This window comes from Heterodontus francisci, unplaced genomic scaffold (genome assembly GCF_036365525.1).
Source record: "Heterodontus francisci isolate sHetFra1 unplaced genomic scaffold, sHetFra1.hap1 HAP1_SCAFFOLD_56, whole genome shotgun sequence".
Lineage (NCBI taxonomy): Eukaryota > Metazoa > Chordata > Chondrichthyes > Heterodontiformes > Heterodontidae > Heterodontus > Heterodontus francisci.
Genome location: NW_027141174.1, coordinates 6,185,582 through 6,257,670, shown reverse-complemented (window position 1 = coordinate 6,257,670; position 72,089 = coordinate 6,185,582). Strand labels below are relative to the sequence as shown.

The window sequence follows — 72,089 nt, the reverse complement described above, 5'->3', positions numbered from 1 at the left end:
TTACTCACAGATCATAAGTACATACTGCAGTGTCATTCACCACTCTATGAAAGAATAAATCTGTTTCCAAAATATTTTCTGTATTGATTGATTCACAGCATGTGCTTCCCATTAGCAACACCAGCATTAATTGCCGATCCTTACTTGCCCCTTGAGAAGATAATGCCCGGCCTTCTGTCTTCAACGAGCTGCTGTTCCCCCGGCAATGGAGCTCCCACATTTTCTAATATTGAGTGTGTTCCAGGATCTGGCTTAGTTGTGCAGCCTTCCATGGAGAATAGCCTGCCAACAAACTCTGTCTTTTTTTTCTCAGGTGATGACTGGGCCACTTGGATGAGGGAATCCAAGGAATTGCCAGAAAGAAATGGAACATATTTTCTTTCATAACTATTTTAAACAAATAAAACAATCTGCTTGCTGCAGCTAGAAAGTCACAAATTGCTCCTGGCGCTGTTGGAGAAGACGGATAATTTTGGCTTATTCCTGTCTCTTCCCGGATTGTCTTTGCCAGCAATAATGGCCGTGGCCTGTCGTGTTGTCCGTCAGCGACCGCCATCTTAGTGAGAGGCAAAGACAAAAAAAAAGAACAAATGAACTTCAAATGGGCCAGATATAAATACTGACCAATCCCAATGAATGAAAGAGAACTGAAAGTTTTTAAACGATTAATATTTTTAGGAGTCACATAGGTTAAAATATTTACCCCCATGCCCCGCTCAATGTGACATACACACAAGTACAAACACGCAGCCACATTCATAAACTGAAAGCAGAATACTGCGGATGCTGGAAATCTGAAATAAAAACAAGAAATGCTGGAACCACTCAGCAGGTCTGGCAGCATCTGTGGAAAGAGAAGCAGAGTTGAAGTTACGAGTCAGTGACCCGACATTCATAAACACCATCTCAAACACACACACACATACTGATTAAAACTCACCAAGTCATTCTCATGAGCAATTAGACACGGTCAATAAATGCTGGCCGAGCTATCCACGCCCACAGCCCATTAAAGAATAACATCAAAGCACGCTCACATTCACACACACAAACACTCACATATAAACACACACATGCACGTACACCCACCCACCCCCCACCTCCCCCCACCCGCCCACTCGCGCTCCCCCCCACACACACAATCCAGTATGAGTCTATGAGTCTTGTGGCAGTCCGAACTGACTTCTCGTGGAAATAAATGGTGCTGAGAAGAGAATGAGGGGAAATGAGTAGGAGAGGATGTTGGTGTTAATGTGATAATCCTCGGTAGAAGTAAAATCTACTGTGAGGCTACAAGTACATCCAAAAATAAATGATTGTTCATCATTTCTTGCACATAATAACGGGATCTAATCTGCTCAGTTTAATGTTCTTACTACTGGCATACAGATAATTAGCTGGAGGCCATTGAGCCCACAAGTTTGAACTGCCATTCAGTGACATCATAGCAGATCTGAATCTGAACTCCGTAACCCGCCTCAGAGTTCATATTCCTCAAGGCACTTGGCGGGAAACAAAATCTGTCCACCCCAGGTTTAAAATTATTCATAAAGCTCCAGCCTTTCCTGATTTATTTTTTCATGGGAGAGAGTTCCACACAAGCAATATTCTCTTCCATCATCAATTGCCTGCTTTCGAATTTAAAGGTCTGCCCTTGAATCTAACACCAGCAGAAAAAGGCTAATGTTCACACAATTCTTATTAATTCCTTTCATACCTGAAAAATCAATAATCAAAATCTACGCTACAGCCCTTCCTACCTCTGAAAGCTCCTTCATTCCGACAACCCTCCCAATGTCTGTAACCTCCTCCACTACTATAACCCTCCCTAACTCTGTACTCTCTTCCACTTTCACAGCTCTCTCTATGTCTGTAATCTCTTCCAACCCTGAAACGCTCCATATCTCTGTTAGTTGCTGAGGCTCTGAGCTCTGGAATTCTCTCCAGATCCTACAACTCTCCATATCTCTGAAAATTCCTCCAACCCCGACACTCTCCATATCTCTGCAACTTCCTGACCCCTACAATCCTTCCAATTTCTGTCAGATCCGCCAGCCCCCTAAAGCCCTCCACATCTCTGTAACCTCCTCCAGACACTATATCCATCTCGATTTCTGTAATCTCATCAGCCCTGAAAAAATAATTCTACCTCTGTCATCTGCACCAGCCTCTACAACCCTCCCTATCGCTTCAATAATGTCTGAAACCGCTGACACTGCCTATGTCTCTGACCTCCTGCAGTCCCTACAGCTGATCCCTATCTTGGTAACATCCTCTAGATAATACAAACCTCCCGAATGCTGGAACATCCTCCAATCCCTATCAGGTTTCTCCGTCTCTGTAACCTCCTCAATATTCCACACACCTCACTATCCCTGTAAGCTCCAGTAGCTACGACAGCCCTCACTACTTCAGAAAGCTCCTCCAGCCCTTACAAACCTCCATATCTCTGTAGGCTGCCCCAGCCCCTAAACCCTCATAAATCTCTATCTACTCAAAGCCCGATAACCATCATAACTCTGTAACCTCCACCAGACCCTGCAGCTCTCGGAATCTTTATAACCTCTTCCAACGCCTCTGCAATATCCTCCAGCCCCAGAAAACCTCCCTATCTCTGTAACCTCCTGCAGCCACTCAACCCTCCCTGTATCTGTAAACTCTCCAGCCACTAAAAGGTTCCCTATCCCTGTAGCATCCTCCCGCCTTCAAAAGGAGTCAACCGTTTTAATGGCCACATCAAGGTAAAACCAGAGAGTAAGTAATAATACATACAGATGTGTCATTGTCAAATTTATTTCTAGATACAGAAAAGTGTGTTAGCGTGGCTGAAAGAAAACAAAGAAAAGCTGGAAATGCTCAGTATTTCCAGCACGGTTTTTATTTCTGAACTCCAGCATCCGCAGTATTTTGGTTTTGTGTTTTCGGCGTTCTGTGTTTTTTTACCACAATGGAGAGGGCTGGAGGGTGCTCCGAAGCAAATTGTTTGGGAAGCGCTGCTCCAGAACAGTCAATGTAATGCCGTAGGTTTCCCTCTCTCCATGTCTTGCTGCAACCTGTTCCTTGAACCTTCCTCCTTGTTCCTAGCTATGTTTCTTCACATTTTTAAATCCCTATCTCTGTATCTCTCAACATCCTTTCTATCTCTGCCCCTCTCCAGAGTCTCACAAGTTTTCATTTTTCATTCTCTTTCTGCGACTCTCTGCATCTTTATCTGTCTCTCTCTCTCATTCCATTTCTTCACTCACTCACTTCCAAATGCCTAAATCTTTACATCTCTGCTCCTCCTTTCCTGCAAGATTATCTCTGCATTCCACTACCCCCCTCCCCGCCGCCCCGAGACAGCCCTCGTTATTCCGTAAACACATCTTACTTTGTATCTCTGCCCCTCCGCTTCTTTCCGTATCTGCGTCTCTCAATATCTACATCACTGCTGTATTCGCTCTCTGCACCTCCAGCTCCCTCTCTCTCTCTCTCTCTCTCTGTATGTCTCCATTTCTCTCTCTCTCTGCCCTTCTCTGGATTTCTGACGCTCTGCTCTCAGTTTCTCTCTCACTGGCTTCTGACTCCCTGCATGTCATTCTTAATCTCTCTTTCCATTTATTTTGTCTCTCTCTCTCTGTTCTTTCCTAACTCCGGATTCTGTTTTCTGTGTCTCTATCCCCCTGCCTGTGGGTGGATTTGAACTCTGTGCCTTGGTGTTGTACAGGGTGTTTGTGAACCGGGATCTTGCTTTTCATCTCTCCGCAATTTTGCTCCTATTGATGTAAAAACAGGGGAAAGATGCTGAACGGGCAGCCAATTCACAACCACCCTCCTCCCCTCCACCCTGGTTTCAACATTGGCATCAAGTCCGAGTCCAGCACAGTTACTTTGTCTCTCTGTGTGCCTGCTCCCCGACTATCTCTACCTGTCTTCATGTGGCTCATTGACGGAATGGACAGATCAGCCATGATTTTGCTAACGCTGTTGGGGAGGTTTTAAACTAATGTGGCAGGGAGATGGGAACCAAATGAGGAGGTCAGTGGACAGTAAGGAGGTAGTAACTAAAGCCTGTAAGGAACCAGATAATGAAGTCAGCGTGACTAAGGGAAAGAGTAGGCAGCGAGCAGATCATGAACGCAAAGGGACTGGTGGTCTGAGGTGCATTTGTTATATTGCAAGAAGTGTAGTAGGTAAGGCAGATGAACTTAGGGCTTGGATTAGTACATGGGAGTACGATGTTATTGCTATTGCTGGGACTTGGTTGAGGGAAGGGCATGATTGGCAACTAAATATCCCAGGATATCGATGTTTCAGGCGGGATAGAGAGGGAGGTAAAAGAGGTGGAGGAGTTGCATTAATGGTCAAAGAGGATATCACAGCTGTGCTGAAGGAGGGCACTATGGAGGACTGGAGCAGTGAGGCAATATGGGCAGAACTCAGAAATAGGAAGGGTGCGGTAACAATGTTGGGGCTGTACTACAGGCCTCCCAACAGCGAGCGTGAGATAGAGGTACAAATATGTAAACAGATTATGGAAAGATGTAGGAGCAACAGGGTGGTGGTGATAGCAGATTTTAATTTTCCCAACATTGACTGGGATTCACTTAGTGTTCCAGGTCTAGATGGAGCAGAATTTGTAAGGAGCATCCAGGAGGGTTTTCTAGACCTATATGTAAATAGACCAACTCGGGAAGGGGCCATACTGGACCTGGTGTTGGGGAATGAGCCCGGCCAGGTGGTTGAAGTTTCAGTAGGGGACTACTTTGGGAATAGTGATCGCAATTCTGTAAGTTTTAGAATACTCATGGACAAAGATGAGAGTGGTCCTAAAGGAAGAGTGCTGAATTGGGGGAAGGCCAACTATACCAAAATTCGGCAGGAGCTGGGAAATGTAGGTTGGGAGCAGCTGTTTGAAGGTAAATCCACATTTGATATGTGGGAGTCATTTAAAGAGAGGTTGATTCGCGTGCAGGAGAGAAATGTTCCTGTGAAAATGAGGGATAGAAATGGCAAGATTAGGGAACGATGGATGACAGGTGAAATTGTGAGGCTATCTAAGAGGAAAAAGGAAGCATACATAAGGTCTAGGCGGCTGTAGAAAGACGAAGCTTTGGAAGAATATCGGGAATGTAGGACCAATCTGAAACGAGGAATCAAGAGGGCTAAAAGGGGTCATGAAATATCTTGAGCAAACAGGGTTAAGGAAAATCCCAAAGCCTTTTATTCATATATAAGGAGCAAGAGGGTAACTAGAGAAAGGATTGGCCCACTCAAGGACAAAGGAGGAAAGTTATGCGTGGAGTCAGAGAAAATGGATGAGATTCTAAACGAGTACTTTGCATCGGTATTCACCGAGGAGAGGGACATGAGGGATGTTGAGGTTAAGGATAGATGTTTGATTACTCTAGGTCAAGTTGGCATAAGGAGGGAGGAAGTGTTGAGTATTCTAAAAGGCATTAATGTGGACAAGTCCCCAGGTCCGGATGGGATCTATCCCAGGTTACTGAGGGAAGCGAGAGAGGAAATAGCTGGGGCCTTAGCAGATATCTTTGCACCATCATTAAACACAGGTGAGGTCCTGGAGGACAGGAGAATTGCTAATGTTGTCCCCTTGTTTAAGAAGGGTAGCAGGGATAATCCAGGTAATTATAGACCGGTGAGCCTGACGTCAGTGGTAGGGAAGCTGCTGGAGAAAATACTGAGGGATAGGATCTATTCCCATTTGGAAGAAAATGGGCTCATCAGTGATAGGCAACATGGTTTTGTGCAGGGAAGGTCATGTCTTATCAATTCAATAGAATTCCTTGAGGAAGTGATGAAGTTGATTTATGAGGGAAGGGCTGTCGATGTCATATACATGGACTTCAGTAAGGCGTTTGATAAGTTTCCCCATGGTAGGCTGATGGAGAAAGTGAAGTCGCATGGGATCCAGGGTGTACTAGCTGGATGGATAAAGAACTGGCTGGGCAACAGGAGACAGAGAGTAGCAGTGGAAGGTAGTTTCTCAAAATGGAGACGTGTGACCAGTGGTGTTCCACAGGGATCCGTGCTGGGACCACTGTTGTTTGTGATATACATAAATGATTTGGAGGAAAATATAGGTCGTCTGATTAGCAAGTTTGCAGACGATTCTAAGATTTGTGGAGTAGCAGATAGTGAAGGGGACTGTCAGAGAATTCAGCAGAATAGAGAGATTGGAGAGTTGGGCAGAGAAATGGCAGATGGAGTTCAATCAGGGCAAATGCGAGGTGATGCATTTTGGAAGATCCAATTCAAGAGTGAACCATTCAGTAAATGGAAAAGTCCTGGGGAAAATTGATGTACAGAGAGATTTGGGCGTTCAGGTCCATTGTTCCCTGAAGGTGGCTTGGCAGGTCAATCGAGTGGTCAAGAAGGCATACGGCATGCTTTCCTTCATCGGCCGGGGTATTGAGTCCAAGAGTTGGCAGGTCATGTTACAGTTGTATTGGACTTTGGTTCGCCCACATTTGGAATACTGCGTGCAATTCTGGTCGCCACATTACCAAAATGATGTAGATGCTTTGGAGAGGGTGCAGAGGAGGTTCACCAGGATGTTGCCTGGTATGGAGGGCGCTAGCTATGAAGAGCGGTTGAGTAGATTAGGATTATTTTCATTAGAAAGACGGAGGTTGAGGGGGGACCTGATTGAGGTTTGTAAAATCATGAGAGGTTTTAACAGGGTGGATAGCAAGAAGCTTTTTCCCAGAGTGGGGAATTCTATTCATGGGGGTCTCGAGTTCAATGTGAGACGGGAGAAATTTAGGGGGGATATGCGTGGAAAGTTCTTTACGCAGAGGATGGTGGGTGCCTGGAACGCGTTGCCAGCGGAGGTGGTAGATGTGGGAACGATAGCGTCTTTTAAGGTGTATCTAGACTGGTACGTGAATGGGCATGAAGCAAAGAGATACTGACCCTTGGAAAATAGGCGACTGGTTTAGATTTAGGATCTGGATCGGCGCAGGCTTGGAGAGCCGAACGGCCTGTTCCTGTGCTGTAATTTTCTTTGTTCTTTGTTCTATGATCTAACATGGGTGGGACAGGCTCAAAGGGCTGAATGGCTCTCTCCCGTCCTTGTGTAAGTCAGTGTGTGTGGCTCTGTGTGTCTTCCTCTGTTTCATTCCCTGAAGCTGACGGGGAGAACAGGCGAAAAGCCGTTCTGCTGAGAGGGATGTTTCTGGGCTGGGATCTTCCTGTGCGTTAAAGGCTCAGTATGCCGTTAGCCTCTGGGGTATTGGTCATTGCTCTGTGCCCGGCCCTGCTATGGCCGTACATAAGTTAAAGGTGCCGGGGGTCTGGGAGCCAGTTGATGGAATTCCAGTGGCTTACCCAGACCTGGAATTAAAATGAATTATAGATTGTCGGGAGACGGAGCCAAACCCAGGAAAGTGATGGAGATTACACGGTGGGGGGTGGGAGGGAGGGCGGGCTGTTGACTGTTATGGTAGTTACACCGGGGGCGGGGGGTGCGGATGCTCACGGGGGAGATGGAACAGGAAATAGTAGAGATTGGCTTTTACAGGGCAGGGTGGGTATTTAGAAAGGGGGGGTTGTTTACAGTGGGAGCAGAGGGGAGAAATAGAGGGCAATATATACACAGGGAATTAGTTATGCTAAAAAAGGAGGGGGTATTCTCCAAGTTTAAAATTGGAGTGGGAGGATTCTCCAGGTTTAAACTGGGAGGGTGAGTGCAGAATCTCCAGTCTGTTCATGGGGTGCTTAGATGTGGGACCTTTGACGGGGAGGGGAGGGATTAATTACATGGGGGGCCTGTACACAGGAGGGGCATTAGTTGGGGGTCTGTTCACATGGGGTTTTAGAAGGGAGACTGTTCACAGGAGGGGTATTTAAATGGGAGACTGTTCCTGGGGGTACTTAGGTTGGAGTCTGTTCCTGAAGGCATTTAGATGGAGGATCTGTTCACAGGATGTGCATTTAGATGAGAGTCTGTTGCTGGGGGCATTCTGATGGGGGTCTGTTCACAGGAGAGATATCAGATAGGGGTCTGCAGATGAGGGGTAAGTAGATGGGGGTGTCCATCCATGGGTCGGGGTGGGGGGATTTGCAGTGCGGGAATTTTCCAGGGGGGCAATGTTGCCGTGGTTAAACTTTGAGTAGGGAGAGGAGGAATTTGCAGGGGGGAGAAATAAATTGTGGGGTGGGAGGAAACATTTAAGGGGGGGTGATAAATTTTCAGGGGGAAAAATGTGACGGGGGAACGATTTGCTAGGCGGAATTTCCAGCATTCTGAATGCACATCTTGACTCACTCATCCATCAAAACAAAACACCCACGCCCCTTCTAATGACACCTTCCCTTGCAAATACTGGAGATGCATCACCTGCCCTTTCACATCCTCTCTCTCAACCATCAGGGGTGCAGGCACTCTTTCCAGGTGAAACAGTGGTTTACTTGCACTTGCACAGTGGTGCAGTGGTTAGCACCGCAACATCACAGCTCCAGCGACCCCGGTTCAGTTCTGGGTACTGACTTTGTGGAGTTTGAAAGTTCTCCATTTGACCGTGTGGATTTCTGCCGTGTGCTCTGGTTTCCTCGCACAGCCAAAGACTTGCACGTTGATAAGTAAATTGGCCATTGTAAACTGCCCTAGTGTAGGTCGGTGGTAGGAGAATGGTAGGGAATATGGAGTTAATATCGGATTAGTATAAATGGGTGGTTGCTGGTCGGCACAGACTCGGTGGGTCGAAGTGCTTCTTTCAGTGCTGTATCTCTGAACAAATAAATATCGTATTAACAATCATTGTCCTTTACACGGAGGAAACCAAACACATGTTCTGCTGCTGTTTTGTTGAGCACTTCCAATAAGTCTGCAAACGTGATGCTTAGCTTCTGGTCACTTGTCATTATAATTCCCTGCCCCATTTCCATGCTGACCTCTCTGTCCACAGCCTGCAACACAGTTTCAACTTCCGGAATCAGCGTCAACTTCAAAAAAGCACGTGATCACTACTCCTCCATTTTTTCTGACAGCGAGCGTTGGAAATAATTCTGCTCTCCATTTAATCATTACTGCCTTCCACCCGATCAGAGTTATTTTCTTTCGCTCTTTCATTCCTTTGCCCTGTTCCCCTTTTCCCAGCCTCTGTTCTTACCTAAATACTGCTGCAACAGGACACTTTATAGTTCTGAAGAAAATTCAGAATTGTGACTCTGTTTCTCTTTCTAAAAATGCGACCTTGCCGACAAGGTAGTTCCAGAACTTGCTGTTAATTTCTCAGCTTCCCAGCCTCCGCAGGATTTGGCCTTTTTTCAGAAGGAAGTGTCATGAATAAATGAAGAAGTGAGGTTGCAATTGAATGTAAAGAGAAAGAAATACATGCAGTAGAAACATGACTTTGGAGAGGCAGGAAAGAGGGGCTTTGAGGGGATGAGGAAAGTGATCTCTTTAGAAATACATTTTGTAACTTGCTGCCTTGATGTTGAGGGCAGCAACCTCGATTACCATTGCCACCATTGCCAGCAATAGAGCCATCACTGTGTATGTTGCCCAATTTTGCTGTATAATCCCACTGTAGAGCGGCAATGTGTTTCTGAATCGTTCCTGTCAGAAATGCTGCACAATTGTTCTCCATATAAGGACTGTGTAGCTTTCGAGGGAAACTTGCCAAATCATTGAGGAAACGTGATCACTCAGTGAGACTGTCTAGAGAATCAGAACACAAAGACACACTGACTGGTAATCAGAAGTTCCAAACATTCACCATCGTTGAACTGTGCAGGGAGGGATGTGATGTGTTCCTTGTAAGCGTTACGGAATGTGTTTTATAAAAGGTGATCACTTGGAATCAACAAATGATTTCCATTATCGAAATATATGAAAAGCAGCTTACAGTTCTGCAGGACCTCAGAACAGGCACTGTGTGTTTTGCTGTTCAGTTGAACTGAGAGGAAGCGCCTGACATTGCGATGACTTCTGTGATATCAACAGACTGCTGCAGGACATTTCATCTCGGACTTTGAACTCAGCTGCATAAAATCCATAAGGACAAAGTATCGGGAGAAGAATGTTTATGCAATATCATTGATCATTGGATAAATGTGACAGCTTTGTGACTGCAAATAAACTGATCTCTTATTACAAAGACTGACTCACAGTGCAAAGCTACGGTAATCTGTGCACACTTTCCAAAATGTAAAACTCAAAATATCAACAGGTCACGATAAATGACTAAGTTAAAATCAGTCAGAAAAGTTAGGTGCAGCAGGAGCATCAATTCTCCCTCTGATTTGAAAGTAAAATAGATGAACTTGTGAAATGTTCAGGCTGTTTTCTCTACCTGCATATATAGGTAAATGAAACATAAATACTGTAAATAATCTAGTCAGGCGAGTGAGGCTGTGTTACTGTAAACGGTCAACTCGTTGTGATCAAATCACCAGGAATGTAGCGTCTATCAATGTCAGTTGTTAACTCACTATGATTCAATGCAAAGATGGGAGCTGAAGGTTAATGGTTGTTTCAATAAACTCTCCACTGTAACTCAATAAATAAAAATAAATGTCAGTCTGATATATCCAGGAGTGAAAGTGGAACTGGAGAATGAAAAGAGCCTGACGCTCTAATGCTGATCAATAAATTAGCACAGTTGAGGTTTCACTACGAAGTTATCACAAGTAGAAAACCTTGAAATGAATTCATTCCCGGATGTAAAACAACAACTCTTCTGAAATGGACATTTAACCAATGAATTCACAAATTGCATTGGAACAAGGATAATTATCCTCATAAATTTGCCATCCATTCACTGGTTTCTGCAGGGGTATCGGGTCCTGTCACAATCTGATAAGTTTGTCCCCCTGAGTTATGCTTTGCAGGTATCAAACAGACTTACAATACAATAAGTATGAGATATGGGTGGTGACAGCAACTTGAATTACTCGTACATTACGATGGAGGTTTAAGATGTTTGGTGTGGGTCTCTTGTATCTGTGAGAAGCCGGCCAATCCTGCAGATCATAAATACTAGTATTTTATTCATTTAGAGATACAGCACTGAAACAGGCCCTTCGGCCCACCCAGTCTGTGCCGATCACCAACCACCCATTTATGCTAATCCTAAATTTATCCCATATCCCCTACCTAAACTCGGGGCAATTTATAATGGTTAACTTACCTGACAATCTGCAAGTCTTTTGCTGTGGAAGGTAATCGCCGCACCTAGCAGAAACCCACACGGTCACAGGGAGAGCTTACAAACTCCACACAGGCAGTACCGAGACCTGAACCCGGGTCACTGGAGCTGTGATGCTGTGGTGCTAACTACTGCACCACTGTGCCGCGCTGCTTAGTCATGCAAATCCTGAAAATGATGCAAGTAAAGAAGGAACATCCAGTAAGCACTGATATTCGGAGGTAACCTATGCCACACATGTATGATCCGATTTTAACGTTGAAATTCGAGGATCTCCTTGTCAACACGGTAATTTCCAAGTATCAATGTCAATAGAAAACTTTTGTTTCGGCGCACCAGGGGACTGCTGGGTAAGTAAACCTGCATATTTGGGCAGTTTAAAATAACTTACTTTTTGTTGTTACAGCAGCTTTTTCTGAAGCAGCGATAGTGCGAGTGAGGGATCAGCTGGGAAGGTGAGTTTAAGCTTCAAGTAAATTACCTTTTGTTTCGGCGGACCAGGGGACTGCTGGGTAAGAAAACCTATATATGTGGGCTGCGGCTAAACCCGAAACACAACAAGTGTAGTATCTCCCACCCATCCTCCTCCTCTAAACAAAAAGAGGTCTCTTGTGTGAATGGTTTGGTAAGGTAAGATTTTCCTTTCTTTTATTTAATCTCTGTTGTCAATCTATTGTGGAGGGGATGGAGCTAGGGCGGTTGCATGCTCCTCTTGCAGGATGTGGGAGGTGAGGGTCACCACTTGTGTCCCTGCTGACTTCACCTGTTAGAAGTGTACACAACTCCAGCTCCTCACAGACCATGTTCGGGAACTGGAGCTGGAGATGGAGCTGGATGAACTTCGGATCTTTCAGGAGACTGAGGGGGTGATAGAGAGCAGCTATAGGGAAGTAGTGACACCGAAGTTACAGGATAAAGGTAGCTGGGTGACTGTCAGGGGAGGGAAAGGGAATAGGCGCACAGTGCTGGGATCCCCTGTAGCCGTTCCCCTCAATAATACGTATACCATTTTGGATACATTTGGGGGGGACGACCTACCAGAGGAAAGCCACAGTGGCCAGGTCTCTGGCATTGAGCCTGTCTCAGTGGCTCAGAAGGGAAGGCGGGAGAATAGGAGAGCGATAGTGATAGGAGAATCAATGGTTCGAGGAACAGACAGGAGATTCTGTGGTCGCGAATGAGACTCCCGGATGGTATCTTGCCTCCCTGGTGCCAGGGTCCGGGATGTCTCGGATCGAGTCTATAGGATTGTTAAGGGGGAGGGTGAGCAGCCAGAGGTCGTGGTACATTTCGGGACCAATGACATAGCTAGGAAAAGAGATGAGGACCTGAAAAGCGAATATAGGGAGTTAGGTTGGAAGCAGAAAAGCAGGACGAGCAGAGCAGTAATCTCGGGATTGTTACCTGTGCCACGTGCTAGTGAGGCTAGAAACAGGGAGCGAGTGCAGCTGAACACGTGGCTACAGAATTGGTGCAGGCGGGAGGGATTCAGATATGTGGATCATTGGGATACCTTGTGGGGAAGGTGGGACCTGTACAAGAAGGACGGGGTGCATCTCAACTTTAGGGGCACCAATATCCTGGGCGGGAGGTTTGCTAGAGCTCTTCGGCAGGGTTTAAACTAGTTTGGCAGGGGGATGGGAACCGGAGTCACGGATCAGTGGATGGGGTAGCTGTTGAACAGGCAGATACAGAGTGCAGAGAGTCTGTGAGGAAGGTTAGACAGTTGACAGGGTAAAGTTGCAGACAGTATGATGGGTTGAAGTGTGTATATTTTAACGCAAGAAGTCTCAAGAATAAGGGTGATGAACTTAGAGCATGGATCAGTACTTGGAGATACGATGTTGTGGCCATTACAGAGACGTGGAAATCACAAGGGCAGGAATGGATGTTGGATATTCCAGGGTTCAGATGTTTCAAAAGGAATAGGGAGGGGGGTAAAGGAGGTGGGGGAGTGGCATTGTTAATCAGGGATAGTATCACAGCTGCAGAAAGGAAGGTCGTCGAGGAGGGATTGTCTACTGAGTCATTATGGATGGAAGTCAGAAACAGGAAAGGATCAGTCACTTTGATGGGAGTTTTCCATAGACCCTCCAATAGCAGCTGAGACATGCAGGAACAGATTGGGAGGCAGATTTTGGAAAGGTGCAGAAGTAACAGGGTTGTTCTCAAAGGTGACTTCAACTTCCCTACTATTGATTGGAACCTCCTTACTGCAAATAGTTTGGATGGAGCAGTATTTGTCAGGTGTGTCCAGGAAGGTTTCCTGACTCAATATGTAGATAGGCCGACTAAAGGGGAGACTATGTTGGACTTGGTGCTTGGCAACGAACCAGGCCAGGTGACAGATCTCTCGGTGGGAGAGCATTTCGGTGACAGTGGTCACAACTCCCTGACCTTTACTATAGTCATGGAGAGGGACAGGAGCAGACGGGATGGGAAAATATTTAATTGGGGGAGGGGGAATTACAATGCTATTAGGCAGGAACTGGGGAGCAAAAATTGGGAACAGATGTTCTCAGGGAAATGCACGACAGAAATGTGGAGGTTATTTAGGGAGCACTTGCTGCGACTGCCGGATAGGTTTGTCAAAATGAGGCAGGGAAGGGATGGTAGGGTGAAATAGCCTTGGATGACAAGAGATGTGGAACAGCTAGTCAAGAGGAAGAAGGAAGCTTACTTAAGGTTGAGGAAGCAAGGATCAGACAGGGCTCTAGAGGGTTACAAGATAGCCAGGAAGGAACTGAAGAATGGACTTAGGAGAGTTAGAAGGGGACATGAAAAGGTCTTGGCGGGTAAGATTAAGGAAATTCCCAAGGCTTTCTACACTTATGTGAGGAACAAGATGATGGCCAGAGTGAGGGTAGGGCCGATCAAGGATAGTGGAGGGAACTTGTGCCTGGAGTCGGAGGAGGTAGGGGAAATCCTAAATGAATACTTAGCTTCAGTATTCACTAGTGAGAGGAACCTGGTCATTTGTGAGGACAGAGTGGAACAGGCTGATATGCTTGAACAGCTTCAGTTTAAGAGGGAGGATGTGCTGGATATTTTAACTGATATGAGGACAGATAAGTCCCCGGGACCAGACGGGATATACCCAAGGATATTACGGGAAATGAGGGAAGAGATTGCTGCTCCTTTGGCGATGATCTTTGTGTCTTCACTGTCGACTGGAGTAGTACTGGATGATTGGAAGATGGCAAATGCTGTTCCCTTGTTCAAGAAAGGGAATAGGGATAACCCTGGGAATTATAGACCAGTCAGTCTTACGTCGGTAGTGGGCAAATTATTGGAGAGGATTCTGAGAGACAGGATTTATGATTACTTGGAAAAGCATGGTTTGATTGGAGACAGTCAGCATGGCATTGTGAGGGGCAGGTCATGTCTCACAAGCCTTATTGAATTCTTTGAAGATGTGACAAAATATATTGAGGAAGGAAGAGCAGTTGATGTGGTGTATATGGATTTTAGAAAGGCGTTTGATCAGTTTCCCCATGGAAGGCTCATTCATAAAGTAAGGAGGCATGGGATACAGGGAAAGTGGCTGTCTGGATACAAAATTGGCTGGCGCATAGATGTCAGAGGGTGGTAGTAGATGGAAAGTATTCAGCATGGAGCTCGGTGACCAGTGGTGTTCCACAAGGATCTGTTCTGGGACCTCTGCTCTTTGTGATTTTTATAAATGATTTGGATGAGGGCGTGGAAGGCTGGGTTAGCAAGTTTGCCGATGACACGAAGGTTGCTGGAGTTGTGGATAGTGTGGACAGCTGTTGTAGGTTGCAACGGGACATTGACAGGATGCAGAGCTGGACTGAGAAGTGCAGGTGGAGTTCAACCTGGAAAAGTGTGAAGTGAATACAGACTTAAAGACAGGATTCTTGGTAGTGTGGAGGAACAGAGGTATCTTGGGGTCCATGTCCATAGATCGCTCAAGGTTGCCACCCAAGTTGATAGCGTTGTTAAGAAGACGTTTGGTGTATTGGCTTCCATTAACAAGGGGATTGAGTTTAAAAGCTGTGAGGTTATGCTGCAGCTCTGTAAGGCCCTGGTTCGACCTCACTTGGAATATTGTGTTCATTTCTGGTCGCCTCATTATAGGAAGGACGTGGAAACTTTAGAGAGGGTGCAGAGGAGATTTACCAGGATGCTGCCTGGACTGGAGGGCATGTCCTCCGAGGAAGGTTTGAGGCAGCTAGGGCCTTTCTCATTGGAGCGAAGAGAGATGAGATGTGACTTGATAGAGGGGTACAAGATGATGAGAGGCATAGATAGAGTGGATAGTCAGAGACTTTTTCCAAGGGTGTAAAGGGCTATCACAAGGGGGCATAATTTTAGGGTGATCAGAGGAAGGTTTTGGGGAGATGTCAGAGGTAGGTTCTTTACACAGAGAGTGGTGGGTGCGTGGAATGCTCTGTCAGCGGTAGTAGTAGAAGCAGATACGTTCGGGGCATTTAAGCGACTCTTGGATATGTATTTGGATGATAGTAGAATGAAGGGTAGGTAGTTACTTCGATCTTGAGTAGGTTAAATGTTCGGCACAACATCGTTGGCCGAAGGGCCTGTACTGTGCTGCACTGTTCTATGTTCTATGTTCCAGATAACATTAAGGGGACACAATAAATACTTACAGATGCAGGGGCTGTGCGCGGTTATAGGCACGTGGTGAAGATTTCAAGAGGAAGTGACTGCAACGATCGTATGGAAAAGGATAAATGATGTTTGGTGCTGTGGTCATGGTCTGGGGTAGGTGGAACGATATGTCAGAGAGTTTGTGTTCAGCCTCCCCAAGGTAGAGATCTTTTCAGCAAAGAACAACAGCGATTCCATTGTCAGCAGGTTTATTGACAATGTCAGGGTTGAGAGAATGAAGTGCTGCAGATCACAGGGGCATAGATAAGAGAGAGTAAAGTGGGGCGGGATTAATTTAATCACATTTGTCTCCATCTTAACAGAAGCCTTCACTCTTTTACTCTCTCATTCCCCCTTTTCCCTGGTTCTGTATTTGCTAAAAGTAATTAATTTCAACTAATATGTTTATTTTTCTGAAGAAATCGCATTAACGTTCAAAGCTAATTCTGTGTCTCTCTCCACAGATGATATCTCAGCTGTTAAGCGTTTCCAGCATGATTTGTTAACAATTCAAATGATGGTCGGCGTCTGCTGGTGGATACGGGTATTTCAGTAAGCCGACGATTCACAAAGATCACATTTTTCTGGAGAGTAATGCATGGTGTAACTGCTCTCCCGACAGAGTAACAATTGTGTTCTGGTGATGACTACCTGAAATATTTAAGGTTGACGGCAACAACACATGAATTTCTGATCAGATTTTCCTGGTCTCCCGCCATACTGCGGGATAGTGTAGCGCAGTAAAACAACATTGTATTGTATCTTGGAATTGGTGCACATTTAGCACTTGAACCATAATATAGTTATTAATATTGACAAAGGCACAAATTCCAACTGCACCATTGAATAAATGTTTTAATTAATGTTTAAGGGTATTTCAATTGTACATCAGCACTTACATTATAAACGGCAGTAATTTGTCCACATCGAGTAGATGGCGGTGGAGGAAGCAGAGACAATAAATGCAGTTTAAAGACACAGATCATTTATTTGTCACCTGACATACTCTGAATCTTTTTTTAACAGGATATGGAAAAGTGAATCGGTTACAAAACGAACTTTGTATCAACTCTTTATTAATAAGCAATGGTTTTAATCTCTGTGACAGTGTTGGTAATTACATGCAGAGTAATATATCTCAGTATTAGTATAGAAAGAGAAATGATCCTAAATCAATTCTGTTTGGTATTTTAATTCAAGAGAAAATATGCACCTTCAGACAAAATAGAGAGAAAAGCAAAAGCTAGATATTTTAACACAAAGGAAAATGATGGTTGATTACGATAAAGTGATGTTAGTTTAGTAAAGCAACACACATTCTTCATGATCACAGTGTTGGGCAAGTTCATGCCATTCTCTCACATTTAACGCAGAATATTTTCCACCAGTCTGTGATCCGACTCCAGACATCATATGCAGGATTGGAATCTGACCTTCACCTGGAAGGACAGCAAAAACGACTTGAGAGGGTTACAGCAATGTTAACCATCAAACAAGCACATCAAATATAGTATATGATCTCCTCGGAATATTTCTGCTTCAATAAGCTTCCTATCTCTTTAGTAAGATGTTTAGAACATGTTCTCTCTGATACTTTGGAATCACTGAGCATTGAAAACACCATTCATTATCATATTAATATCGGAAATAGCCGGGACTGCACACTGTCAGCACAAATACATGGAAGAAATAATAAAACATTGGTCTTACCGGACCAATGGAGATGTAACATGTAGAACCACACAGTCACTGCCCATTGTTGGTGAAACGTCTGGTATTGTGAACGTGTCACAGTGAACATCGTCATTGTTTTCAGGAATGGTGGGAACCAGCAAAGCGGGATCAGTGCGGGTCTGAGAGCTGTATACTGTGGAGAGAAAGATTATAGATTAATGATTGGACTGAAGCGGGATCAGTGCGGGTCTGAGAGCTGTATATTGTGGAGAGAAAGTTTATGAATTAATGATGGGACTGAAAGCGGGTTCAGTGCGGGCCTGAGAGCTGTCTACTGCGAAGAGAAAGATTATGGATTAATGATTGGACTGAAAGCGGGTTCAGTGCGGGTCATCTATATTTGTGTCAATAACGTAAAGGGGAATGGAATTTGCTGACCTGTGAATGTTTTCCAGCTCCATTCACCGTGCTGTTTTTTTTAACCGCTGGGTGATAGCAGATGAAATGGATCAGCTAAGCCTGAATCAGGGTGTGCAGATTGAGAACGTGAAGGATTTCCAGTGACAGTGTTAACAAGAGATATGTCACACACCGAATAAGTCAAGCATTGTTTTGTCTAATTTCCTTTAATCACAACATGAATGTAAATCAACCAGCGATCTGTGACATATCCGATTGTAATGAAATTCAAAGTGACTGTGGGCATTTAACTCACCGAGATTGGAGAGATCACCGCCGGCACTTGTCAGTGTGAAGAGATCATCAGGACCACTGCCCAGCAACAAGTGACCATCCTGAGTGTCAATGGCTCCAGTCTCAATATCATCATAATCACCCGGAACCAGACCTGAGTGTAAATAATGATTTTCACTGAAATTAAATGGTGACACTGAATACTTAGAATTATATTATTAGACGTCAGTATACCCGGGATGACCAGGGTAGACTGTGATCTTCAGCTGTAGTGAGACTAGAGGCTGGCGAATTGTGGGACCATGTCTTATCACGATAGGTGAGTCATAGCTAATGATATGTTTAAAATGCAGCCAGCAATAGATTGAAAGTCAGAGGCAGTGTAGGACATGCGTTGGGAGGACTAACAACCTGCATGTTTGGGATATGGCAGCAGCAAGAGCAGGGGTGGCGCCCAGGTTTTCGCATACCTCCATGGAAGTGCTCCTTCAGACAGAAAAGGCAAGGAGGGAAGCGCTTTTCCATCGGGACTGGAGGAGGAGGCCAGCTGGGCAGGTAGGGAGGGCATGGCAGGTGATTGAGCAGGAGGTGAGCAGCCGCGATGTGGTCCCATGTAAGATATTTCAGTTCAGAAACAGGATCAATGCCCTGATGTAGTATGGCAAGGTGAGTGCAGTGCCTAACATAAATTGGACAGCCTTAAATGTCACAAAAGACAAAAATTAAATTGGTGAAGGGGTGCCCCCACTCATTGGTTCAGATGTTCCTCCACTATAGAGCACAGCTCAGTGACCACCTCCTTGTAAAGGCACAATCTTCAGTAACACTGCTGCTCTGACATTTGCAGGAACCAGAGCCTCTGATGGTAAGCCCTCTCTGGTGGGGAGCATCTTCAGCACTCAAGAAGCTGGTTGCTTGCGGCTATGCACCGTGCTCATCTACACTCTCTGCCAGCCTCACGATTCTTGTCCCTGTCTGTGTGCTGCAGCCCAACTCCCAGGGACTGCACCTCTCTCCATCTCTGATTCTCCTCCACAATGGGAGGCATCAAAACCGGAGTGGCTGCAGCCGATTGTAAATTGCTGCACTCACTGCTCAAGGCCTCCAGTCTTTTTACTTGGTGTATGTAAGTTTCAAGTCGGACAGGATGCTCATCCTGAATACCTCTGTTGTGATCTCCAAGATCTGTCAGCCTCCTGATTGCCAATACCGCAATACAGTATCTCTCACCCGCCCTCCAGTGCCACAATTCTTTTCACAGCCAAACCTGACCTTCCTCTGAGCTTCCACCTCCTTACAGAAGGGGAGTCTCTGAAAACTGATGTTCTGGCGCGCCTTTCACGAAATTGTGAATGCTTTGGAACATTTCCATGAATTTCCTGTTTATTGACTCAATTACCTGCCCAGCGCCATAAAGTGCAGCCTCCGCCCACCAGCTCGGCCGATTCCAGGAATATCACTTAACAGAGTAAAGACGTCGGGCTTCCTTTGCACTGCTATCCAGCGGCAATTTCCCTCCCAGTCTGTCGCCACTGTGTGACAAAATTCTGCCCTCCGCTTTAAGGTCAAATGCATCCCATTGAATCACCCATTCAACATGCACACAAATGTCACAATTCACCACCCACGCAACAGTGTCAGAAATCACAATAATTGAATGTTTCATTCCATTAAAGTATTGGTTGCAATCGGTATCATTTTGTAGACATCCAAATTATTTCCCATTTTTAAAAACTAAAATCCCTCAGCAAATCTCCATGTATTCAGCAGCATCATTTTACAGCGATTAAGTTCTGATATATTTAGTTGTTGATTTTGGATAGCAGACAGCGTGATGGATTAAAAAAAGTGATGGTAACAAGTAAACATGTACCCACCCTGAATACTGGAGGCGTTCCCTTCAGGATTTTCTGATCCAGGATCCGTATCACCCAAACTGTAACTGGTGTAATATTCAATCCGATTTAGGGACTCAATGGAATCAGCAACTGTTAAACACAAACATGGATGGTTATTGGAGCGATCGATTGGGACGTTCCAGCAAATAACATAATACCGTCATCATCTGGTGACAATGTCCTGGGACTTCGTATCTGACACGATTGTGAAACATTTATCACAGGGACTGCAGTGGTTCAAGAGCAACTCTGGATGGACCAAAAATGTTGGCTCATCCAGCGAGCAGTTAAAACAATACACAGTACAGCTGGTCGGTCAGATTTCAGACATCAGAGCAGAGACAATAGTGTAAAACATAATCTGTTCGCACAGTTTCTTAATCCAGAATCCCTCCATCCTGTCCACGTTTCTTTCAATTTCAGAGTCTCAAACGGATGGTGGTGGCTTTAAAACCGAACCCCACCCCGGATAATGGGGCAGAAAAGTGTAAAGAGTGCAAGGAGACGAATAACGGATTTGTTCTTTCCTGTTTTTTTTTTGCAACCTGAGAAATTAATCTCATTGGTTAAATTGCCCTCCAAATATATCGCAAGACAAAACTTTTATCGATTTGCTAGTGTGTTGCCCCAGTATTGTGAAACAGAATTTGTGGATTAATGTTAAACTTCAGAATACAAAGTGTTTGGATATGTTTTTGCAGGAACCACCGACTTCAGTTTCGGAGTTCCTGATGGAAGCGTGTTTCTGATCCAGAAATCCAGTCACTCAGAGAAATAAACTCTAAGTCGATGTGACTGTCTCCTCCTGAGAGCAGTGACTATTTATGGTCTAGCTTCAATGGAATAAAATGACATGATAGTTTCAAACAAACAGAAATCACGTTCTTTAAGCAGTAGCAACGGGTGGAAATCTTCCCAACCCCATTGCTAATCTTGCGATACGCACAGATATAGACACACTCGCACTGTGATATGACTCCTTTACCTGGGGATCGCGAGCGGATTTCTGACAGTGTTCAGTCAGTAAACTGACCATTAACATGGGGTAGTTAAATGGAAGTGACATTTGTCTTGTGCAAATACGTTATGACATATAAAACACAGACCTGAACGCCGTATCTGATAGGAATCCTTGCCAGGCGGAATATTCCCAATCTCTTCATAAATTGCTTGGTACAAACCAGCCGGTGAACCCTTGCCATGAGTGACAGAACCTGTCAGATGGAGGGTGGGAAGATGAAAGCTTAGTTGCAACCCACGAGCATTTAACAGTAAATTATCTGCGAACACATCCAAATCACAGAGATGGTAGTAAATCACAGAGATGATTGTACACAGAGATGATAGAAATGACAGAGATGATCACAGAGATGATAGCAAAGAGAGAAAGCCAGGTATTGTGAATGCGGAGTAGTTTTGCTGTGAGTATTTTCGTACATGTCTATGTGTCTATTTTTCTGCATACTCCTATGTTCACCTGCAGCAGACTGGGGGCAGATGTGTTGACTGAGGAAAAATTCAATCAAGTTTGTTAGAAACGATCTCCCCCTGACAAAGCCATGCTGACTATCCCTGATTAATGCCTGCCTCTCCAAGTAGTGATCAATCCTGTTCCTTAGATTTTTTTTCAATCGTTTCCCTACCACTGATGTTCGATTCACCTGCCTGCAATTACCTGGTTGACCCCTGCTACCCTTCTTGAATAATGGTACCACATTCACTGCCCTTCAATCATCTGGTACATCTGCTGTCACCAGAGAGGATTTGAAAATGTGTGTCAAAGCCCCTCCGAGATCCTCCCTTACCTCACATAACAGCCTGTGTCACATCTCATCTGGGCCTGCGGATTTTTCCATTTTATGCCCGCCAAAACAACAAACACTTCCTACATTTCAATACTAATTTCTTTAAGTACTTCACAACCCCCCTCCCTGATCTCTACACCTACATCGTCCATCTCCATGGTGAACACAGATGAAAAGTAATCAATGAAAGCCGCATCTGCGTCCTCTGCCTGCACATTGCAGACGGTCATTTTGGCTCATAACCGGTCCTAATATTTCCCTAGTTATCCTCTTGCCCTTAATATACTTTAAAAAATGCCTTGGGAGCTCCCTTCATCTTCCTCACCAGTGTTTTCGCATGTCCCCTCTTCGCTCTCCTAATTCATTTTTTAAGTACCCCCTATACTTTCTGTACTCCTCTCGGGAGTCCGCTGTTTTTCAGGGCTCTGAATCTGCCATAAGCCTCATTTTTGTTCCTTATCCAATCCTCCATATCCCTTGACATCCACGACATCCCTGGACTTGTTGGTCCTGCCCTTCAACTTTACAGGAATATGTTAGCCCTGAACTCTCACTATTTCCCTTTTGAAGGTAAGAGCCCATGGGATCCAGGGCAATTTGACAATTTGTATTCAAAATTGGCTTAGTGGCAGGAAGCAAAGAGTGAAGGTCTATGATGGAGCTGCATAAAACGCTAGTTAGGCCACAGCTGGAGCACTGTGTACAGTTCGAGGAATTGCACTGGAGGAAGGATGTGATTGCACTGGAGAGGGTGCAGAGGAGATTCACCAGGATGTTGCCTGGGTAGGAGCATTTCAGTTATGAAGCGAGACTGGAAAGGCTAGGGCTGTTTTCTTTAGAGCAGAGAAGGCTGAGGGGAGAACATGATTGAGCTTTACAAAATTATGAAGGGCATTCATAGGTTAGATAGGAAGAAACCTTTTCCCTTAGTGCAGGTGTCAGTAACCAGGGGGCATCGTTTTAAGGTAAGGGGAAGGATATTTAGAGGTGATTTGAGGGGAAAAGTATCACCCAGAGGATGGTTGGGGTCTAGAACATATTGCCTGAAGAGGTGGTAGAGGCAGGAACCCTCACAACATTTCAGAAGTCATTTAGATGAACACTTGAAATGCCATCGCATACAACACTAAAGGCCAAGTGCTGGAAATGGGATTAGAATAGATAGGTGCTTGATGGCCGCCCGAGACACGCTGGACCGAAGGGACTGTTTCTGTCCTGAATACCTCTATTACTCTATGACTCTATGATCTGATCTCCTGCTTGTGATCGTTTGCAAATGACTGCCAGACTAGTGAGGTTACCAGGCTCGAGCTTATCAGCTTTAGGACCGTCTAGTTACAGAGACTGTTCTGGTCGGGTCCTTGGCAGAGACAACAGGCCTACGCTGTCCTAGCTATAGAATCTTTCTTAATAAGCGAGAGAGAGAGGTCTATTTCGATAGGAACTTTATATTATTATGAAAAGTGTCATTTATTAACTGTCCCATTTCTTATAATAAATCAGGAGTGAGATGGATGGGTGAAATATGACTTGAAGCGTTGTTTTGAATGTTGAATCGCCGCTGGTGAATGTAGAATGTCCTATACAAGTATCACTAGTCAAAATAACAGACAGACCCGGTTAGACAGCTCGATATTGGATGCCCAGAGCCGGAATCTGAATGGCTGGAATTGATACCCAATGGATGAAGGAAGATTAACAGTCAAATAAATTGCTGAATGCACAGCCCAAAAAGTTCAATTAAACGTCCTGATCCATTGTTACAATCAGTAAATTCTTTCAGAATTTCATGTGTGATGCGATGAACTCTCATATTGAATGTGGACACTTCAAATCACTCTCCATTTTAAATGTTACATTTTACTCAATCCGGAGCACATTGAATGGAGAAAATCAGCAAATAAATATTACAATGTGTTTCTAACAAGGCCACTTGACATTCCATAGAAAGCTTCAATGAACGAGAGTTTTGTAAGTATATGACACAATATCTGGGATCTTTTGTTGGATCCGCGGTAATATATAAACCTCACCTCTTCTGATTGACTTTTTTCTGTATCACCACCATCAGTGAGATCAACAAACAGATTAGCAGGACTCCGAAGAAGACTGCTGCTAGGATGGAAGTAGTTTTATATCCCTGTTCTTAATCACAAAAATACAGAAAGGTTTAACACAGACACAGTCCGTCTTGCATGATAAAATATTTATAATAAGTATTTAATAATTATATCCACTGCTTCTGGGCAATGAGTCGGGCTGAACATTCCACAGTATGTGTGGTGAACATTGCACCAGAGGAAAGTGTGAGGCAATCTAAATTACATGTTTCTGATGAGTCCAGGACAGTTCAGGTACAGTCAGAAAATGGGATTAGCAGAATTTCAACCAGACCATTTGAAATATGCAGTGAGGAAATAATGTTCCAGTCAGTGAGAACGTGCTCATAGTATCTTGAGAAAATGACAACAATACAATTTCAACTAATATAAACCCTAACACTAGCTGGAATAGTAATAATGGTAAGTACCTGCAGATGTGGATGGGAAAGTAGTTGGAGGCACATCGAACCCTGTGGAATATATTGTGCAAAACGTTCAGGAGGATGAAATTTCGGCACTTTCCATTTAAACGATAAATACTGTTCTTAGTTTCCCGAACTAATGAGTCAATTTAACAAAACAAGGAACCCTAAACCCAATCTCCAAACCCTGCCACCCTCACCGGAACAAATCACACTGGCATCTTCCTTGTGATCACAGTCAGATTGAGCAATGCGATGAGGAAGGACAGTCGGCCAGAGAAGATTCGCTTCCAGTGCACTTCACCTCATCCAGCCAGATAACACCGTCACCCTGGGAAAAAGTAGCCCCTCCTGGCGCCAATAGAGCGTGACCACAACCCAGCTGTCTGCAGACAACATTGGCATCGGCCATATCCCAGGAGTCATCACACACCGTGCCCCAGCTGTTATTGCACAATATCTCCACTCTCCCGGAGCAGTTGGTGTTACCTCCAAACAGGCGCAACCATTGTCCCAAATCTATCAAAGAGAATCAATGATTACTATTGATGTAGTATAAGTCAGGAGTACAAGTCAGATAGTTGGTATAATAAAAAGGAATTAGCACCTGGTGAAAGCCCACGTTAACAATCATATTCTCGAATGCAGTCCTTTGATCTGTGGTGCTGCTCCTTAGTTACTTTTGTTTCTGTTGAGAAGAGAAACATGCTGACGGTATCAGACACCAATGTTTGAAATGGCACTCAGGCATTGAGAGGTTTGTTGTGTTACCTGAACAAATAACACCAGCATCCTCCCTATGTTCACAGTTGTGTTTACCCCACGGTTCTGTTTGACAGTGCCAAAGGAACGATTCGTGTGAAATACACTCTATTCCATCGAGCCAAATGGGTCCGGATCCTGCTCCGAATGACTGAGCGGAATAATCGATAGAACTGAGGGTACCACACTCTAACTGTTTACAGATCACTTCTGCATCAGGTCTATCAAGTGGATCCGAGCACACTGTTCCCCAGGTACCATTGTAGAACACTTCCACTCTCCCCTCACAGCGATGCTTCCCATTCACCAGCCGCAGCTCTTTGTGCTCTGTCAATGACACAAGAAATATCCAGATGGTTAGATTGATAACTCGCTGTGTGTTTATACTGCACAGCTCAACACATGCTGCACCGGTTGTGTTCACTGATTGCCGGTAAGTATTTCAGAAAAGTGATAGAAAAACACCGACAGCCCATAATGCAATAAAGAATAATCAACACGGATTTCACAACAGAAGGACAAACAACGTTATTGAATGCTTTGAAGTAATTACAGAAAGATAATGGGGATGATTCAGTCGATGCAGAATGCATGTTCTTTTTTTTTCAAAAGGCCTCTGACAAGGTAGCACATAGTTGGATCATGACTGGGGTCAGAGCATGTGGATTCAAGAGATAAGTGGATAATGGTCGAAAACTAGCTGAAAAGCACACCGTCATTGTTAAAGCTGGTAACCCAGAATGGTGGAAGGTGGGAAGTGGTGCTACACAGGGCTGGGATTATTGCTGCTTAATATTTACAGAAACGATGTGGATTTAGACAAGGGAAACATAATTTCAAAATTTAAGATGGCAGCAATATGGGGATATAGTTAACACTACGAAAGACAGAGACAAAATATGGGAATACGATAATAAGCAGGTCGAATGGGCATACAATCGCCAAATGAGTTGAATCCAGGTAAGTCTAAGGTGGTCAGTGCTGATAGGAAGAATAAAGAGGCCACGCATTTCTTGTACAATAAGAGTGAAAATGATGTAAAGCGGCAAAGAGCTCTCGTGATACAGAGGCACTAAACACTTATAGAGTGACAGAGATCGAAGCTAGCAATTATAAATATAGGATAATCATGAATACATCTAATAAGAAATTCAGGAGAACTTGTTTTTTTTTACCCAGGGAGTGGTTTGAATTTTGAATTCTGAACACATGCAATGGTTGAGATGATTAGCACTGATGCCTTTAAGGTAAAGCTCAAAAGATACAAGAGGGAGAAATAAGTAGGTGGATATGCAAAAAGGGTTAGATGCAGTAATGTGGGGCGATACACGTGGACAACATAAACACCACATTGAACAGTTAGGGCGAATGGCCAGATTCTGTGCTGTCCATTGTATGTAATTCGATGTCATATCTTCCCTGTGAAGCCACGTGCACAAAACTAAGGAAAATTGGCACATCGAAGCATCCTTACCTGAACACATGATCCTCACATCTTCTTTATGAGAACAGTCATGGTTACCCCACGATGCTGAGGGACATTCCCAGAGAAACGATTCGCTACTGGAACACTTCAGTTCATCCAACCAAACTAGCCCTGTGACTGGTCCACAAGATGCAGGAACCGCCAGGTCCATTGCCTTTCCACAACCCAGCTGTTTGCAAACCACGTCAGCGTCTGCCAAATCCCAGGCATCATCGCAAACTGAGCCCCAGGTCCCATTGTAATAAATCTCCACTCGGCCAGTTCATCGGCTTCCACCGTCTGACAGCCTTAACTGCACGTGGTCTATTGGACAACAGTACAGGAGGATTATACTTCCAATAGACATTCACCTCATCACTCAATACAATCATTGCACCATCACCAGCTTAAAAAAAGTACTCGTTAAATGTGCCTTTGACAGGTAAATAATACTAAACAACGGAATTGTTTACACTTACTTCTTACATTGAATGCAAAGAACATAAATGGTTCAGATAGCCTTCTACATCTGGCTTTGACAAGTTATGGTCTCCAGTTCCCTTTTATGTGTTAAACACTATGTGCGTTGTTGTGCAGGCAATCGCTCGCACGAGTGACAGTCAATTTATACTCATGTTATATAACTGTATCTGTTCCTGGTACATGTAAATTACCCTTATTTGTTATCTTGTTCAGACATTTAATGCCCTCTCCTATTTCCTTTACTTTGAATAACAAGTGAATTGCATTTATCTAGCGCCGTTGATGTGATAAAACATCCCAAGGCGCGATACAGCAGTGATATCAAAGACATTTTAGTATGGAGCACCAAAAAATACATTGGGAAAGATAACCAAAATCTTAGTCAAAGAGTTAGTTCTTATGGAGCGTCTGAAAGCAGGAAAGAGGAGTTGCCATGCAGAGAAATTTAAGGAAGTAATTCTACAGCGTGTGACCTCCGCAGCTAAAGGCACGGCCGAAAATGCTGCGCGATTAAAATCAGGAATGCTCACGAAGCCAGAACTGGGAGCTGTCAGACTGGAGGCGATTGCAAAGACAGGCGCTGTGAAGTGAAGAAGGGATTTGAAAATAGGATGAGAATTTTAAAATCGCGCATTGCTGAACAATGTAGGTCAGCGAGTACAGGGCAGATGGCTGTTTGGCACTTGGTCGAGACAGCAGATTTTGCAGAGGTTGTAATGAGGGAAGCAAGCCAGGAGTGCATTAGAATAATCGAGTCTAGAGGAACAAAGCAATCGACAAGACGAGATAAGGGTAAAGTCGGGTGATGCAATGGAGGTGAAAATAGACAGTGTTAATCATGTGATAGGGAACTCACGTCGGGGTCAAATATAATTCAAAGATCACAAGCAGTCTGCCTGAGTCACACACAGTTGGCATCGAGAGAAATGGGGTTTGTGGCAAGGGAACAGATGTAAGGGGTACTGATGGTTTCTATCTTTTGAACACTGAGTTGGTGGAATTTTCTGCTGATGCAGGACTGAATGTCAGACTGGAATTCTGACAGTGTACAGGCTGTGGATGGATCAAGAGAGTTGGATGGAAGGGAGAGTTGGATACTGTGTGAGATACATGTGGAAACTAAGGTTGTTTTTGCGGATATCACTGAAAGGCCGCATGCAAATGAGAAATGAGGTGTCGAAGGATAGATCCTTCGGTGACACGATAGGTGACGTGGCAGGAGCGGGTAGAGAAGTCATTGCAGGTAAATTTCTGACTATGACTGTGTAGATAAGACTAGAACCAGCTGAGTGTAGTCGCACCCAGCCGGGTGATAATGGAGAAGGGTTGGAGCAGAATTTTATGATCATTCACATCAAAAGCTGTTTGCAAGTCAAGAATAAGGAGGAGGCATCGTTTAGATTTGTAACAATCACTTAGGATGTCATTTATGACTTTGATAAGAGTTGTTTTGGTCTTGTGGTGTGGCTATAAATCTGATTTGAGGAACTGAAACATGCAGATTCATAAAAGATGAGCATGGATTTGGGAGGCGACAACACATTCAAGGACTTTGGCGAGGTACGAACAGTTAAATTGAGTTTTTTGACAAGGTGACCAAACAGGTGGATGAGGGTAATGCCGTGGATGTGGTCTATATGGATTTCAGTAAGGCGTTTGATAAAGTTCCCCACGGTAGGCTATTGCAGAAAATACAGAAGTATGTTATTGAAGGTGAATTAGTGCTTTGGATCAGAAATTGGCTAGCTGAATGAAGGCAGAGGGTGGTGGTTGATGGTAAATGTTCATCCTGGAGTATAGTTTCTAGTGGTGTACCGCAAGGATCTGTTTTGGGGCCACTGCTGTTTGTCATTTTTATAAATGACCTGGATGAGGGTGTAGAAGGGTGGGTTAGTAAATTTGCGGATGACACGAAGGTCGGTGGAGTTGTGGATAGTGCCGAAGGATGTTGCAAGTTACAGAGGGACATAGATAGGCTGCAGAGCTGGGCTGAGAGATGGCAAATGGAGTTTAATGCGGAAAAGTGTGAGGTGATTCACTTCAGAAGGAGTAACAGGATTGCAGAATACTGGGCTAATGGGAAGATTCTTGGTAGTGTAGATGAGCAGAGATATCTTGGTGTCCAGGTACATAAATCCCTGAAAGTTGCCACCCAGGTTAATAGAGCTGTTAAGAAGGCATATGGTGTGTTAGCTGTTATTAGTGGGGGGATCGAGTTTAGGAGCCACGAGGTCATGCTGCAGCTGTACAGAACTTTGGTGCGGCCGCACCTGGAGTATTGCGTGCAGTTCTGGTCACCGCATTATCGGAAGGATGTGGAAGCTTTGGAAAAGGTGCAGAGGAGATTTACTAGGATGTTACCTGGTATGGAGGGAAGGTCTTACGAGGAAAGGCTGAGGGACTTGAGGTTGTTTTCGTTCGAGAGAAGGAGGAGAAGAGGTGACTTAATAGAGACATATAAGATAATCAGAGGGTTGGACAGGGTGGACAGTGAGAGCCTTTTTCCTCGGATGGTGATGGCAAACAGGAGGGGACATAGTTTTAAGTTGTGGGGTGATAGATATAGGACAGATGTCAGAGGTAGTTTCTTTACACAGAGAGCAGTCGGGGCGTGGAACGCCCTGCCTGCAACAGTAGACTCGCCAACGTTAAGGGCATTTAAGTGGTCATTGGATAGACATATGGATGAAAATGGAACAGTGTAGGTCAGATGGTTTCACAGGTCGGCGCAACATCGAGGGCTGAAGGGCCTGTACTGCGCTGTAATGTTCTATGTTCTATGTTCTAGATCTGGGACAGTAATTTGCATGTACAGGTGGTCAATGGTTCCTTTCTGAAAAGAGGTGTGTGATGACAGATGATTTGAAGGGGAGGGGGCTGAACCTGAAGAGAGAGAGAGAATCGTTAATATTGTTAGCTAACATGGGGACCAGGAAGAGAATGTGTGCGTTCAGTAGTTTAGTAGAAATAAGATGTAGGCAGCAAGATGTGGATTTCATCAACATCCTGTTACTCCTTCTGAAGTGAATCACCTCACACTTTTCCGCATTAAACTCCATTTGCCATCTCTCAGCCCAGCTCTGCAGCCTATCTATGTCCCTCTGTAACTTGCAACATCCTTCGGCACTATCCACAACTCCACCGACCTTCGTGTCATCCGCAAATTTACTAACCCACCCTTCTACACCCTCATCCAGGTCATTTATAAAAATGACAAACAGCAGTGGCCCCAAAACAGATCCTTGCGGTACACCACTAGAAACTATACTCCAGGATGAACATTTACCATCAACCACCACCCTCTGCCTTCATTCAGCTAGCCAATTTCTGATCCAAAGCACTAATTCACCTTCAATAACATACTTCTGTATTTTCTGCAATAGCCTACCGTGGGGAACTTTATCAAACGCCTTACTGAAATCCATATAGACCACATCCACGGCATTACCCTCATCCACCTGTTTGGTCACCTTGTCAAAAAACTCAATTTAACTGTTCGTACCTCGCCAAAGTCCTTGAATGTGTTGTCGCCTCCCAAATCCATGCTCATCTTTTATGAATCTGCATGTTTCAGTTCCTCAAATCAGATTTATAGCCACACCACAAGACCAAAACAACTCTTATCAAAGTCATAAATGACATCCTAAGTGATTGTTACAAATCTAAACGATGCCTCCTCCTTATTCTTGACTTGCAAACAGCTTTTGATGTGAATGATCATAAAATTCTGCTCCAACCCTTCTCCATTATCACCCGGCTGGGTGCGACTACACTCAGCTGGTTCTAGTCTTATCTACACAGTCATAGTCAGAAATTTACCTGCAATGACTTCTCTACCCGCTCCTGCCACGTCACCTATCGTTCAGAGAGAGCTTGAAGTGTCAAGTAGAGGAACAAGAAATGCGAATTCAGGGTGATGGTTTGGAGTGGGTGGGGAACAGTTAGGAAGTTAGGCCTGGTGGGTTGGGGAAGGAAGGAAAATAGTGCAAGGCGACTGAACAGATATTTTTGAACGTTGTAACAAAAGGTCCACGAGCTCCTCTCACTTATTTTTGGATTTGAGGGTGGACGAGGCAGGGGAGTGGTTCAGGGTGAAGATTTATGATGGAGAAGATATGCTGTGCGTTTTCTTTGCCTTCCTGGATGATCTTCGTCTAATGCATGGTTTTAGTGAAGAAGAGTAGGACCCTATGATGCTTTATGCGATTGATCCATTCAGGATTATATTGCCAGACAGATGGCCAGATGTCACCGTGCCTTTCTGTTTTATTTTTAATTCTTGCAGGGGTTGTGGGTGTCACTAGCAAGGCTAGAATTTGTTCAATCTACCCTATTTATTACTTCGGCTTAATAATGGAGAATGTAACCTCCAGATGTACTACTCTTAAACATCAGCTTTGCAATATGCAGTATCTGCGTGTCGACTTGCAGGTTGATAGGTTAATTGGCCATTATAAATTGTCCCTAGTATAGGGAGATGGGAGGGACAGGTGGGAATGTGGTAGGGATATGGAATTAGTGTAGGATTAGTATAAGTGGGTGGTTGATGGTCGGCACAGACTCGGTGGGCCGAAGGGCCTGTTTCAGTGCTGTATCTCTAAACTAAACTAAACTAAATTCCAATTTCATATTCTCTTTATCACAAGGCCGTTATCTTTCACCTCTATCATCATTCACCCTCCTTCCTGCCTCAGCCCATCTGCTGCTGAAATGTTCACCCATGCTTTGTTGCCTGCAAAACCGAATATTTCAATGTTCTCCTGGGTGATCACCCATCCTGCACCCTCCAGGAACATCAGCTCATCCAAAGTTTTGTTGCCTGCCCTACATGAAGCCTCTCTCAGGAGCGCCACTGCATTCACTGGTTTCCCAGCCACCAATGCCTCGAGTTGTTAGTTATGATCTTCATGTTCAGACACCTTCATGCGCTCCCCCTGGCATCCGTATAACCGCCTCCAGCCTGAATCATTTCAAGAGCTCTGCTTTTCTCTGAATCTACCTTCTTGTACATTACGCACTTCCATCCCCGACAACTTTCAGTCTTGCTTTTAACCATCTAAACCCCAGATCAGAATTTCCACCGGAAACATCTCTGTGTTTGGCTCTGTGTCAGTTTTTTGTCTAATTGCACTCCTGTTAAACTTCTTTTGATGAATGCTTACTGAAAGTTCTGTCAAAAAAAGTTCTTGCTGGTTAATTGTGTCCGTGTCCTCTCTCTCTGCACACCACGCCATCCAGCCCCAGCTCCCCCACCACCCACCATCCTCACCCCTTCTCCTATAGTGAAATTACTGGTTTGAGACACCCAGGAACAAGTAACCTATATTATCGCTTTTCTCAGCAGATTAGACATTTCACTTTTATGTTTTTGTAAAAGCAGTGAAGAATTTGTTCACCTGAACACAGAACCCCGACATCCATACTGTCAGTGAGAGACGAATTCAATGTGAATAAGCTGCAGTTCTGGAGCTGCAATTCGTTTCCTTCACATTGGACATCATTCACCCAGACGGGTCCTTCACTCTCTCCGTCCTTTGAATAGTTATAAGCGGCTGTCGCTTCACCGCAGCCCAGCTGTGTGCAGACCACGTTGGCATCATTCAGGGTCCAGAGTCTATCCTGAAATCTCCACCAGCTGCCGGTGTGGTAAATCTCCACTCGCCCATCACATTGGCTGCCTCCGTTCGTCAGCCTTAGTGACCAATTTTCATCTACAATATTAAACACATTGAGAATGGAAGCAAAATGTCTCATAATTTACTGCCACCAGAAAAGTTATTAATGTTCATGGTTACTATTTCTGTCATCATTGTCCAGAAGGCTTGTCAGAAGATATTATTCACCATTACCTTTTCTCAGTAAATACATTTTAGTGGCATACCGAGTAGCTTCCGCTGACTACACTGAGCAAAAAGGGTAAAATTAAGTGGGGTTGAGCGCGGCAAATACTGCCTATAGATAAGTGATGAGATTGAAGGGTGGAACAGGGATTTTAAATGGCTCCTGACAGATGACAGTTCCTTTTAACCAATATGGAGAGAAACAGACAAGTGTAAGTTGACACAATGCTTCCGATAACGTCTTAAATCGCCTCACAGGCAATGAAGCACTTTTGATTTGCAGTCACTAATGCAGTAGGTGACAGACCCGCCGGACTGAAGGTTGTCCTCCTCTCCACATGTACTGATATTTCCTGCTCTCGCCCTACACTTGACAATATCATCAACGTTTCTTCCAATTTCTCCTCCTTATCTTCACATGGTCCATCTTCAATTCTTCCATTCCCTTCCTCAACATCTCTGTTTCTGATTCTGGGGATAGGTTATTAACCAATATAAAGGGTAAGCCCAGTGACTCTCACAGTTACCTTGTTTATGATTCCTCACACCCCGTTTCCTCTAATAAATCTATCACATTCTTCCACTTTCTCCACCTGCATTGTATCTGTCTGGTGATGCAACCTTCCATACCAGTGCTTCCAGATATGTCTTCCTTTCCCCTCAACCAAGGACTCTCCTCACGTCCTCATCCACCCACCATAGTTGATTGGGCCCTCAAGCACGTCCATTCCATTTTCCATACTTCTGCTTTCACCCTTTCCCCCTTCCCAGAACCATGAAAGGATTCTGCTTCTTCTCACCTTCCACTCCACCAGCTTCCATATTCAACACATGATCTTCCACCATTTCCACCACCTTCAATGTGATGCCATGACCAAGCACATCTTCCCCTTCCCTCCACTTTTAACATTCTGAAGGGACCATTCGCTCTGTGACATCCTGATGCACTCTGCAATCATTCTCAGCACCCCTTCCCACAGGAGCATTCCATGAAAGCGCGGGAGATGCTGCCACTTCCCAGTTACGTGTACTTTTCTCACACCCAAGCCCCCAAGCACTGCTTCCAAGTGAAACAGCGATTTACTTGTAATGCTTCTTCGTTAGTATCCTGCATTTACTCTATTGACTAATCATGATGCTATCTCCTTTACATTGGCAGACCAAACACAATTAAGTGATTAGTCTGCAAAACACCTTTGTTCAGTCTGCAAGCTTTACCTTCAGCTTCCAGTTGCCTATCATTTTCATTCTTTATTCAACTCCAACTCTGACCTCTCCATCCACTTTCCCCTACACATTCCCAATGAAGGTTAACATAAGTTTGTGGAACAGCACTTCATCATTCCACGAGCTTCCTTACAACGTTTGTGATTCAACACTGAGTTCAGCAAATTCAGATCTTATTCCTTACCCCTTTTCCTACTTCCAATGTACACCTATAAATGTGCTTTTTACTTGGCCCATTCCAAATCTATTTGCTTTGCATTGTCCCTTTTGCCATTTAGTCTCTCCTGTCTTCTACCATATCGCAGCCTATTCCTTTTGTTCTTTCCTTGCTTTCCCCTTTCTTTAACAACTGTTAAATCTCTATGTTCAGATTAAAGATCCGCAAAATGAAAGGTTGATATTGTTTCACTCAACATACATGCTGCCAGATCTTCTGAGTATTTCCAGCACTTACTGTTTTTATTACCTATATTTTAAATTGTGAAATGTGGGAGCACTTTTGCATAGAGCAATGTCCCACATACAGTGATCAGATAACTGAGCAGATAATCTGTTATATGAGGGTGCTGGCTGAGAGATAAATGTAATCCTGGAAACTGGCAGAATTGTAATTTACATCAAGTTTGTGAAATAATCCAAGACATAGCACATTGGTGAAATAACGAGTTACTTCACTCACTATAATTTTATTGCACTTGGTGAAATGGAAATTAACATTTATCTCACGCTATTTAGCTGGAATAAAGTTCACAGTGTTTTCTATTATACAACTGATCTTTGCTGAGAATTCCAGATAATTCATATTTGAATTGCCTACATTGATAACAGTTTCAATGCTCGATCAACATTTCCATTCTATGGCAGTGGTCCTGGGAGCATCTTGCTGATTCTATAGCCCTTGAATAATGCCCTAGATTTACCCGGAAAGAGGTATTATATGACGATAAGTACTAATAACGAGACATTGTATGCATTCAATGTTTATTGGAGTGAAGCTCTTGGATGCATTTGTAATTTAATTCAGACCAATAAACCCACAAACACATCTTAGGATCTTAGTGTCAAAGGAAGCATGGGATCAGAAAAACTAGTGAATCAGCGACCTGTGGAAATAGTCAATGATGCTTGACAGTAGAACATTTGGTGCATTTAACTTCAATTGACTGAGATGACTCACCCGTACAGATGACACTGGCATCATTTTCATGTGAGCAGCTAAATTGATCCCAGGATGAAACAGGACAATCCCACAATCGCGTCTCGTTTCCCCGACACTTGTAATTTTCCTTCCACATTGGACCGGTTCCTTTCCCAAAGTGAGCTCCTCCTGGGACTGAGCTTCCTGTCCCACACTGAAGATGCTCACAGACCACGTTGGCGTCTTCCATATCAAAGTAAAGGTCACACAGCGTCCACCACTGGTCTCTGTGTAGCACCTCCACCCTTCCAGAGCATCTGTTCATCCCATCAACTAATCGGGGTCCATGTTTCCCTGTATTGGAAACAAATCCAGATCCAAATAATTTATAAATCATCCTCCACATAGAAACAGCAAAACGGAAAATAGGTAAAAAGTTGTATCTTATCTACCACGATCATCTATCCATACTTTACACAAATTATCTATTCAAAACAATTCAAATTACTACAGCAGCTCAAAAGCAAAATACTGCGGATGTTGGAAACTGAAATAAATCAGAAAATGTTGGAAATACTGAGCAGGTCTCGCAGCATCTGTGGAGTGAGCAAGAGAGTTATGTTTCAGGTCTGTGTCCTTTCATCACAATAATTACTGCAGAACCTCGTTAAGAAGTTGGATGAACACTCAAAAATTAAGAGCTCTTCTTGCAAACGTTAATAGATTGTTGGTCTCTATCTCTTGGGTCTTGCAATATAGAAGTCAGAAGGATGTGATGTTTCTGTTGTATTTGTTGCCGCTTTTGGGTACCGCACTTCACAAAACCATTTGCTTTGGAGGTGGTTCAGGACAGAGTCACCAGAATGACAACAATGCTTAAAGCGTTACATTATGAAGACAAGTTGCATAAACTTTGTTTGTCGTAGATTAGATTTAGATACTTTAGAGCTTATCTAGTTGATGTGTTTAAAATGTTTAAGGGGTTTGACAGATGCGCGATAGAATATTTGGAGAACGAATATCAAACAAGGCCATTTAGGAGCTGCATTTCTTTTTAAGGGATGTGGGCATCTCTGGCAGAGGTGGCAGTTATTGCTCAACTCTATTTGCCCTTGAAACCGATGTCAGGACCTTCATTTTGTACTGCAATTGTCTGCATGTGGAATGTTCTTCTGCAATGCTGTTAGGCAGTTACAGTTAAGGCAAAGGGTGTAAACAAAAATTGTACCTTTTGCTGCATGTGTTATAAACAGAGTGGGAAGTTTATAATTTGGTAATTAGTGGCTAAGACTGAAATATGGCCTTAACATTTAGAATTTAACTTGAACTTCAAAAAAAAAAAAACTGCAAGGCAGTTCATTGTTAGCAGTTAACAGTGCAATTCAGGTGAGCAGTGAGAAGTTAATCAGCTGTGATTGCCCGAATAGAGGTAAATACTGTAAGCTGGAATCTGTCTAAACTGTGGCAACTTGAATGTGCCCGAAAAGACCGATGTAAGTAAACTTCAGGTACGGTACAGAGCGTAAACACAGTTCACAATGTTGATTGAATTCATTAGGAACAAAGTGGGAAGTTGGAATTTGCTAAGAGTAAGAAGAGGGGGAACATGCTTTTTTTTATTATTTCACAGGGGATGGGGTGTTGTCGAGGCTGGCATTTCCTATCCATCCCTAATTGTCCTGGAAATGATTGTGGTGAGCCGTCTTCTTGTACCAATGCCGTCGATGTACTCTCGCTACACCCACAGAGCTGTTCGGAAGGGAGATCCAGGATTTTGACCGAGGGACAGTGAAGGAATGATGATATAATTCCAAGTCAGGATGGTGTGTGCCTTGGAGTGGAAATTTCAGGCGGTGATGTTCCCATCCATCTGCTGTCCTTGTCCTACTAGATAGTAGAGGGCGTGTGTTTGGATGGAGGTGCTTTGTTTTGTCTATTAAGCTTGAGTAAGTGAATGGAGTCACCGATTTAAAACAGAACCACAGCCAGCAGCAGCAGAGTCTATTGGGAGAGGCAGATAACAGGCAAATAGAGGGGAAACTCCTTCAGTGAAGCAATTGTTAGGTCAGAGTATGAGAGGGCGTGGGTAAGTTGCAAATAAGTATTACGTTAATTGGTGAGTGCTTCGTGTTTTGGCTTTAGCTAACCAGTAAAGTAGCTTTCAAACTAAAAAGCAACTGCACATAATTTTACGTCTAAAATAAAGACAGACTAAGTTCTGGCAAACCAGTTTTTTTTCCGGATATTGGAAATTGTGAGAAACTGAACTGTCCTGAGGGAACATGTCTGTAGCAGATGTCTCTATCTGGAAACTCTCTGGCTCAGGGTCATAGAGCTGGTGTGGGAATTGGAGAAACCCCAATGGGAGCAAGAGGTGCATTGGACAGTTTGCTGCAGATTTCAATCACACCTTGTAGTGAGCTGCAGGATCAGAATGAGTTTGTTGCAGCTTATAGTGCACAGTAATGGAAATCCATATGAGATGGAGATCGAGGATATGCAAAAAGTGAATCTATCCAACAGGAACAATGTACTGGCTATTTCTGAGGATAAGGATAAAGTCTGTCAGAAGGACAGCCAGAATGTTGACCTTGTTACCTTGGAATAGGAAGCAGTTCAACGGGAGGAGGAGTGGAGCATAATGTGATACTTTTAAGTGATTCAATAATTGGGGTATTAAGACTCCCACACAGTATTTGCCCAACTTGTGCAAAGTGAGGGATATCTCAAAGCAGATTGCAAGAATGGAGGGGAAATATCCATTCCTTGTGGACCATGTATGGACTGATAGCATGGGAAAGAGGAGGCAAGAGGTTCTTTTCAGAGAGTACCAGGAGCTGAAAGAAAAAAGAAGATCTCAAGGATTATTATACAAGCCGCTTGCACATTGACATAGAAAAAAAGATGAGGGAGATGAACACGTGGTTGAAGGTTATGGTGTTGGAAAGAGGTGTTAAATTTTATGGGACGCAGTCACCTGTACTGGGATATTAAAGAACTATTCTGCTGGAATGTGCTTCACCTGAATCGGGTTGGGATCAGGGTCCCAGAATAAAGGATAAATAGGGTTGTTACAGGAACCTTAAACTGGCAAATGGGTGAGGGGAGGTTGGTGGGAGACGGGGTTAATGGGTAGAGCACAGTTGGAAATGTAGTATATCTAGGTAGTACAGGGAAAGGGATAATTGAAAGATGCAACATTTGAGTAAGACCATTTTACGGTTTTACATCACGTGCATTTGCGCTGAAAATAGCAGTTGCTTTCTTGATAATAGAATTGTTAGAAATATTGGCAGACCTCGACGTTTTGGGCAGTGCACTCTGTCCATTGTCTGGAGAAATAATTGGATCTGGTGGAAGCTGTCCGTTTATATGCAGTGCAGAACGGGAATGTGGACAGGATCTTACTACTGATAGGTTGTTACATGTTCTTGTTCTGGCTGTTATTGGTCTGTTAATTATATTCCCTGGCGGGCAGCCATAAAGGCGGGGCTAAAGTGTTGTGAGTCGAAAAGACTTAGCAGTTGGCAGGAAAAAAGACAGAAGCGTAAGGGGAGAGCCAACTGTGAAACAGCCCCGACAAACACATTTTTCTGCAGCACCTGTGCAAGAGCCTGTCACTCTGGAATTGGCCTTTATAGCCAGTCCAGGCGCTGCTCCACACACCGCTGACCACCCCAGGCGCTTATCCGTCGTCTCTCGAGATAAGGAGGCCAAAGAAGAAGATGATAGGTCAGTATATGCCATTGTTCGTGCTGCTGATTGGTCAGCTATTGTGCATCGTGGCAAATCAATCCATACTACTGTTCTGGTGGTGGTATGTTGGCGGCAGAGCAGGTGTTGGTGCGTTTCTTGTGTAGAAAATGCCAGATATTCACTGAGGAACAGGCCACTGTTAGGGGGACAGTATGGTGTTTATTGATCTCCATAGCTTCCCCAATGCAGTGAATGGGACAAGACTGCTATCGTCAAGCAAGCTCAACTCAATGACCACCGCATTGAATGGTCCAATTCAAAACTCCACCTTGTCTATACTAGACCGGCATGCAAGACACAACAAAATCAAAATCATGCAAAAATTCAAAAAAACAACATTGCTCAGATCCTCGTGAATGGCAGCGATACAAAGAAAAACAAAGGATGACAAAACAGATCACAAGAGCTACAAATTTTTGACAATAACTTCAGAAATATATTGTCATTAAGAGCAATGTGGTCTCATTACAATGGCAGTTGTGATATAAATGAAAATAAGGAAATGGCAGGAATTATACATAATTACTGTGCATCAGTATTTACATGGACAGAACTTTTATTAAGGTTCCTTGTTGCCACACGTGGCCACATGCTGCCCTGACGTCGAGGACAGTCACTCTCATCTCACTGCAGGAATTCATCTTTCTCATTCATGTTTGTACAAACGGTGCAATGAGGTCTGAAGCTGAATGGTCCGAGAAAACCCAAACTGAACATCAGTGAGTAATTTATTGGAAAATTCTGCTTGATAGCACTGTAAACAACACCTTCCATCACTTTGTTAATGATTGAGATCAAACTGCTGGGACAGTAATTAGAAAATTGCAATTGTCACACGGCTATTTGAGAAAGGTTAGCGAGGGAAACGAGGACATTATAGATTGGTTAGCCTAACAGCTATTGTCAGGAAATTACTAGAGTATACATTTAAAGATGGAGTGTCTGATCACCTTGAAAAGTTACAGCCAATCAGTGAGAGCCAGCATGGATTTGTAAAAGGTAGATCATGCCTGATGAACCTGATCAATTGTTTTGTGAAGGTAACTAAAGTAGAGGGCAGGGGAAGCTCAATGGATGTTATTCAGATGAACTTCCAGAAAGCACTCAAGAAAATCCCTCATAACTGATTGTTGGCTAAAGTTGAAGGTCATTGGATTCAGTGCAAATTATTAACTGCTTAGGAGGCTGACAGCAGGGATAATGTGCAGACAACCTAACTGGCAGGATCTGATAGTGCCGTCCCACAGGAACCTCCACTATTTAGTAATGATTTAGATGGCTGGATAGAAAGCCACATATCATTGACATATTCAATATTGCCATTGAAAAAAATCAGCCATATTGCAATCATGTATATTTTAAGCATAACTTAACAAAAAAAATCAGTAACTGTGTAAAACTATTTCAAGTTTGGCAATTGTGAGGTGTCCAATTTGGACTTTAAAAGGTTACAGAACTTTCTAAATGGTGAAAAGCCGGAAGCAGCACATGGAAAAGAGACTTCAGGCTCATGGGCAAGTACGGGAACGAACATCAAAACAACTAATGGAATGCTGGGATTTATATCTAGAGGATTGGAATGCAAGGGGCGAGAAATGATGCTACAGGGGCAAAACAAAAACCCTGGTCTGGCCACATCTGGTGTAGTGTTCAGCTGTGGGCAATACATTGTTAAAAAGGATATATTGACCAGGGAGAGTATGCAGCATAAGGGATACTGGAGTTCTGAAGAAGGATCACTGACCCGAAACGTTAACTCTGCTTCTCTTTTCACAGATGCTGCCAGGCCTGCTGAGCGGGACCAGCATTTCTTGTTTTTATTATACTGCAATGATTCCTTGGCTTCAAGTGTTTCTGTTTTCTTAATCAATCATGAGATGTGGGTGTCGCTGGCAAGGTGAGCATTCGTTGTTCATGCCTAGTTGCCCTTCACAAGTGAGTGGCTTGTTCGGCTATGTCAGAGGAAAATTAAGAACCAACCACATTGCTGTTTTTCTGGAATCACATCTAGGGCAGACCAGTAAGAATGGCAGATTTCCTCCACGAAGGACATTAATGAGAAAGATTTTCTTTTAATGACAATCGACAATAGTTTCATGGTCACCATTACTGAGACTAGTTTTCAATTCCATATTAATTAACTGAATTTAAATTCCACTAGCTGCGGTGGTGGGAATTGAACCAGTGTCCCCAGCATTAGCCTGGGCCTCTGGATTGATAGTCCAGTGACATTAGCACCACGCCACTGCCTCCTCTCATTATGAAGAAGGATTACCGAAACTGTGGGTGGGTTCCCTGAAATGTGGAAGAGCCTTGTCCTTTAACATTCTTAGCCTATGCCGTTCAGCAGCAGGAAAGTCTTTGGGAATTCTGCAGGTGAGCTACTTGCCACAGAATACCCATCATCTGACATGCTCCCGTCGCCTCAGCATTTTTCTGAATGGTGAGGTTCCCTGTCACTGACAAAACCCAGCAGGATTTGACAGTGGTAGTGAATTCACTGATTATAATAGCTAGGGGAGGTGTTATTCTCTCTCTTGTCAGAGATAGTAATTACCTGACATGGAGGTGGTGAGTGTGTTACTTTCTACTTATATACCCAAGTCTAAATAATGTCCTGATCTTGATGTAAGTGGGCATGAATTGTTTCCTTATTCGAGTAATTATGAATGGAACTAAAGATCATGCAATCAGCAGCAATTTGCCCAACTTCTGACATTTTGATGGTGGGCAGGTAACGGACCAAGCACCAGAAGATAGTTGGGCCTCAGAGAACAAACAGGAAATACATTTTTATATAATTGTAGTGGAAATCTGGAACATTCCCTAACAACTCCCAAAGTAAAGAGCTGTGGATGTTGCATCCAATCTAAATTTTCAAGACTAATATTGACCGATTTTTGTTAGCTCGGTGTATCAAGGAATCTGGTTCAAAGCCAGGTAAAGAGACTTGAGGAACATATCAAGTATGATCTGATTGAATGCTCGAGTAGGCTGGTGCAACTGAAAGCTCTGTACTGATCATGTGGATATGTGTCTGATCCTGTCATATTTAGCGTATAAAATGCACACATTCTATAAATTAACTTTGCAATCTTTCAATTCAGGCCTGATTGCACTGAGCAGTGCTAAAGAACAGCCGTTCGTTTATACCCTGTAAGTGTTAACGTGGGCAGGGAGGGTTGAAAGGCTATTGAAATGTCGGATCATTCGTGGTGCTCACATTAAAGTATCTAAATTGGCCAGTGCATGTTAATTTAGTCAACTCCCGACTGTTGCAGCCAATATGCAATTATAGATATACATTCGGTGCAGTGATAAATAAACTTGCGGAAATTCTGCTTCTTGCAGAATAATGTTCGGATTTAGAAACATCTTGTTGATCAACTATTGTGGGTATCTTGAACCACGTTACACCAGACCTACAGCAGTAATCGTAAACGAAAATGACTCGTTTAAATATGAACCTTTTAGACAGAAAGACGGCAATGTCACCTTCCTCAGTTTTCCAAATATTAAGCAGGAAGTTGTCTGCTTTTCAGTAAGTCTGTACTCACCGGAACAGATCACACTGGCATCGTTCCGATGGCTGCACTCCTGCTGAGTTCCTTCAAAAAGACGGCAGTCCAATAAACTTGTCTCGTTTCCGATGCATTCAAAGATATCACTCCGTATGAGCCCAATGCCCTCTCCAAAATGAGCATATCTTGGTGCAGACATGGCGACTCCACACTGCAGCTGACTACAGACCACATTGGCGTCTTTCAGATCCCAGTCAAGGTCACACACTGTTCCCCAGTATTCACCATACTGGATCTCCAGTCTGCCTGAGCATGGAGAGTCTCCGGATGTTAGTCTAGGAGATCTGTGATCTGAATAAGCGTATTATATCATAATAAGTATAATACATTAATAATCACAATAATACAAATATTTATATTTCAATACACATCCGATTAATCACAGATCTGGCACTATTCGTTCTCAGATCGTTCCATTCTTTTCAAAACTGATGAATCTGTGTTTTCTGTATCACTACTGCTTATACTGTGACAGGACCATAATGTTTAAATTTTTTATTTATTTATTTATAACTTACCCAGTCGCCGTGACTGTAACTGAGGAACACGCACTGTATCAACAGTTGGAACTGGGTAAAAAGTATTGTGTGGCAAGAACTGGTACAAGGAGTCCTGTTGCTCATGTTTAACATAAATGGTTCAGACTCGTAAAAGGGAGGTACAATTATAATATTCATCAATGATATTTACTTGGGACAATAGTTTCATACTAAGGCAGATTGTGATAAAAATACATGACGTTAACGAAATTGCAAATGAATTTCAATGCAGATAAATGTACACTTATGCATTTGGGTAGGAAGACTGAGAACACAGATTCCTTGGACAATGATAATCTAAATTGCATCGAGGAGCAATGGGATTCGGAGGTACAGATATAAAAATCAATAAAATAGCAATAACAGGTTAACAAAGCTATAGAAAATACAAAAAGAGATTGATGTTTATTTATGAGAAATACGTTGAAAGGGGAGTCATACCCAGCACAAGGAAGGATTTGCTGTTGATGGGAGTTGTTTGATTGGGTGCTAACTGGTCAGTGTTTCCCTGCTTTTCTCGACAGTTTGTAACAGGGCAATTTTCCACCATATCAGTTGAATCCTAGTGTTGTATCTGTACCGGATCACCTTGTCTAGAGTTGTAGCTTGTTTTAGAGTACTGTTCTTCAGCACTACAGCTATAATGTTATCGGGCCCTAAACCTTTGCTTTGTGCTGTGCGCTCAGCCGCTTCTTAATGTTGTGTGCCGTAATCTTAGGAATGGACCGAAAAATAGAAAGCATTTGCACAGCGATAGACCATTGGCATGGATTCTCACCTTTTGTCAGTCTGAATGACTACCTTTAACCCACACTGTGTTGACTGTTTTGTAGACAGTTTGATACAGTCTGTCATGATCACCTTTCAAAGCTCTTCGTGTGCAATTAATTACCTTGAAACCACATTCACAGTTTTAAGTTTAAGAACTGGACAGACAGTTTGTCACCAACAAGATGCAACAATCAGCATACAATCATAGAATGTTTACAACACAGAAGGAGGCCATTCAGCCCGTTGTGTCCATGCTGGTTATCTGCAAGAGCAGCTCAGCTAGTCCTATGCTTCTGCCCTTTCCCCATAGCCAGGAAACGAATTTATCTTCAGGTGCTTGTCCATTTCCGTATTGAAAGCCACAATTGAATCTGTCTCCGACAGACTCGCAGGCAGCACTTTCCAGATCCTGAAAACTCGCTATATAAATAAGTTTTTCCTCATGTCACTGTTGGTTCTTTTGCCATCCACCGTATAGCAGTGTCCTCTGGTTATTGACCTTTCTGCCAAGAGGAGCACTTCCTCTCTATCTACTCTGTCTAGACCTCATGATTTTCAACACCTCCATCAATTTTCCTCGCAGCCTTCCCTGTTCTAAGGAAAGCAACGACAGTTTCTCGAATCTATCAATGTAAATGAAGTCTTTCATCCTTTGAATCTTCCTTGTAAATGCTTGCTACACCCATTCTAAAGCATTCACATTCTTCTAAAATGCCGTGTCCAGAATTGTCCAGAATACAATACGGCAGTTGAGTTGAAGCCAGTGTTTCACAAACGTTCGTAATAACTTCCTTACTTTTTTACACTATACCACTATTTAAAAAGGCCAACATCCCATTGACTTATTAACCACTTTCTCAACCTGCCCTGCCACCTTCAACGATTTGATCACAAATACTCCCAGGTCACTCTTGGCTGCAGCCACTTTATAATTGTACCCTTGAAAAGGGACTGGCAGCTAGCATTAAGAGAAATCACACAGTTTTCTATAGACAGAGAAATAGTAAAAGGGTAGTAAAAGGAGGAGTGGGGCCGATGAGGAATCAGAAAGGTGATTTACATATGAAGGTAGCGGACATAGTTGAGGTATTAACTGAATTCTTTGCACCTGTCTCTGCCAAGGGAGAAGATGCACTCCAGGCAATGGTTAAAGAGGAGGTAATTCAGATACTAGAGGGGTTTAAAATTAATAAAGAGGATGTATTAGATATACCCTGTTATATGAGAACATACATATGAATATACGAATTAGGAGCAGTAGTCGGTCACTCAACCCCTCGAGCCTGCTCCACCATTCAATACGTTCATGGCTGAACTGATTACTCCACATTTCCTCCTACCCACGATTACCTGCCACCCCCTTGGTTATCAAGAATCTACCTACCTCTGCCTTAAAAAAATTCAAAGAATCTGCTTCCACTGCCTTTTGAGGAAGAGAATTCCAAAGACTCACGACCCTCTGAAAGAAATAAATTCTTCTCATCGCTGTCTTAAATGGGCGATGCCTTATTTTTAAACAGTGACCCCTCGTTTGAGATTCTCTCACAAGGGGAAACATCTTTTCCACATCCATCCTGTCAAGACCTCTCAGGATTTTATATGCTTCAATCAAGTCGCCACTTCCTCTTCTAAATTCCAGAGGATGCAAGCCTAGCCTGTCAAATTTTTCCTCGCATAACAGGTCACCCATTCCAGATATTAGTCTAGTAAACCTTCTCTGTACTGCCTCCAACGCATTTACATCATTCTTTAAATAAGGAGACCAGTACTGTACACAATACTCCAGATGTGGTCTCACCAACACCCTGTATAGCTGTAGCATAACCTCCTTACTTTTGTATTCAATTCCACTTGCGATAAACGATAACAATCTACTGGTTTTCTTTAGTACGTGCTGTACCTGCATACTAATGTTTTGCAATTCATGCACTCGGACACCCAGATCCCTCTGCATCTCAGAGCTCTGCAATCTCTCACCATTTAGATAATATACTTCCCTTCTATTCTTGCTGCCAAAATGGACAATTTCACACTTTCCCACATTAAACTCCATTTACCAGGCCTTTGCCCACTCACTTAATCTATCTATATTCCTTTGCAGACTCCTAATCTCCCCTTCACAAGTTACATTCTTACCTATCTTTGTGCCATTAACAAATTTAGCAAGCATACCTTCGGTCTCTGCATCCACATCATTTGTATAACTTGCAAAATGTTGAGGCCCCAGCACAGATCCCTATGGCAAACCACACGTTACATCTTGTCAACAAAAAAAAGACCCGTTTCTGCCTACTCTCTGTTTCCTGTTAGCTAACCAATCTTCCATCCACGTCAATATGTTACCCCCCACACCATGAGCTTTTATTTTCGGCAATAGCCTTTGATGTGGCACCTTATCAAATGCCTTCTGGAAATCTAAGTACAATACATCTACCAGTTCCCCTTTATCCACAGCACATGTAACTCTTTCAAATAATTCCAATCAATTGTATAAACATGATTTCCCTTTCACAAAGCCATGTTGACTCTGCCTGATTACCTTGAATGTTTCTAAATGCCCTGCTATAAGTTCTTTAATAATAGCTTGTAACATTTTCCCTAAGACAGGTGTTAAACTAATTGACATGCAGTTTCCTGATTCCTGTTTCCCTCCCTTTCTGACTAAAGGAGTTGCATTCGCTATTTTCCAATCTAAATGAACCTTCCCCGAATCTAGGGACTGTTGGAAAATTAAAATTAACGCATCAACTACCTCACTAGCCACTTCATTTAGCACCCGAGGATAAAGTCCATCAGGTCCCGGGGACTTGCCAGCCTGCAGCTCCAACAATTTACTCAGTACCTTCGCCCTGGTGCTTGCAATTGTATTGAATTCCTCCCTCCCTTCCTTTTCCTGACTTACAGCTAAAACTGGGATGTTACTTTTATACTCAATAGTGAAGACCGATGCCAAATATCTGTTCAATTCATCTGTTATCTCCTTATTTTGCATTATTAATTCCCCAGACTCACATTTTAGAATTTCAACGCTCACTTTGTTGCCTCCTTTCTTTTTTAAATATATATAAACTCTTGCTATCTTCCTTTAAATATCTACATACCATTCTCTCGTACTCTAATGTTACCTGCCTTATCAATCTTTTAGTCATTCTTTGCTTCTTTTTAAAAATATCCTGTCCAATCTTTTGACCTGCCTCCCATCTTTGCGAAATCATAGGCTTCTTCTTTAAGTTTCATACTACTTTTGGCTGTTTTACTTAACCACGGATGGCGGGTCCCACCCTTGGAATGTTTCTTTCTCGTTAAAATGTGTGTATTCTGACATATTGCCTCAAATGGCTGCCACTGCATCTCTATTGACCTATCCCTTAACCTAATTTGCCAGTTCACTTTAGCGAGCTCTGCATTCATACCCTCATAATTGCCCTTATTTAAGATTAAAATATTAGTTTTGGACCCACTCTTCTCTCCTTCAAATTGAATGTAAAATTCAATTATATCATGATCCCTGCTACCTAGGGGCGCCTTAACTGTGAGGTCATTAATTATTCCTATCTCGTTGCACAATACCAGGTCGAGGATAGCCTACTCTCTGGTTGGCTCCATAACGTATTGTTCCAAGAATTTATCCCGAAAATATTTTATGCAGTCCTCATCTAGGCTACCTCTGCCCAACTGTTTTTTACAGTCTATATGTAGGTGAAAATACCCCTAGAATTATCACTGTACCTTTCTGACAAGCTGCCATTATTTATTCATTTATACCCCGTCCCACAGCCTGGTTAATGTTAGGTGGCCTGCACACCACTTCTGACAAGTGACGTCTTGCCTTTATGATTTTTCATCTCTACCCGAACACTTTCTACATCCTGGTCTTCTGAACTTAGGTCATCCCTCACTATTGCGCTAATATCATCATTAATTAACAGAGCTACCCCTCCACATAATCGTGGCTTCCTGCCCTTCCTAAATGTGACGTATCCTTCAATATTCTGGTCCCATTCTATATATATAAATGATCCAGACCTTGGTGCACAGGCACAATTTCAAAGTTTGCAGATGATACAAAACTTGGAAGTATTATGAACTGTGAAGAGGATAGTGCAGATCTCCAAAAGGACATTGACAAGTTGGTAGAATGTTGGATGAAGTTCAATGCAGAGAAATATGAAGTGATTCATTTTGGTAGGAAGAACATGGAGATAAAATATAAAATGAAGGGCTCAATTCTAAAAAGGTTACAGGAGCAGAGGGACCTTTGTTTAATAGTGTATAAGTCATTGACGGTGGCAGGCCAGTTTGAGAGAACGTTTAATAAAACATACATTGTCCTGGACTGTATTAATAGGTGCATGGAGGACAAGAGCAAGCAAGTTATATTGCAATTGTATAAGGCACTAGTCCGGCCTCAGCTGGAGTATTGGATCCAATTCTGGCGCCGCACCTGAGGAAAGATATGAGGGCATAGGACAGAGTACAGAGACTTTTCATGAGAATGTTTCCAGGGATAAAGAATTTCAGTTAGGAAGATAGATTGGAGAAATTAGGACTGTTTTCCTTGGAGAAGAGAAGGCAGAGAGTTGATTTGATAGAGGTTTTCAAAACAATGAGGGTTCTGGGCAGATTCGATAGAGAAAAACTGTTTCCACTGGTGAAAGCATCGAGAAGGAAAGGGTACAGATTTAAAGAATTTGGTAAAATAAGTTAAAGTGACTTGAGGAAAATATTTTTCATGCAGCGAGTTATCCAGATCTGGAATGTTTGCCTGAGAACGTGGTGGAGGCAGGTTCAATTGAAGCATTCAAAAGGGAATTAACAGTTATATGAAATGGAAGATTGTGCAGAGTTATGGAGGGAAGGCAGGGGAATAGAACTGAGTGAATTTCTCTTTCAGAGAGCTCATGCAGGCATGATGGGCCGAATAGCCCCCTTCAGCACTGTAACAGTTCAGTGACTCTGTGATATTGCCTCTCCTCCTTGTTCCAACCAGAATGTATCAGTTCACACTTCTCTGCATGAAATGTCATCTGCCACGTGTCCGCCCATTTGACCAGCCTCTCTTTGCCCTCTTGAAGTCTATCACTATCCTCCTTACAGAAACCGGCCAGGATTTCAGGAAAACTTGCCAATTTTCTTCCAATAGTTGAACGATGTTGAGTTTAATCGTTCAACTACTTCCTGAACTATCTTAGCTCCTTTTTTAAATATTCTGTGCATTTCACTTCCTCAATATTTCCCAAAATGTAAATGGCAATGCGTAGGCAGCGGTGGGATCTTAACCCGCAGTTTCCTCTTGTGATACCCACAATAACTGCAGACCCATTACTTCGGCGCCCCGAGGCTGAAAAACCTGCCTCCCTCCCTCCCCTGCTCCCCAGTCTCAGCTTCACAATATGTGTAATATATCAGATCCGAAGCCAAGCTCTCACTGCAGGTGGACAGCCGGGCTGACAGTGCATGCCCGGTAGCGGCTGCTGGGTTGATGAATGGAGGGTTTGAGATTGCGAAATTTCGTGCGATTCAGATCATTCACTGCGGAATTAGGGAAAATCTCAATGGAAACTGCTCTGGCTGTATTGTAAATGTGCTGAGTATCAGGTATTTGCTGCTCCTGGTGGAGAATGTTTATTAAATATAGTACTAATGATATAATTTTAAACAGTGATCCTAATATTAACATTAAATCTAACCAGAAATTATTGGAATTATTATCATCTGACTTTCTGGGTACCGACCGTCCCGGATTGTTTTACTTTCGCTTCTTCCCAGATTCTATCAGCCGCGGCGGGTGATGAGAGACTGAGAGAGCTTTTTACCTGAGCAGATCACCCCTGCCTCATAGGACTGTAGCCCGGAATAGAGACCCCGTTGCTCTGACTTACAGTCCCGGAGAGCGGCCTCGGTCCCGCTGCACTTTACAGCCAACGTCATAATGGTTCTGGACCCTTTCCCAAAGTGTGCTCCACCCGGTGCAGAAACTGCGGACCCGCAGCCCAGCTCCCGACACACAACAGCGGCGTCTGGCAGGTCCCAGAGATAGGAAGCCACAGCCCCCCACTGTCACCTGTAGTGAACCTCCACTCTCCCAGCGCACCGACTGCCCCCATTCACGAGTCTCAGCTTCACCGTCTCTGTAAAATATCAGAAATATCATCAAGTGGTGATAGTGTGTTAAACCCACATGGTCCTAGCGCACGGACCATACACCTTCACCAGTCTCAGCTTCATCGTCTCTGTAAAATATCAGAAGTACCATCAAGCGGTTATAGTGTGTTAAACCCACAACTTCCCAGCGCACGGACCCTCCCCATTCACCAGGCATGAATCGATAGGAACATCGGAGTAAATATTACACATGAAAAAAAAAGGAAAGGTAAATAGTAATAAACGGTGCAAACGAGCAGGGAACCGGGAGGCAGCCGGATATTCCCACCAACACAGCAGCTGCAAAGGGAATGGGGTGGCGACAGGCTCAGAATATATTTAACCTGCAGAAGTAGGGACATGGGCGTGGCTGTAATGATCACATGTTTACGTGCTCAGTACTGATTGGACGAACACAGTGAGATTCCAGATCCAGGAAAGAGGAAATTGCACTCTCACCTACCACAGCCAATAAAGACAGGGCTGGATGTTGATGTGATTTGGATGTCAGTGCAGATTGGTGATGTTGGCCTTTGGATCGGCAGCACTGCCAGTGGAGCTGATCATTCACACTCTGCTCTTCAGAGACCCTTAGTTATTGTCCCGCCACATGAAGACAGCAGCTATCTCTCCGCTAGGTAACAGTGTCAATGGAGCTGATTCTTCACTCTCTGCTGTTCAAAGACCCTCAGTTATTATCCCTCTGCATGAAGGCAGCAGCCATCTCTCAGCCAGGTAGCAATGTGAGTGGAGCTGATCTTTCACACTCTGCTCTTCAGGGACCCTCAGTTATTGTCCCTCCAACATGAAGACTGCAGCCTTCTCTCAGCTAGGTAACAGTGTGAGTGGAGCTGATCCTTCACACTCTGCTCTTCAGAGAGCCACAGTTATTGTCCCTCCACATGAAGACAACAGTCATCTCGCAGCTCGGTAACAGTGTGAATGGAGCTGATTCTTCACTCTCTGCTGTTCAGAGACCCTCAGTTACCGTCCTCCGCTTGAAGACAGCAGCCATATCTCAGCTAGAATGAAAGACCTTTACTAACACTACGAGGGACACATTCCCTTTCTGACTGGTAACCGCGCAGCGGGTTAATCCGTGATCAAAATGGTGCTGAGATTGTTGCCCAAGCTTAATACTTAATGGGATGGATTAGAGCAGACAGACATTAGACAGTGTGAGGATAAAGGTCGATTACCTGACGGGTCAGCCTGACTGTTCCCGGGTCTGCCTGAAATGAGAAGTTAACAATTAAAGTTTACTGGGGCAAAAAATGAACGAAACTGTCTGAAAGAAAAGACACAAATATAACTAACAGCAGGGTCATTATTCCCGTCGCTTTGCAGAAGAAATTATACCAGGATATGTGATTTCATTCCTTAAAACCGAAAATACAGTTTTTACAACAAATTAATATTGGTAATGGGCCAAAATGTATCCAGAATTGTTTTCACATATACACACACTGACACCCGGATACACTCTCTCCTTTTGGTAACGATGGGTGGGTTCCATGTATTACCAGTGTGAAGGCGCTCTGAGAAGGCGGTGGTGATGGTCCTCTCCCTTATAGAATCTTACAATGAAACAGCACAGAGGGACGCCATTCAGCCCATGGTGCCTATGCTGTCTCTTTGTAAGAGCTGTTAAATTAGTCCCACTCCCTTTCCCAATCGCCCTGTAAAGTTGTGCTGATGGTGCTCTGACCATTGATGACGCGTGTGTAGGTGCCCTGAGAAGCGGTGGTGATGGACCCGTTTTTAAACCTGCTGATGATGGCACTCTCAGTGAATTCAGCATTCAGATCTAAAGTAAGAGAAGGAATGGGAAATGTTAAATTCAATTTAAGATTTTCCGGTCCTGTGGTAGATTTCGATGCCTTTTAAGTAACTGCAAATCCTTCCACCTGCAGCTATCAAAGTTTCTATAAAGGTGTAATTGGGCCTTTCTGCTGTTCAGTAATATATATGCCTTTTTCAAACAAAACAAAACAAGATGAATGGTCTCCTAACTCCGTGCTGACTGTTTATTACTAAGATCCTGCTGTTATGATTCTCTTGTAACCTGCCCTCGCCGACGTGCCCATTAATGATGTTCGATCAATGGTCCTCCCGTTTACTGGTTAAGCATTTCTGATTTTTAAAAATGCATTCAGTCGGTTGACCTGTACCCAATCTCCCTGATGGCAATGTGTCTTACTGATCTCCAGGTGTTTTTCTATTCTCAACATTTTAAACGATAGACGGTGTGTTCAGCTGACTCCCAATCTCTCTGATCACAATGTGTCTCACAGATCTCCAGGTGTTTTCCAATCACAACATTATATACTATAGATGATATTTTTTCCTGCTCCCACTCCCCTGATCACAATGTGTCTCACAGATCTCCAGGTGTTTTTCTATTCTCAACATTATATACTATAGACGTTGTGTTGACCTGCTCCCCAACTCCCTGGTGATAATCTCGCTCCCATGTTTTGTTATCTTTCTGTGCACTCGGCTGATATATTATAGACAACGGGACACCGATTCCTGTCCTCAGCTTTGCCTTCCGAGTAATCTTGAATGAGTTACAGTTCCCCAACTATAATCTCACTGGTTCCTTGATGCTCCTAGTTATGCAATGTAAATAGTGTGTGACTTCCCCCCAGTCTTGGAGCCTTAACATCCCTACCAAATTTCCCTGATAATCGTCAGTTCCTGCAAATTCCCCTTTTCCAGTGACCCAATGAGAGACGAGTGGTATAATCTTTCAGTATTTACTGAAAAACGGTTTCACCTCAGTGCTTCTGTAGAGTCCATGAATCTTCTTCAAACCACTCAGTCATGTCCCCTAGCTCTTCATGCATTTATCTTTTCAGACTGTCACCACCCATGTTTTGACTGTTTTTTTTTCCTGATAAACCACTGGTTCAAGGAGAAAGCCCACGAGTACCTTCTTAGGGAATATAGGGATGGACAATATTAGATTAGAGATACAGCACTGAAACAGGCCCTTCGGCCCACCGAGTCTGTGCCGAACATCAGCCACCCATTATACTAATCCTACACTAATCCCATATTCCTACCAAACATCCCCACCTGTTCCCATATTTCCCTACCACCTACCTATCCTAGGGGTAATTTATAATGGCCAATTCACCTATCAACCTGCAAGTCTTTGGCATGTGGGAGGAAACCGGAGCACCCAGAGAAAACCCGCTCAGACACAGGGAGAACTTGCAAACTCCACACAGGCAGTACCAGGAATCGAACCCGTGTCCCTGGAGCTGTGACGCTGCGGTGCTAATCACTGCGCCACTGTTCCGCCCTACAATACATGGGTGAAGAACAATATCGCCAACATGACGACAGATTTTCAAGAAAACATCCCGCCATCCTCTCTGCCTAAGTAGTGTTGTTCATTAAATTCCGCCTGGCCGGCTAACTCATATCCCGAAAAGGAATCTAAATAATTTACAACAGAGACTCCCAAGTTTGACTATTCGACAAGTTTATCTGTTACTGTCTCAGATAAATGTTCAGTCGTTCCCCTTTCTCAATCATTACTATTTTTCCATTTATCGACACTACTCCTCATATCTGCTGATTCCTCCATTCACTCTCATATCCTTCCTCACAATGTCTAACAGCTCTCATTGTTGTTCTTGAAAACGTTTGAATGCATTTCTTTGTGAACCGTTATCCAAATCACCTCTATATACAGAAAATATACCCACGATTGTCACACACTTCTGGTGGGCCTCCTCCCCTAGGTAAACGTCAGCTGATATAAAACTCTGCTGCTGCTGTAATCCTTGTGTGGACAGTCCCACTCACCCATTTCCCCTGCTCTCACTGACCTGCACCTCAGATTTTAGTGGTAGCACCGTTACTTTCCTGATGATTAGACAAATGGTTTGGTGCCAAACTGTTAAGTTATTTTAACATTTTATACTTTTGTTAACTTGCGAATGCACCATGTTACCATAAAGAGTAATAGAGAAATATTAATTATAAGTGACAATAAATTCAAAGCAGGTGAACTGAAACAGGATAAATGTGGGATTTTCAAAGCCCAGAATTTAAACCCTTGAATGAGTTACAAACCAGGGACAGGGGTGGTTTAGAGGTTACAAAATACAGTCAATACAGAGAGTTTATAAGTACATGCTTCTCACGGCAGTTATTATTAGGTGCATCGAGAATCTAAATAATTATATTATATCATACTATTTTAGGTCCAATTTGAACTACTTTTGCAATTAAGTGACCTCTTGTGCATTTCAGAATCAAAGTAATTGATAAAGTTACAGTTATTGTAGGGTACAACCACAAGCAAAGCACCGGACAGAAGGACCTCACAGCAAACAATCCGGATGCTGTGTGTCAAAAGCGTTGTCAGTAACTTTTAACAATCTATCTCCATAACACATGAGCTAGTGCCTGAAGAAACGTTACCACGGTTATAAATAACGACACATGCATCGATCATTTACAGTACCAAGACAAGTTGTTCTGGGCACTGTCTGTTGAATTTAAATATGCAAACGAATTCAGGATTTGTTCCAAATGGTGAGCAGAGTATAGCACATATGGGAGAACATTAAAGCATTTAACAGGAGTAGGATTAGGCCATACTGCCTACCAAGGCCACTCCGCCTTTCAATAAGATCATGGCTGATATATTGCCCCATCTCCACTTTCCCACCTTTCCCCAGTGATTGGGAAACAACCCCGGATCTTTCATTAAACACTGCATCACACGATACAAAAAGTATGGGACATGTGGAAAGAGATTTAGAAACACGTCTGGATATTAAATACTACATCAAATTTATGAAAAATCTAGAAATAGACTGAGAAACACTAATTATTACACAACACCGTGCACTTAAATGTATGAAGTAGAAAGCATGATTCAATACAAAAAGGCGTAGTTTTGAAGATTGTCGGTGACCAAATAAAACTCTTCATGCACCGAATCCCTTGGAATCAGGAGCATCATTTCTGGAGGGTGGAATTGATAACTCTATTAATAATCAGTACAAACGTAGCAATATTAGTTGCACCTCCACTTAATATATTATACAATATTTGTTGTCCTTTCTGAACATTCCAAATGCTGCACAAACGATTTAATCTAATTCTCTCTATTACACGACACTTCACTGAGAAATTGCAGGGACAGAAATCTCAATGTGGGATGAGTCGGCTCAATGTAGTTCCCAGCATTCTGCAGTTCTGACTCCCATACACTCCATTGTAACACTGAGCACTTTCTAATTCCATGTGTCTCCGTTTTAAACGCATGATTAGAATTTTAACTCCAGTCTGCTGCGTCTGTACGAGAGCCACAGGAAACAACATAAAACCAACTCTTATGGTGTTTATGTTCAATTTTGGTAATTAAACTAAATTTAACTCAAATCTCTCTTGGAAAAGAAATTAAATGTTAATCAGAGCACGAAATACGAGACCCGTTTATGCTGTGAGTGACCAAAATGGATAACAGTTCCCTATTTGAATTTGATGAACTAAAAATCAAACAGGACAAAATGTATTTCATGATAAATTTAGAAATAAAGGAAACTGTTTCAATATTCAAGTCATACAATCTCAATAAACACAAATTAAAATAAATATGCACCTTTGCTATAAATTGATTTTGATCAGTGGCCGACTGCTAACAAAAAGATTCAGGGAGTCATCTACATTTCATACTTTCTCTCCGCTCTATGGTTTGCAGAAAATAATCTTAAATTACCTTCAAAATCAGGATTTTACAATTCAATCCCTTTTACAAATACAGAAGAAAATTCGTCATGGAATTATTTAATAACACATAGGGAGCGTTTCCCTGTAGTGAACCAGCATTCGTTGTCGATAGACATTAACAAATGTAACCAAATCCGCACTGGAAGCAGTGAGACACTGAATCGAATCATCGACCGAAAAACACCCCAAAATATCGAGCAGATGGAAGGAGACTATTCATGATATCTCATTAAACACTTCACGATGCGTTACATAAAGGGAGCATGTGGAAGGAGACGTTGTCACATTATTTATTACTTGACGCTGGACATATGAATATGTGAAATAAGTTGCGAATTTGCAATACAAAGTTCTAAAGTTTCAAGGTCATCGTTAAGAAAACAATAATAAATGGAAGATCCTCCGGAGATTTTGCAATATTCAGTAACATTATCTTTTGGAGAGGCCCTTCACAATTACACTAATAACGAATGTTAATTGAAATAATATTGGTTCTTCCACTATTTAACATATTATACAATATTTACGGATCATGTGCAATACTCTTAACTTGGAACAAACTATTTAAATTATTTCAGTTCCACTCAGTATATCACACAGGGTCAGACAGCACTTCTCCTGTGAAATACCTGGGACACAAATGCCTGTTTGGGTTCAGTCAACAGTAGATTTAGCTTTGACTGCAGTTCTATAATCCCTGCATTACCATCGACCCCAGACCCCAAACCCCGAGACCTTCCATTCTCACTGTGATCACGCTGTACAGGTAGATTGCTGTGTTTAAATAATCTGCTTAGAATTTCAACTCCAGTCAGTCGTGTCGGTACAACAGCCGCAGAGGACCACATAAAATAAATTGCCACGTTATTTGTTTTCAATTTTGGATTTAAATGAACGTTTAGCACATGTCCCACCAGGGAATTGAGAAGACGTATTAATCAGATGTAAGATATTATTAAAACAATGATTTCTGTCGAGAAAGAATGGATAATTGTTCTTTATTTAATATTGATAGCATGTAAAATCAAGACAACAGCCCAAGATCCGTATTCAATGTGAATTCCACAAATGATATAAACTATTTCAATATTCGCTTCATATGATAGCAATGAAACATTGTTTTATTTGTCATAAAGCATGCTTGCTTTTTAAAAATCATTCGGAGCAACTAGCGATTGGAGAAAAGGATACAGGGAGTCATGTGCACTTCATTTTTTATCTTTTCAGTGACTTGAATATTTTTTTTTTAAATAATCCACAAACCAGGGTTTTACTCTCCAATTAGTTAATATTCACGGAAATATAATTCGCTAAATACATAAAGTATCGGATAGCACTGGGACTAAGTTCTCCTGTCAGTAAACCAATAAAGTTTCAATAGACAGAGATTAATGAATGTAACCAAACACACACGGTAAATAGTGAGAAATAGAATTGAATCATCAATGGAATAAAACAACAAATATGCAACATGCATGAGCCGTTGGAGCAATAATAAAGAACATTATCATGAACTCATTACACACTACATGACACTTTGTAAAAATATGTGATTGGGAAAACTGAACTATCTTTAGGTACTGTACATACAAATGGAGGATATAGAATAATGAATTTAATATAAAAGATACTAATTTTGAAGATCATCACTAACTGATCAGTAATACAGAGCAAATTCCCCAACGATTCAGGAACTTTCAGTAACACCATTTTTTGCAGAGTGCACTTGATAATTATACTAACAATGAAAACAAATTGACAAATTTTGGTTCCATCTACATTTGAGAGGAATTATAGGTTGAATATTACACTTCAAAACTGAACAAACTATTTTAAAATATTTAGTCTCATGAACTGTATCACTAGAAGAGCAGACAACATTTGTATTGAAAAATATCTGTGACAGAAATGTGTGTGGCGGTTCATGTCAGCCGTAGAAGCAGTTTTGACTGGTGCTCGACACTCAGTGAGATAACTTACACACAGTCTCAGATACAGTCTATTCAAACAAAGACGGCGCTCGACTTCTAACAGTCTCGCATTAAATAATCAGAATAGAATTTCAATTCCAGCTGGCTGTGTCAGTGTAAAAAACGCAGGGCGGGACGGCAGGGGGAGTGGGGGGTGTTGGGGGGGGGGTAATAAAACAAACTGCCTTGGTCTTTGTCCCCGACACAAATTCAACTGGGAATTTAAAATACCGGTTAATGAGATGTAGAATATTCCAAACTCGTTTACTGTCACCAATACAATATTACTGTCAGCAATAACTCAATTGTTAGCACTCTCGCCTCAGAGGCAGGAGATGGTGGGTGCAAGTCTAATTCCAGAGACTTGAGCACAAAATGTGGGCTGCCACTCCAGTGCAGTACTGAGGGTGTGCTGCACTGTCCAAGATGCTTTCCATCGGAGGAGAAGTTAAACTGAGGCCCCGTCAGCTCTTTCAGATGCAGTATTTGTAGAAAGGGCAGGGAAATTATCCCTAGTGCTCTGAGGAATGTTGATCCCTAAATCAACATCACACACACAAAAAAAGTATTCTGGCCATTATCACATTGATGATTGTCGCAGCTTGCTCTGTGCAACTTGCCTGCCACGTTTCCTACATTACAGTATGGACAACACTACAAAACAGTACTTAATTGACAGTAAAGCTCTTTGGGACGTCCTGACGTCGTGAAATGCGCTCCATAAACGCAAGTCATTTTTATATATATGGAGGTTTATTCCTATTTGCTGTTGATAGAACTTAAAATGGAAACAATCAATCCCAAATGTGTTTCAAATGAAACTTCTACAAATTGTATAAACCTTTCAGTATCCATTTCATATCATCCCAATGAATGACAACTGTAAATAAAATAGATGCGTTTTCTGTAAACTGATCCCAGATACTGACAGTTTCTATTGTAACAGCGAAGTGGCTCTTTTTATAACAGACCCTGCTGAAAAAGAACCATTAGATTTTCAACTCCAGTCTGCTCTGTCTGTACGAGCGGCAGGTAGAAGGCAATAAACAAGTTCCGATATTTCATTACACTCTAAACAAGAATTTAAATATGTGCAAAGCATTATTTACTTTCTACATTTCCTGAATGGGTTCTGTATTAAAGATGATAATTAGATTAATAATACATATCTTGTAATAATAATCAGTTTATCACTAAATAACATAATGCATTCAATAATCCGTAACTCACAGTTCAAAAGCTGCAGTAGAGACAGGGTCAGGAAGGACCGCAGCATCGTTCTGGTGCCAGGGACAGCGATGCGAACAGAACATTAACCGAACGCTATTCTCAAAGACGAAGAGCTCCTTCCAGCAACTTCTGAAACTCTGACTGTTGTGGAAATTAATTCTTTGACAGAAGTTTCTACAGAAACCAATGTTTCCTTCTAAATAACCAATAGATTTTGACTTGTGTGAACCGTGAATTACAGTCTGGTAAAATACACCAATGAGATGAAATGTGACCATTAATGGACAAAATGAACCCAGGTTCCAACTAACAGCCTATCCTGCGAGGGCAATGACATGTGACAGTGTGAAAAGTAAATGAATCACTGATCTGGCGCCCAGATCATCGAATCATAGATGCACAGGAAAGGCCATTCGGCTACTTTGGTCAGAGTCGTTTAGAAAGAGCTGTCTAATTTATTGTCACATATGTAGCATTTTCTTGTAACCTGCAAATTATTCCACTGCAAGCACTTGTTGAATTGTCTTTAAAAATTCCTCAGGAATCTGATTTCATCACTCTTTCAGGTCGTGCTTTCCAGATCTTAACAAGCCTCTGTGCAAAATACTGTCTCTTCATTCCCCCTCTAGTTATTCTGCCGGTTCGACAGAAGGCCTCGGCCCCCAGGCGCAGCGCTGGAAGCCCAGAGAAGAGGTAGGTGAGGCGGGGTCACCAGTTACAGTCCGTAAGGCCCCGGTGAGAGAGTAAGGAGGTGTTCTGGTGGTGCAGGAGGAGGGAGGTCCCGGGGAATGAACTGGTTCCTGGTGGAGGTGCTCTGTGGGCCACAAAATACCCACGAACGAGGCAGCGCCCCATCCCACCCGCAAGGCCGCAGGGTGAGTGCTTCGTTTTACAAGGTGTCCTCTCCATGTGGTGTAGGACCTCGCTGCTGGTAAGATCCCAGCGGCGGTGGAATGATCCCATAATAATCCCATAATAGGCCACATAAGATCCTCAATGTGCCACTGCACGAGAAGGCTGTTGTCGGTCTATCCTGCCCCCAGGATCACTGGACGAGGGGGATGCGTTGGGATCTGCATCCTGCCATATCCCCTGCCAGCCGCCGCTTTTCTCCTTGTCCCCTCCCCACCCCTCCTGGCTTCCAATCATGCCTCTGGGGGCCAGTAAAATCCTTGCCATGATCTCTGATGACATACGTATTCATGAGAGGAAATAATTTCCACATGCTTACTCCATCATAACCCCTCATTATTTTGAGTTCTGTTAGATCTGAAATGGCGGGAATGACTTATGAGGAGAGATTGAGTCGGTTAGGACTATATTTTCTGGAGTTCGGAAGAGTGAGGCGGGGTGGGTGGGGGGTCTCATAGAAGCCTACTAAATTCAAACAGGACATGACAGGGTAGATGCAGGAAGGATGGTGGGGGAGTCCAGAATCAGGGGTCATTGTCTAAGGATACAGGATAAGCCTTTCTGAACCGAGATAGGGAGAAATATCTTCACCCAGAGAGTGCTGAGCCTGTGGAATTCGCGACCACAGAAAGCAGTTGAGGCCAAAACATTGTATGTCTTCAAGAAGGAGTGAGATACAGCTCTTGGGTCTAAAGGGATCAAAGGATATGGGGTGAAAACGACAACAGGTTAATGAGTTGAATGATCAGCCATGAACAGAATGAATGGCACAGCAGGTTCGAAGGACCGAATGGCCTGCTGCTGCTCCTACTTTCTGTGTTTCTATCCCACTGAACGTTCTCTGCGCCAATAAGAAAAATCCAAACTCCTGCATTCTATCCATGTAAATGAATACCCTCACCAGTGGTTACTTCTTGCTAATCCTCCTCTGTACCCTTTCCAGGGCCTTGAAATTCTTCCAAGGTATTCATGCCCAGAATTGCTCACAGGACGCCAGCTGAGTCATAACAATTGATTTGTAAAGGATTAGCCTGATGCCTTTTGTGTTTGAATTCAATTACCCCATTTTCAAATCAAGTATCCCATACACTTTCTCAATCAGAACAAAGAACAAAGAAAATTACAGCACAGGAACAGGCCCTTCGGCCCTCCAAGCCTACGCCGATCCAAATCCTCCATCTAAACCTGTCGCCTATTTTCTAAGGGTCTGTATCTCTTTACTTCCTGCCCATTCATGTTTCTGTCTAGATACATCTTAAAAGACGCTATCGTGCCCGCGTCTGCCACCTCCGCCAGCAATGCGTTCCATGCACCCACCACCCTCTGTGTAAAGAACTTTCCACGCATATCTCCCCTAAACTTTTCCCCTTTCACTTTGAACTGTTGTCCCCTAGTAATCGAATCCCCCACTCTGGGAAAAAGCTTCTTGCTATCCACCCTGTTTATACCTCTCATGATTTTGTACACCTCAATCAGGTCCCCCCTCAACCTCCGTCTTTCTAATTAAAATAATCCTAATCTACTCAACCTCTCTTCATAGCCAGCTTCTCCACTTGCCCTGCAATCCTCAAAGATGGATGGACTTGCATTTCCCGGGTCCCTCTGTTCTTGTATCCCCTGAAAATGGTACCATTTATACTATACTGACATGATATTTTCCCATTGAACTTCACTTCTGACTTAACCACAATAAGGTGCATCTACCGTTGATTTGCCCATTTCAGCAGACTGTCTACTCTGAAGTCTGCTATGATAATATTCACGATTTACTACAGTGCCATATTTTGCACCATCCACAAATGTCAAAATTATACATTCTAACCCCAAGTCTAAGTAATTTGCATGTAGAAAGAAAAAACAGTAGTCTTAAAACGAATCCCCGGGCAACCGCCACGCTCGCCTGTCAGAAGAGCATCCATTCACCACTCTTCTCTGCCTCCTATCTCTTAGCCAATCAACTGTTCGAGCTGACATCGTCCCTTTAATAATATGCATTCCTATTGTCTGAATAAGTCTGTTATGAGGTACTTCGTCAACATTGAATGCCCACATACACAAGGCCCACTTCAGTCTCTTATTTGATTAAACAACTCAGTCAGGTTAGTTCCACGCAATTGGCCTTCAACAAATCCGAGATGGTTTTCTCATCTTACCCCATGCTTCTGAAAGTGAGAATTAATTTTGTCCTTGATGGGGGCCTCTAGTAGATCTCTCAACCTTCACGATCGTCACATAGATTAGCTTGTAGTCACAAGGCTTACCCTCTCCTCTCGTTTTGAAAAAGGAGTCTAGCATTTACCAAATTCAAGTCCTCTGGCCCCAGTGCGATAAACAAGGAGGATTGAAACATTGTGGTCAGAGCTGATCTTATCTCTAACCCAGCTTCCATTATCCACCGAGGATGCTTCCCATCTGGAACAGCGGTGCTGTCCACATTGAGTGATAAACTGTTTAGCAACGCCTTCCCATCTATTTTATCCTATGCAAGACCTCTGCTTCCCTCGACTCGATTGCGACATTAATTTCAGCCTCTTCTTTTGTGAAGGCAGTTGCAAATTACTCATTCAGTACCACAGTCATGCCCTCTGCCTCGACAGGAATATTTACTTGTTTCTCCATAATCCGCCCCACCGTTCCTTTAACTATCCCTTTTACTTTTACATGTTTTGCAAGATTTGCTGCTGCTAATCTTTTCTATGCTCTCCCTTTGTCCTTCTTGTATTCTTTTTCTATTTCTCCCTGTACACTATGCTATCTATCTGGTTTTAGATTATATTCTTGAATTGGATTTTGCAATGAATTTCTTCTTTCTCTTTTCCCTTAACTGACAATTCATTTTTCATCCAAAGAGTGCAGCATTTAATTCCCCTCCTTCACCTCTAGACTTGACTATTCCAATACACGTCCTGGCCAGCCTCCCTCTTTGCATCCTCAGTTAACCTGAGGACATCCAAACCTCGCCGGCCAACGTACAACTCACTCCAGGTCCCGTTCACCCATCACCGCTGCACTCCCATTGGCTTCTGGTTATTCACCTGAACAATATTGAAATTCTCACGCTTATTTTCTAATCTCGCCATGACCTCTTCCCACCCTATCTCTGTAATCTCTTTCAGCCCGATGAGATATTTGTGCTCCTTCAATTCCGGAATCTTTAGCATTCCCAAATTTATACGCTCCACCGCTGGTGTTCTTGGTGTCATCTGCCAAGATCCTAAATTCTGGAATACCCTCCATAAACCTCTGCCTCACTATATCTTTTTCCTTCTTTAAGACGCTGCTTAAAACTTACCACCTTGACCAGGCATTTGGTCATCTGCCATCATATCTGTCAATGCTGCTCGCGATCAAATTGTGTTTGATAATATGACTTGGATATTTTAACTATGTAAGGGCACTACATAAATAAGAAATTGCAGATCTTGTTTTACACCTTCTCCATTACTATGATCTGTCCCAGACTATATTATTGTAATTGAAGGTTAAATCATTTTTATGTTTTTCTGAACTTCCCTGACAGAATAAGTCCATAATCTAGTGCTCACTTTTGGGGGTGTATAATAAACACTAGACTATTTAACACCTCATTTTGTGAATGGATTAGTGAATAGATGATTCACTTGTCGAATCCCCCAATATATAGTTTTTCTGTTGCAAACATACCCACTTCTGACCTGATGGAGGGAAGGTCATTGATGAAACAGCTGAAGATGGTTGGGCCAACGACACTACCCTGAGGAACCCCTACCCAGATGTCTTGAGACTGCGAAGATTGACCTCCAACTCCCACAACCCTCTTCCGTTGTGGGAGGTATGATTCCCACAAGTGGAGATTTTTCCCTCTGATCCCCATTGCCTGCAGTTAATCCCAGTTAACGCCTTTCCCAGTAATGGTGCATCGTGGAGCGATGCTTTCATTTTAAATTGACTTCTCCGAGGCAGAAAGGCGAATATGAGATCCATAACCACTCCAGACAGTCGATTACTGATGCGAGTCCGTCCCCATCCCTCTAGTGATCCATTCCAGCTACGCCTCAGCTGGATGGACAATTACATGTGGATAGATCTGGAGTGGCAACATGTCAGTTCACACATTACAACAGCAGTTTATTTAAAATATAAACTATCGTGGTAACTATATGTAACAATGAAATAGTCCTTTATTCCTCATAAATACTGGGATTGATATTCAATGGGCAGAATTCTTTCTGTTTCTATTGCGACTGAAAGGTGCAGCTTGATATTAGTGAGAGGACCGAGAGCCGTGCAGTCACCACATGTTTTCCATGGAATTGCAACTAATTGTTATAAATAGTTGAAGCTGCAATCTACAAGCAAGTGGGAAGTATTCTACCAGCTCCTGACTAGTGCTTTGTAGATGGTGAAATGTCTTTGTGGAACCGGTAGATGAGTTGTTGTCTGTAGCGGACCGAACATTTGACCGACTCCTGTCACAACAGTATTTAAATGCCTGGTTTAAATTTAAATGGGTGGTTGTTGGTGGGCACAGACTCGGTGGACCGAAGGGCCTGTTTCAGTGCTGTATCTCCAAAAAAAAGAACAAAAAAATGCCCTTACCCTCAACTTTCACTCCAAAAGGCTCGACATTCAATGAACTATCCTCCATAACTTCTGCCAACTTCACCACAATGCTACCACCAGACATCCTCCTCTTTGTTTCAGCATTCTGAAGGTACAGCTTGACCCAATCTTCCATCACTCGAAACACCCACTACTCTTCCAATGTTACCTTCCCATGCAAATGTTGGAGATGCATTACCTGCCCTTTCACCTCCTCTCTTTCAACCGTCAGGCTCACAAACAGTGATTTACTTGTACTTTACTTTATTTCATCAATAGTGTTCATTCTTAACAAGTGGCCTCCACACCGTGGAGATGAAGCATACATTCTACAATGGCTTTGCTGAGCAGTCATTAAGTCCCTCAGCTTCCATTCACTTGCCATTATAATTCCCTGTCCCACTCCCAGCTGACCCCTCTGTACTCAGCCTCCTGCACTGTTTCAATTTTCCTGATCAACATCAACTTCAAAAAGAAAAACACATGGGAACGAGTGCCCCCATTTGTTTTTGACAGCAGGTTCTGGTAATGATTCTTCTCTTCATTTAATCACTCTTGCCTTCCACCCCATCACATTTTCTCTCTTTATCTCCTTCCTCTGTTTCCCCATTCCCAGCCTCTGTGCTTACTGAAACACTGTTACAGCACAACATTTTCCAGTTCTGAAGAAAATTCTCCAGCGGGGAAGGTTAAGTCTCGTTCCCTTTCTCAAAATGCTGCCCCGCCGACTAAGTATTTCCAACATCTTCTGTTCATATTTTAGATTTTCAGCATCCGCCGTATTTTGACTTTTTAAGGAAGATGATATCATGGGGAAATGGGGTGAGGTTGCAATTGAATGTAAAGACATACACACAATAGATCAATAACTTTGGAAAGGCTGAGAAAAGAGAATATGATGGGATCAGGAAAGTAATCTCCTTAGGCACACTCTTGGTCCAATATTGCCTTGATACCGAGGGCAGTCACCTCGATTACTATTACCACCATTACCAGCAATGCAACAATCACTGCTTGCTGTATTTGCCCACTGCAGAACAGCAGAGTGTCTCTGAGCCATTCCTCTCAAAACTGCTGCACTCCATATAAGGACTGCGCAGCTTTATTGGGAAACCTGCCAAATATTTGACGAAATGTGTTCACTCATTGAGACTGTGAGACACGCAGATCACACAGACACACTGACTGGTCATCATAAGTTGTGAATATTCACCATCATTGAACTATACAGGGAGGGATGTGATGTGTTTCCTCTAAAACAAAGTAATCTGTTTTCTGGAAGGTGATCACTTGGAGTCAAGAACGGCTTTCCAATACCGAAATATGTGAAAAGCAGCTCACAGTCTGCAGAGCCTCAGAACAGTCACTGTGTGTTTTTCTGTTGAACTGAGAGGAAGCACCTGGCATTGTGGTGATTTCAGTGCTTCTGTTTTTTTTGCCTGCTGCTCTGAATTATCAAGATACTGCAGCAGGATGTTTCAGCTTGGAATTTGAACTTACGTTGTTTAAAATCCAGAAGGACAATGTATCGGGGGAAGCATTTATGGGCAATATCATTAATTCACTGGAAATATTTGACAGCTTAGTGTCTGCAAATAAACTATATCTTATCACAAAGAGTGAATCACAGTACATAATTACTGTAATCTGTGTACAATTTCCAAATGTATAACACACAATATCAACAGGTCACGATAAATCACTCTGAGTCCAATTCAATCAGCAAAGACAGATACACCAACACATCAATTCTCGCTGTGGTTTTAATTTAAAATAGAAGATGCCATGAGATGTTGAGGCTGTTTCCTGCATAGGTGAATGAAGCAGGAATACTGTTAAGAATCAAATACAATCAGGAGGATTGAGCCTGTGTTAATGTAAAGTGTTAACTCACTGTGATCCGATTACTGGAAATGCAGCCTGTGTCAATGTCAGTAGTTAACTTGCTGTGATTCAATTCAAAGAGGGGATCTGAAGATTGACAGTTGCTTCAAAATAAACTGTCCACTGTGCCCCAATAAATAAAATTAAATGTCAGCCTGATTTCTCTGGGAGTGAAAGTAGATCTGGGTAATGAAAAGAGTCTGAAGAACTTAAAACAGATCAATAAATGAACACAGCTGAGCTGCCACTGTAATGTTATCACAGGTAGAAAACCTTCAAATGATTAATTCCCCGGATCGCACATAGAATGAAACAAAAACTCTCCCGAAATGGACATTGAATAAAAGAATTCCACAAACTGTATTATCAATCGAGACAGAAATGATTTGAAACAAGTTAATGCGCCCCATAACACTGCCAGACACTCTTTGGTTTCTGCAGATGGATCCAGTCTTTCCAAATCAGATAGACTTGTCCCCCTGAGGTGTGTTTTTCAGAGATCACAGACTGACAATTTCAGAATGAGACATGGATGTTGACAGCAACCGGCTGTCAGAGAAACCTGAAGCACACGCACAGAATGGTGGAGATTGAAGATATTTGGGTCAGTCTCTTGTATCTGTGAGGAGCTGATCAATCCTGTAAACAGTGGCACTTACACATAAACATACTGAAAATGGTCACACTAACCAAGGAACTTGCAGGAAGCACTGATACTCAGCAAAGAACGTATATAAATTATGTTACACATGCAAGATCTCCTCAGAATTTCTCAAGTACTTAAGAAAATGCAGTATGAAAGCAGAAATGTGAGGATCTCTGTGCCAACACTGTCATTTTCTGGGATCCCTGTTAATAATGTAACACTCAGGCAGCACAATAAACACTGACCTTCAATCAGAAAGTGCTGGAAATGCTCAGCAGATCTGACAGCATCTGTGGAGACAGAGTTAGCATTTCCGGTCTGTGACCTTTTGTTAGAAGTGGAAAAGGTTAGAAATGTAATCGTTTTTTTTTAAGTGGAAAGAAGGCGGCAAGAAGAAATAAAATTAATATGTGTGATAGAACAGAGGGCAGGAGAGATTTTATTATTATTATTCATTTATGGGGAGTGGGCGTCCCTGGTTAGACCAGCATTTATTGACCATCCTTGATTGTATTTGAGATGGTGTGAGCTACCTTCTTTAACTGCTGCAGGCCATGGGGTGTCGGTACACCCACAGTGCTGTCAGGATTTGTGTGCCAGAATTTCAATCCAGCGATAATGAAGGAACCACAGTATTGTTCTTAGTTAGGATGGTGAATGGCTTGGAGGGGAATTTTAAGGTGCTGGTGTTCAAGTACATCTGCTGCCATTGTTCTTCTAGGCAGTAAGGGTAGCGGCTTTGGTATGTGCTTGGTGCGTTGCCGCAGTGTACATTGTTCTTGAGACACACTGCTTCCTCTGTGTGTTGGTGGTGGAGGGAGTGAATGTTGAAGGTTATGAATGGGGTGCCAATCAAACGGGCTGCTTTCCTGGATGGTGTCGAGCTTCTTGCGTGTTGTTGGAACAGCACCCATCCAGGCAAGTGTAGAGTATTCCATCATACTCCTGACATGTGCCTTGGTGGACAGGCACTGGGGAGACAGGGTATGAGTTACTTGAGACAGAATTCCTAACATCTGACCTGCGCCTGTAGCCACAGTGTTTACCTGGCTGGTCCAGTTCAGTTTCTGGTCAACGGTCACCCACTGGATATTGATAGTGTTGGATTCAACAATTCTAATACCAGTGAACGTCAAGGGGAGATGGTTAGATTATCTCTTGTTTGAGCTGGTCACTGACTAGCACTTGTCTGGTACGAATATTACTTGCAACTTATTAGCACAAGGCTTGATGTTCTCCATGTCTTGCTGCATATGAACACAGGCTGCTTTAGTAAATTCTGATTCACAAATGGTGTTGAACATTGTGCAATCAGCAGCGCGCATCCCACTTCCGACCTTATAATGGAGGGAAGGATATTGATGAAGCAGCTGAATATGGTTGTGCCGAGCACACTGCCCTGATGTCCTATAGCTGAGATAATTGACCTCCAACAACCACAACCAACTTCCTTTGTGCCAGGTACTACTCCAACAAGTGGAGAGCTTTCCCTCTGATGCCCTTTGATTCCAGTTTTTCTCGGGCCTCTTAATGCCATGCTCAGTCTACTGTTACCATGATGTCAAGAGCAGTCACGCTCCCCTCACATCGAGCGTTGTGCTCTTTAGCCCATGTTTGGACCAAGGCTGTAATGAGGTCAAGATCTAAGTGTCAGTGAGCAGGTTATTGCTGAACAAGAGCTGCTTGAAAGCACGGTTGATCACCCCTCCCATCACGTTGCTGATGATCGCGAGTAGACTGATAAGGCAGTAATTAGCAAGGTTGGATTTGTCCTGTTTTTGTGGAGAGGCCATACCTGTGCAATTTCCCACATTTCCAGGTAGATGTCAGTGTTGTAGCCTTACTGGAGCAGCCTGGCTCAGCGTATAGTTAGCTCTGGAACACAAGTTATCAGTACTATTGCCGGAATACTGTCAGGGCCCAGAGCATTTGCAGTATCCGGTGCCTTCACTATTTCCTGATATTTCGTGTAGTGAATAAGATTGGCTGAAGACTGACATCTGCGATGCTGGGGACCTCATTGGGAGGCCGAGATGGATCATCCACTCTGCACTTCTGGCTGAACATGGATGTAAATATTGCAGCCTTGTCTTTTGAACTGATGTGCTGGGCTCCACTATTGGTCAGGATGTGGATAGTTGTGGAACTTCTTCCTTCTGTTGGTTGATCATTTGTCCACCACCATTCGTGACTGGATGCGGCAGGCTGCACATCTGTTTCAGTGTTATTGGACCTGCACTCATCCAGGCAAGTGAGTGGGGACAGTATGAAGAAAGATTTTTCAACTGTGAGATTTTCGGTTTAAGAGATTACACAAAGCTTGTGGGATGGGAGAGGAGGAGTTTTATATGAACTGTGGGATAATGGAGTTCATCGACCACATGACTTACTTCTTTTCTCAACAAGTTATTTTATCTGGTGTGTCATGAGGCTGGAGCCTTGCTTGATTCAACAGGCTGAATTTTTCAAGGATTTTGGAGATGGTCTGGGAGTCAGGACGGCTGGCAATACTGGTGGGGAAGGCATCGAGTTGGGAGCTGATCTGTGTGTTGTGGAATTGTTTACCTCTGTCTATCACATGTTGCTTCCACTGTTGGGTAGGCAAGTAGTCCTGTGTTGTAACTTCACCAGGCAGACACCTCATTTTTAGGTATGCTTGGTGCTGCTCCTGGGAAGCCTTCCTACACTCTCATTGTACCAGGGTTGATCCCGCGGTTTGATGCTAATGGTAAAGGGGGATATGCCGTGCCATGAAGTTACACATTATGGCTGAATATAATTCTGCTGTTGCTTCTGTTGCCTATGGCACAAAGAGTCTCGTGGATACCCAGTTTCGAGTTGCTAGATCTGTTTGCAATCTACGCCATTTAGCATGGTGACAGTGCCACACACTGCAATGGTGAGTATACCTCAAAGTAAAGACAGGACCTTGGCTCCAGACGGACTGTGCGGTGGTCAATCAGAGAGCCATAGAGTAATACAGCACAGAAACAGGCCCTTTGACCCAACGTGTCTGTGCTGGCCATCAAGCACCTAACTATTCTAATCCCATTTTCCAGTACTTGGCCCGGACCATTGTATGCTATGGCGTTTGAAATGTTCATCTACATAATTTTTAAATGTCCTGAGGGTTCCCGCCTCTACCACATCTTTAGACAGTGCATTCCAGACTCCAACGACCCTCTGGGTTCAAATTCTTTTCCTCAAATCCCCTCAAAACTCCCTGCCCCTTACTTTAAATCTATGCCCCCTGGTTATTTGTCCCTCAGCTAAAGGAATAAGTTTCTTCCTATCTAACCTATAAATGCGCTCAGAATATTGTATACCTCAATCACGTCCCCCTCAGCCTTCTCTGCTCTATGGAAAACAACCCTAGCCATTTCAGTCTCTCTTCATATCTTAAATGCTCCAGCACATGCGACATCCTGGTGAATCCCCTCTGCAATCTCTCCAGTACTATCACATCCTTCCTATCAGGTGGAGGCTAGAGCTGTACACAGCAATCGACCTGTGGCCTAACTTACATTTTATACATTTCCATCATAACCACCCTGCTCTTATATTCTATGCTTCAGCTAAAAAAGGAAAGTATCCCATGTGCCTTCCTAACCACCTTATCTACCTTTGCTGCTGCCTTCAATGATCTATGGACAAGTACACCAAGGTCCCTCTGGCCCTCTATTTCCTAGGGTCCTACCATCCATTTTATAGTTCCTTGCCTTGTTAGCCCTCCTATGCATCACCTTTTCAGGATTAACCTCTATTTGCCACTGCTCCGCCCATCTCACCAGAACATCTATATCGTCCTGTAATCTAAGGCTTTCCTTCTTCACTATTTCCAATATCATCAATTTTAGTGCCATTTGCAATTTACAAATCATACTTCCTGTATTCACGTCTGAATCATTAATGTACACTACAAACAGCATATGTCCCAGCACCGATCCCTGCGGTACAACACTGGTCACACGTCTGCACTCCCAAGAACAACCCTTGGCCATCAGCTTCTGCCTCCTGCCACTCAGCCAAATTTGGATCCAATTTGCCAAATTACCCTGGATCCCATGGGCTCTTACCTCCTTAACCAATCTCCCATGCGGGGCCTTAGCAAAAGCCTCAGTGAAGTTCGTGTAGACTACATAATCCACTTTACCCTCATCTGCACATCTAGTCACCTCCTCGAAAAATATCAATCAAGTTTGTTAGACAGGATCTTCCCCTGACAAAGCCATGCCGATTATCGCTGATTAATCACTGCCTCTCCAAGTGAAGATTAATCCTGTCCCTCTGAATTTTTCCCAATAGTTTCCATACCACTGATGTAATTATCTGTTAGATCCCTGTTCACCTTCTTGAATAATGGTACCACATTCAGTGGCTTCCAGTCCTCTGGTAACTCTCCTGTTTCCAGAGAGGATTTCAAAATTTGAGTCAGGGCCCCTGCTATCTCATCCCTTGCCTTAAATAACAGCCTGGGATGTATCTCGTCAGAGCCTGGGGATTTATCCACGTTAAATCCCACTAAAACAGCTAATACTTCCTCCGTTTCAATGATAATTTGTGCAAGTATATCACAACCCCCCTCCCTGATCTCTATGCCTACATCCTCCTTCTCCATCGTCAAAGCAGATGAAAAGTAATCATTTAAAACCATACCTCTGTCTTCCGGCTCTACACACAGATTGACACTTTGGTCCCTAATGGGCCCTACTCTTTCCCTGGTTATCCTCTCGCCCTTAATATACTTAGAAAACGCCTTGGGACTTTCTGTTATCTTGCCCACCAGTGTTTTATATGTCCCATCTTCGCTCTCTTAATTACATGTTTTCAGTACCCCGCCCCCTCCCCACCCCTCTACACATTCTACAGGCTCTAGGGGCAGAATAGCCTACTCCTGCTCCTATTTTCGATGTTTCTATTCTCCTCTATGGCCTCCACTGTTTTCAGCGCTCGAAATATGCCGCATGCCCCCTTCTTTTCCTGATACGATCCTCGAGATCCTTTAACATCCAGAGTTCCCTGGACTT

The 72,089-nt window shown here is 43.2% G+C and overlaps 1 protein-coding gene across 1 annotated transcript; it reads right to left on the bottom strand.

Moving 5' to 3' along the window:
* Positions 1–30,729: 30,729 nt before the first annotated feature.
* On the bottom strand, positions 30,730–42,808 carry LOC137362387 (scavenger receptor cysteine-rich type 1 protein M130-like). Its single transcript, XM_068026797.1, has 4 exons — positions 42,605–42,808; positions 35,331–35,645; positions 32,673–32,797; positions 30,730–30,879 (listed from the first exon to the last, which is right to left on the bottom strand). The coding sequence occupies exons 1-4, from the start codon at positions 42,765–42,767 to the stop codon at positions 30,730–30,732; spliced, it is 753 nt and encodes a 250-aa protein (XP_067882898.1). The 5' UTR covers positions 42,768–42,808.
* Between the last annotated feature and the right edge of the window lie 29,281 nt (positions 42,809–72,089).

Coding starts and splice junctions, on each gene's coding strand:
- LOC137362387 (XM_068026797.1), bottom strand. CDS start 42,767: ATGTCTGCACCAAGATATGCTCATTTTGGAGAGGGCATTGGGCTCATA. Junction 35,646..42,604: donor TGCCAGTGTGATCTGTTCCG/GTGAGTACAGAC, acceptor TTTCCAATACAG/GGAAACATGGACCCCGATTA. Junction 32,798..35,330: donor TGCCAGTGTCATCTGTACGG/GTGAGTCATCTC, acceptor TTAATATTGTAG/ATGAAAATTGGTCACTAAGG.